Source organism: Pan paniscus, chromosome 1 (genome assembly GCF_029289425.2).
Source record: "Pan paniscus chromosome 1, NHGRI_mPanPan1-v2.0_pri, whole genome shotgun sequence".
In the NCBI taxonomy this organism is placed as follows: domain Eukaryota; kingdom Metazoa; phylum Chordata; class Mammalia; order Primates; family Hominidae; genus Pan; species Pan paniscus.
The window spans coordinates 92,053,512-92,125,600 of record NC_073249.2 but is presented as its reverse complement, the minus strand read 5'-3'; the positions used below and the strand labels follow the sequence as shown (position 1 = coordinate 92,125,600).

The following is a 72,089-nucleotide window of genomic DNA, read 5'->3' as shown; positions in this document are numbered from 1 at the left end:
ATGTTTGGAAACTATATTGTTACATGAGTATATACGCATGATATATGATATTTTTTGGACCAATATTTACTTTGAATATTGGTTCCTTATATTTTTTATTCAACTTTCCTGGGTGTTTTAACTGTATAACAAGTGGTTAAAATAAAAGTTTTGATTAGATATCATGATTCAATAGCTGTTAATTTTCACAATAAGATGGCAAATATCCATATGGGACTTTTAAATTATATTCTGATATGTTCCATGACTCCTAAACTCCTCATCTGCTTAAGGAATATAAAAGGGTTTGGAGAGAGAAAAAAGAGATTGTTAAATGTACTTCCTTGGGCAGAGTTTTTGTACTGGATTTCTTTCCCTTATCCCCACTACAAGAGGACTGGTTTGGGGTGATACTTCCCTTGCCTTGGGTCTGATACTCTTTAGAGTTGAAATGTGTTTCTTGTATTCAGAGGAGCACAGTGGACTCTTATCTGACTCCTTTCTGAGAAATCTAAAGGCAAAGAAAGGGCAGATTAAGTGTTTTGATGATGGGCCTGGGAGAGAGCTTTCTACCAATTAGAGCCTCCAAAAAAAGGAAAGACAACAGTTTTAAATACTTGTATGCCTACGTCATGTCATCAGAAACCTGAGCTTTTCTAATCCTGCCTTCCTATGTCAAAAATTGTTGATGCCAGCTAGAGGGGCAAAATGGAGAAAAGAGCTGAAATTAAGCACATTTCATACTCTGTTTCTACTGTAGGTTTTTGGCATAAAATAAACTTAGGCTGAAAGAAGAGGAAGTTTCAAATTTTGGTTAATGGCTTGAACTTAATGTCCTAATTAGCCAATTGAGAGTTAAATATTTACCTTATTACCTAAGAAAAACCATGGAACGTGCTTAAATTTCTGGGAGAAAGAGAATTTTATCACCACGACATTCATTTTTATGGTAAAATGAGAGGCAAAAATAGCTTCAATTAGAAGTAGTACCCCAAATAGTATTATTTCAATTGAATTATATCAAACTAAATTGATATTATTTGTTTGTTTAGTGTTGTTATAGATATGTTTCTCAATGTACTGTTGGATTTCTGAAAATACAGTCTAAGAGTCTATGCTTTATTATTGTTAAGTTTAACTCATTTACAGTATTGTAATTACTAGGCTAATGGGACCTAATTTCTGCTGCTTTATTTGGTCATTTCTGTTTACCTACTTAAAAATGTCTACTTATGCCTACCAGTTTTTATTATAGACTTTGAATTTTTAATATTTTATTTAAATTTTATTTAAGTGACATTAATTATAACATTTGAAGGGGAGAATCTAATTCCACACAAAATGGAAGACTCTAAACCATACTTGTTAAACTGTTAAGAATATAAGTTAGTGAGAATGTAGCAGAAGTCCACTTTAGATTTTAAGTGTGATTACAGCCACAGAGACTCTTCCAGGCTTGCATTTAGTATTTTTGGAAGCTATTTCATTCTCTCATGCAAGAACAATAAAACTACAACTTGAGAGGAAATTAAGTCTTTGTAATAGTCTGTTTGCACATTGCTATAAAGAAATACCCAAGACTGGCTAATTAATAAAGAAAAGAGCTTTAATTGGCTCACAGTTCTGCAGGAAGCATAATGGCTTCTGCTTCAGGGAGGCCTCAAGAGGCTTTCAATTATAATGGACAGCGAAGGGGGAGCGAGATGTTGCAGATGGTTAGAGCAGAAGGAAGAGAGAGACAGGGGAGGTACTACACACTTTTAAACAACCAGATATCTTGAAAACTCAATCACGAGAACAACACTAGGGGGGTGATGCTAAACCACTAAGCCGTTAGAAACCATTGCCATGATCCAACTGCCTCCCACCAGGTCCCACCTCCAGCATTGAGGATTACATTTCAACATGAGATTTGGTCGAGACACAGATCAAAACTGTATAATTCCACCCCTGGTACCTCCCAAATCTCATGTCCTTCTCACATTGTAAAATACAATCATACCTTCCCAACAGATCCCCAAAGTCATAACTCATTCCCACATTAACTCAAAAGTACAAAGTCCAAATTCTCATCTCAGACAAGCCTGGTCCCTTCCACCTATGAGACTGTAAGAGAAGAAACAAGTTAGTTACTTTCAAGATACAATGGGAGGTATAGGCATTGGGTAAATACTCCCATTCCAAGACGGCTAAATTAGCCAAAAGAAAGGGGCTATAGCCATCAGGGAAGTCATTAAATATTAAAGCCCCAAAACAATCTATTTTGACTGCATGCCTCACCTCCAGGGCATGTTGGTGCAAGGACTGTGCTCCCAAAGCCTTGGACAGCTCTACCCCTGTGGCTTTGCAGTGTTCAGACCCCACAGCTACTCTATGGACTGGCATTGAGTGCCTGCAGATTTACCTGGAGCATGGTGTAAGCGGTCAGTGGATCTACCATTCTAGAGTCTGGAGGATGGTGGCTCTCTTCTCACAGCTCCACTAGGCAGTGCCCCAGTGGGGACCCTGTGTGGAGGCTCCAACCCCACATTTCTCCTCCCTACAAAAATCCCTCCATGAGGGCTCCACCCCTACGGCAGGCTTCTGCCTGAACACCAGGATTTTCCAAAAATCCTCTGAAATCTAGGTGGAGGCACCCATGACTCAACTCTTGCACTCTGGAAGAATGTACCCACAGGCTTAACACCATGTGGAAGCTGCATAGTCTCATGGTTTGCACCTTTTGAGGCAGTGGCCCAAGCTGTATCTGGGGCCCTTTGAGCCATGGCTGAAGCTGGAGTGGCTGGGATACAGAGAGCAATGTCCCAAGGCTGCACAGCGCAGCAGGGTCTGGACCCTAGGCCACAAAACCATTTAGTCCTTCTAGTCCTCTGGGTCTGTGATGGGAGGGGTTGTCAAGAAGGTCTCCGAAATGTCTTGGAGGCTTTTTGCCCATTGTCTTGGCTATCAGCCCTTGACTCATTTATACTTACGCAAATGTCTGCAGCCTGCTTGAATTCCTCCCCTGAAAATGGGCTTTTCTTTTCTACCACATGGCCAGGCTGCAAATTTTCCAAACTTTCATGTTCTGCTTCCCTTTTAAATATAAGTCCCAGTTTTACATTAGGCTGTTAGAAGCAGCCAGACCACATTTTGAATACTTTCCTTCTTAGAAATTTCTTCTGCTGGATACCCTAAATCATCACTCTCAAGTTCAAAGTTCCACAGATCCCTAGGGCAGGGGCACAATGCCTCCAGGTTCTTTGCTAATGCATAACAAAAGTGATCTTTTCTCCAGTTCCCAATAAGTTTCTTATCTCCGTCTGAGACCTCCTCAGCCTGGACTTCAGTGTCCATATCACTATTAGCATTTTGGTCACAACAATTTAACAAGTCTCTAGGAAGTTCTGAACTTTCCCTCATCTTTCAGTCTTCTTTTGAGCCCTCCACACTCTTCTAACCTCTGTCAGTTACCATTAGCTGCTTCCAGATTTCCAGGTATCTTTATAGCAATGCCCCACTTCTCGGTACCAATTTTCTGTATTAGTCCATTCTTGCATTGCTATAAAGAAATACTTGATACTGAGCAATTTATAAAGAAAAGAGATTTAATTGGCTCATGGTTCTGCAGGCTGTACAGGAAGCATAGCAGCTTCTGCTTCTGGGGAGGTCTCGGGAAACTTTCAGTCATGGAGGAAGGTGAAAGGAAAGCAGGCATACTGTACATGGCCAGAGCAGGAAGAAGAAAAAGAGGCAGGGAAGGTGCCACCACTTTTAAACAACCATATCTCATGAGAACTTACTCACTATATAGTACCAAGGGGATATTACTGAACCATTCATAAGCATTTCATCCCATTATCTGATCACTTCCCACTAGGCCCCACCTCCAACACTACGGATTACAATTCGACATGAGATTTTGTGGGGACACAGATCTAAATCATATAAGTCTTGAGTTATTGGCTTCATCACCCTTGCTGCCCACAAATGTCACAAAGGAAATAACTTACCACACCCTGAAAACTACCTTTGGTATAAAAGAGGTGATAGAGTAGAGTGGAAATAGACCATAAACATACATCTAAAAAAGTGTCCCTCAGATATATTTGTACACAACTTCAAGCAATGAGCCTCTCATTAGGATAGGAAACCAAAGTTCAATTCTCAAGAAGTCACAAGTTCATTTACTCAATATGATTTTACAAAGTGACTACATGTTATCAGTTTCCACTTGCAGCTGTTTCTAAAAAAAAAAAAACAGACATCTCTAGAGGGACCACCAATTCCTCCCAAATTTCTAACTGAAAGGACATTTTGGGAATCAGCTTCCTTCTATACCTCTGAAAAGGTAACATCTTAAAGATCAAATATCTTTAACCTAGAGATTTATCATGATACCTAGCAATACTTGAATCCTAGACATACAACATAAGAGGGTACATTAAATTTTGAAGGTAGCTATGCTGCACAATACTTTAAAATTAAATAATTATACAGTATTGATTTATGCTTAAAATTCCAGTCTTAGGCTGGTGTGGTGGCTCATGCCTGTAATCTCAGCACTTTGGGAGGCCTAGGTGGCAGATCACCTGAGGTCAGGAGTTCAAGACCAGCCTGACCAACATGGTGAAACCCTATCTCTACTGAAAATACAAAAATTAGCTGGGCATGGTGGCGCATGACTGTAATCCCAACTACTCGGGAGGCTGAGGCACAATAATCGCTTGAACCCAGGAGGTGGAGGTTGTAGTGAACCGAGATAGTGCCACTGCACTCCAGCCTGGGCAACAAAGCGAGACTTCATCTCCAAAAAAAAAAAAAAAAAAAAAATCCAGTCTTAGATCAAGCTCGTTTTAGACCAGCATTGATGTTTTTGTCATCTCTCAGGACTCACAGAATTAGTTCAATAACTGCTTTGGAGTCTGAATGTATCCTAAACCTCTCACGGGAGTTGTTCACTTTAGCTGAGAAGAAGCTGTCAGGATCTATGTGCTACTTGGCTGCTGTTCCAAAGCAAGTGTTATTGTTTCCTGATGTCCATGCATGATTGACAGTGGTCTCCAAAGTCTTGCTCACCTTCTGGTAAGTGGAGCTGCCAAACACTGTCATTTATATTAGTGTGATGCTGGAATTCATCAGTCTTGAAGCCAACCGCAAAAAGTTGTTCTAGGTCACCTGGGACTCTTTGATCTCAAAATGTATTTGGTATCCAGCCAGCCAGTCCTTGTAACTCAGCAAGAGAGCACCTTGGATGAAAGGCCTGGAGATGTCAAAACCCACGTTGCAGCCCAGGTTGATGTACTCTCACTTGTACCCTGTCTTGATTTTAGCATTTTTCCCCCAGTGTTAGGTGAGGAGGCTGAATCACAGGTCAACTTTAGTCCATGTAAAAAGCTCATCTTCTCCAGTAACTCTGCACCTAATGTCTTGTCAGTGTTCCACTTCTCTGTAAATGTCAGGCCATATTTGATCCATCTGTTCTTGGTTTCCAGACTACCTGTCACTTTGATGGCCTCAGGATTGGCTGAGCCTGAGCTTGTAACATCCAGTCTATTCCCATATTTTGTTTTCAAATGAAGCTTTATTAATCCTAATCTATACCACTTGGTGAAGACATCCCTGGTACATTTGTCAAGATCAGTGTACATGGGAGGGACAGCCGTATTCTGCTCAGTGGCAGTCACAGGAGGCTCAACAGGGTAAGGGGGTGGATTTTCCTATGCTGCTTTGAAGGTCATTCTATTCTTGTTTCTGGTGGTAATTACTCACTTACTAAGATGAATAACAACATTCATTTACATGTCTTCAAAACAACTTCCTCACCACTCTTCTATCACATTATCATTCTTGAGTTTAAATAATAGAATTTTATTTCACTTCTTCTTTCCATGTGTGTTTCTCATGGTTTAAACAACAAAATTTTATTATTTTATTTATTCAAACTCATTTTCCCTATCTTGTGGCCTATTTCTGCATTTATTTTTCATCTTGCTGTAGCACTTCCTCTAAAAGTGTTTTTAGTGGTTTGCATGTGTGTGTGTGTGTGCATGCGCGTGTGTGTCTTAAGATTTTGAGGGCTGTAATACCAAAGAAAAAATCTTCATTCACCCTCGCAATTAAATAAAAGTCTAGATAGATATAAAATAACAGGTTTGCCTTTTTTCTTTGAACACTTTGAAAACATTTTCCATTGACTTCTTACATTTAATGTTATTGTTAAGAAGTCTTAGGCTATTCTCATTCCTGTGACTTATAGATAATGCTTTATGTTCTTTAGTATTTCAAAATTTTTCCTTGTTCATTGATATTCCCAAATTTTACTTTAATATTTAGGTTTTTAAAATCAATTCAGTTATCAAATTATGATACTTTTCATTGTGAAATCTTTAGTCTTTCTCTGATTTTGTAAAATTTGGAGTTATTATTTTTGCCATAAGTTTTCTTCTCTTATTTGTACCTATATGCAGTACATGAATCATACAGATATTGACACTTCCTATGCCATCATTCATATTTCTTAACTTGTATACTCTCCTTTTCTGTACCTCTTCTTGGTATTTTTAGGAGAGTTTTTCCTGGCCTTCCAGCTCACTATGTTTTTTTCTTTAGTATTATTCTGTATGCTAATCAATTCATCTGTCAGGTACTTATTTTGACAATTATAATTTTCATATTTATTATCTCTCATTGGCTGTTATTTAACTTGTCATGAATTGGTGTGTTGAGAGAGTGTTGAGGATTAGTCTCGGGCAGAAAACCTCTAGAGCTCTAGCTGGACACAGTCATTCCCTAGTTGCCCACCCCACTGTGTATGGTGGTGAGACAGGAATTCTTGGGAGCAGTACATTTGTGCCTATTGCTATCTGCTTCCCACAGTGGCTGGGTTCTAATACTGTCCTAGTAATTACTCCACTACCACTGGTTGGTAGAATAATTGCCCTGCTGGAATAGGAAATGATCAGCTCAGAAAGATCTGGGGGAGAGAAAAGATCTCATTCAGAAAGCATTCTCTTACCTCTAATTTGCCTCTTCCTCTCTAAGCAGCTTCTGCTTCCCTGTGTTTGTTTCCTCATGTATTTATGACAGTTTTACAGGTTTTTTGATAGGCAAAATTTGTCTCTTGTTTATTTGGTATTTCCAAGGTACAGTTTAATAGTAAGAGCCTGAAGCCATCTTGTCAACAAATGTAAGTTTGTTAATGCAAAAAAAGTGCAAGTAAAACAAAATAAATCTGTGGGCTGAAACAGGATTATATGGCTTTTTTACTTTCATTTTTATTTTATTTTATTTTATTTTATTTTATTTTATTTTATTTTATTTTTTGAGACGGAGTCTCGCTCTGTCGCTGCAAGCTCTGCCTCCCCGGGTTTATGCCATTCTCCTGCCTCAGCCTCCAGAGTAGCTGGGACTACAGGCACCCCCCACCACACCTGGCTAATTTTTTTGTATTTTTAGTAGAGACGGGGTTTCACCGTGTTAGCCAAGATGGTCTTGATCTCCTGACCTCGTGATCTGCCTGCCGCGGCCTCCCAAAGTGCTGGGATTACAGGCTTGAGCCACCGCGCCCGGCCGATTAGAGGGCTTTAAAAGACCAGACAGTGTCTGCCCAACCAGAAAAACTGTGTATTTTCAGAGCAGGTGTATGTGAAAGCAGAACAATCAGGGCCTGAGGAAACCACCGAGCATTTGCATATCTGAGGGTTCTCAACCTCACATGTCTGAAACAGCATCTATATGCCTCCTGAGCTGGTCAGAAGGACAGTGTTACTGAAAATCTATGAGAAAGGACCAGCAGGGAAACATAGCAAATTGTCCACTGAATGAAGCTGCAAGCGAGAGAAGAATGAAAAGTGAGCACAGAGCAGTACGTCATCTTTTTTCACTCTGTAATTCTGAGGGTTTTTTGGCACCCGTCCATACCCCACTTCCCTGCTTTTTTTCAAATTCCTTCTCCCATATTTAATATATCCCCAAAAGCCACACCTTTCCCAACAACACTATAACCCATGCTTTATTTTATGCTCACAAGGAGCTTTCCAACATATGCATTGCCCATTACCAAGAGCTCTTCATTTTTCAGATGTTCAGCATCTCCAGTATTTATTACTTTCACTGCAGCTTCCACATCTTCAGGGCACTAGTATAATTTAAGACATGGAGTCTCAGGTTACAAAATCAATGGCATAAATTCGTAGCACTGCTGTACACCAACAACAACCAAGCTGAGAATCAAATAAAAAATGGAATCCCTTTTATAATAGCTGTAAAAACAAACAAACAACAACAATAACAACAAACCCTAGTAATATACTTAACCAAGGAGGTGGAAGATTTCTGCAAGGAGAACTACAAAATGCTGCTGAAAGAAATCATAGATGGCACATATAGATGGAAACACATCCCATGCTCATGGATTGGAAGAATGGTTATTTTCACAATTTTGTGATTGCCCAAAGTCACCTACAGATTTCATGCAAATTATATCAAAATACCATCACCATTTTTCACAGACTTAAAAAAAATCTTAAAATTCATATGGAACAACAACAAAAAAAGCCCAAATAGCCGAAGCAATCCTAAGCAAAAAGAACAAACCTGGAGGTATTACAAGACTTGAATTTATACTACAAGGCTATAGTTACTAAAACAGCATGGGCACTGGTATAAAAGTAGGCACATCATAACCAATGGAACAGAACAGAAAATCCAGAAATAAAGCCAAATGCTTACAACGAACTGATGTTCAACAAAACATACAAAAACATAAATTGGAGAGAGGACACCCTATTTAATAAATGGTGCTGGGAAAACTGGCTAGCCACGTGTAGAAGAATAAAACTGGATCCCTATCTCTCATCTTATACAAAAATCAACTCAGGATGAGTCAAAGACTTAATCTAAGACCTGAAACCATAAAAATTCTAGAAGATAACCTTGGAAAAACTCTTCTGGACATTGACCTAGGCAAAGAATTTATAACTAAGACCTCAAAAGCAAATGCAACAGAAACAAGGATAAATAAATGGGACCTAATTAAACTAAAAAAGCTTCTGCACAGCAAAAGCAATAATCATCAGAGCAAACAGACAACCCACAGACTGGGAGAAAATATTTGCAAACTATCCATCTGACAAAGGACTAATATTTAGAACTACAAGGAACTCAGACAAATCAGCAAGAAAAAAAACTCATGAAAAAGTGAGCAAATGACATGTATAGACATTTCTAAAAAGAAGATATGCAAAAGGCCAACAAATATATGAAACAATGATCAACATCACTAAACATCAGGAAAATGCAAATTAAAACCACAATGAGATGCCACTTTACTTTTGCAAGAATGGCCATTATTAAAAAGTCAAAAAATAATAGATGTTGGCAGGGATGTGGTGAAACGGGAACACTTACACACTGCTGGTGAGAATGTAAATTAGTACAACCTCTATGGAAAACAGTATGGAGATTTCTTAAAGAACTAAAAGTCCTAAGTCAGGAAACAACAGGTGCTGGAGAGGATGTGGAGAAATAGGAACAATTTTACACTGTTGGTGGGACTGTAAACTAGTTCAACCATTGTGGAAGTCGGTGTGGCGACTCCTCAGGGATCTAGAACTAGAAATACCATTTGACCCAGAAATCCCATTACTGGGTATATACCCAAAGGATTATAAATCATGCTGCTATAAAGACACATGCACAAGTATGTTTATTGCGGCATTATTCACAATAGCAAAGACTTGGAACCAACCCAAATGTCCAACAATGATAGACTGGATTAAGAAAATGTGGCACATATACACCATGGAATACTATACAGCCATAAAAAATGATGAGTTCATGTCCTTTGTAGGGACATGGATGAAGCTGGAAACCATCATTCTCAGCAAACTATCCCAAGGACAAAAAACCAAATACCGCATGTTCTCACTCTAGGTGGGAATTGAACAATGAGAACACATGGACACAGGCAATGGGAACATCACACTCTGGGGACTATTGTGGGGTGGTGGGCGGGGGAGGGATAGCATTAGGAGATATACCTAATGCTAAATGACGAGTTAATGGGTGCAGCACACCAACATGGCACATGTACACATATGTAACAAACCTGCACATTGTGCACATGTACCCTAAAACTTAAAGTATAATAATAATAAAAAAAAGAACTAAAAGTAGATCTACCTTTAATTTCAGCATTCCCACTTACAGGGTATCTACCCAAAGGAAAATAAGTCATTATGTGAAAAAGACATATACACATGTATGTTTATAGCAGCACAAGTCACAATTGCGAAGAGATGGAACCAATCTAAGTGCCCATCAACTAATGAGTGGGTAAAGAAAATGTGGTATACAGTATACCATGGAATAGTACTCAGCCATAAAAATGAATGAAATAATGTCTTTTGCAGCACTTGGGTGAAGCTGGAGGCCACTATTCTAATTGAAGTAACTCAGGAATGGAAAATCAAATACTGTATGTTCTCACTGAACAGTGGGAGCTAATCTATGCGTACACAAAGGCTTACAGAGTGGTATCGGGCATTGGAGACTCAGAAGAAGGAGGGTAGGAGGGGTATAAGGGACAAACCCCTACATATTGGGTACAATGTACACTAGTTGGGTGATGGGTGCAATAAAATCTCAGAATACACCACTATATAATTCATCTATGTAACCAAAAACCACTTATACCTCCAAACTATTGAAATAATAAAATATTAAGATATTTTTTAAAAAGACACAGAGCTAGGGAGAGAACATACAGAAGAAGAGTGGTCTCTCCCATGTTCTGTAGGTTGTATAGGTCCTCCTTTCTTGATTTTAGGTCAACTTTTTGCTTAGGAGTCCATTTTTCACTCTAAAATTATGTACAGAATGTGTCTACTAAGTACAGAGAAAGGAATTGTGTTTCTTAGCAAAGTTTTTATCTTCCCTTGTGTACAAATAAACAGTGATGCCAAAGGGTCTATTGTTTAATATAAATTTTAATCTGTTATCTAAAGTGTGTTGTTTCATTTTGGAAGGAATGGATCACTGGAGTGTGGTATTAAAAAAAAGCCAATTACATCACGTATAAAGTTTCCTATAAGATCAGAACAGAAATTTATTAAAAAGAAAGATTTCTGTTTTTCCTAGTAGAATTTGAAATTCATTGCTTCTACATTTTCTTGGAAATCTAAATCATCTCATTTTCTTTATTCTCAAATATCTCTGGAGACTGCATTGGAAGTGAGACCCAGCGTTTCTGCTAGACAATGGCCACAGACTTGGGCTCTGAGAAAACCTCAAAGATATCCAGATCCCAGGACCTCCATTCTCTTCCTGTTCCACATCTCATTCCAAGTCGTCCAGCTCATAAAATGCCAGCAGCAATGACCACAGTACCATGAGGCCTCCTCATTCAGCTATTTGAAAGGAGATTGTCTTAGTGACTGACTTGAAGGGGTCTATCAAACAGTAACCAAAAGCAAGGATCACAAACAGCCCTTCAGAATATTTTACCTAGATAGAAAGCAAGGAAGTAAGACTCCTCCAATGTTTGATCTCTACTTCCTCATATAGTATACAGAGCTCTTTTCTATAAGATTGTTTTGATTATATATCTCAACAGTAATGTATCATAAGCTGATAGACCCTCCACACAACCACTGGGATATCTCAGGGGAAATATTGCCAAGTTATTGTCTGACTGCATAGAGTAACAGCCTTTCATTTCTCTAAACTAGTAATGCTACTCAAAATGTTGACTTAAACACAAAGATGTTCATTGTAACACTGTTTATCATAATGAGTAATTGTCAATACTATAAAGGCCCTCAAATAAATCATTTACAAAATAAGTTTGTACGTTTTCAAACATACCAGGCAATACACAAATATCTTAGAATAATACTTAATGGCATGGAAACAAAACAAAATTATTAAAAGAAAAAATGAGATTACTGTTATCATTATTTTTAAATTGTATATTTATGTATACGTGAGCACATGCATAGAAAATATTCTGGCTGATGGATATTGAGATATTAGCAATTATCTCAGAGTTAATGGAATAAAAGTGATTTTTAATTATCTTTTTTTATTTCTCATGTTTCTAATTTTTCTATAATGGACACCCAAACACACACACAAACACGCACCATAGGTTCTTGTGGCCCTTCTCAGTTCTAAGGGGTTCAGGTTCAGGGTCCAGATTCTCAGATTTCAGCACAGGCAAGTCATATGTATGGATGTTAAGCATGTGGAGGAAAGTTAAATGGTTAAGTGACATCTCGTCATCAGATAGTTTCCATCTGAGACCAGAGAGGTCACTGGCAACTTAACCATCAGTCCAGACCTTGAATTTCTGAAAGCCTGCAGTTCCCACCAGATTTAGGCAAGCCAGAAATATGTAAAGTAATTCTTAACAGATAAACGTGAGTTTGAGGTGATTGTTTGTGCGGGGAGTCACTGATCGGAGATACATTAAGTGCCTGTGTTGCCATGTATACTTTAATATATTCCTCTGGAGCAATTTACTCCAGAGTTACTATTAATAAAGGGAGTATGTACTATCTCCCAAGGATGGTTGGGTGTAAGTAATAGCTAAGAGTAATTTTTCACAGCTGGATGCAGTGGCTCACCACTGTACTCCCAGCACTTTGGGAGGCCAAGGCTGGAGGATCGCTTGAAGTATCTGATGAAGGAGTTTGAGACCAGCTTGTGCAACATAGTGAGACCTCATATCTACCGAAGATTTAAAAAAAAAATTAGCTGGGTGTAGTGGCACAGACCTGTGGTCCCAACTACTTGGGAGGCTGAAGTGGGAGGATCACTTGGGTCCAGGAGGTCAAGGCGGCAGTAAGCTGTGATTGTGCTACTGTACTGCAGCCTGGATAATGGAGTAAGACTCTATCTCAATAAATAAATAAATAAATAAATAAATAAAAGGGTAGTTCCCCATTTCTAGGGTGGTACCAGATGCTGCTATGAAGTTCATTTTGGATCTCTTGAACCCATGGCTCATGCATGATTGGCTAGGAGGAATACACTAGGAGGTTGTCTAGGTGAACTCCTTTCAAGCCTCTTGGTTCATGGACTTTTATTTTTAAGTTAGCATTTAGAATGTTTCAACCTAAATTTATATACCAGTGTATCTTGTTTTATTGTGCTTTGCAAATACTGTGTTTCTTAAACATTGAAGGTTTGTGGCAACCCTGCATTCAGAAAGTCCGCTTGTGCGATTTTTCCCACAGCATGTGCTCACTTTGTATCTCTGTGTCACATTTTGGTAATTCTCATAATATTTCAGACTTTTTCATTATTATTATATATGTTATGATTATCTGTAATTAATGATCTATTGTAATTGTTTTGGGGCTCCACAAAACCATACCCACATAAGATGGTGAACATAACTGACAAACGTTGTGTGTTTTCTGGCTGCTCCACAGACTGGCCTTTCCCCTGTTTCTCTCTTTCTCCTTGGGCCTCCCTATTCCCTGAGACAAAAAATATTGAAACTAGTCTAATTAATATCGTTACAATGCCCTTTAAGTGTTCAAGTGAAAGGAGGAGTCACATGTCTTTCACTTTAAGTCAAAATCTGGAACTGACTAAGCTTAGCAAAGAAGGCATGTCAACAGCTGAGATGGGCCAAAAGCTAGGCCTCTGGTGCCAGTTAGCCAAGTTGTGAATGCAAAGGAAAAGTTATTGAAGGAAATTAAATATTCTACTGCAGTGAACACACGCATAATAAGAAAGCAATACAGCCTCATTGCTGATATGAAGACAGTTTTAGTGGTCTGGATAGAAGAGCAAATCAGCCACAACATTCCCTTAAAAGCCAAAGCTTAATACAGAGTGAGGCCTTTAACTCTTTTCAATTCTATAAAGGCTGAGAGAGGTGAGGAAGCTGTGGAAGAAAAATTTGAAGCTAAGAAATGTTGGTTCATGAAGTTTGGGGAAAGAAGTCATCTCAATAACATAAGAAGTACAAGGTGAAGCAGCAAGTGCTGTGTCGAAGCTGCAGCAAGTTATCCAGAAGTAGCTAAAATAAAGGTGGTTACACTAAACAACAGATTTTCAATGTAGTGAAACAGCCTGATCCTGGAAAAAGATGCCATTTAGAATTTTCACAGTTAGAGAAGAGAAGTCAATGTCTGGCTTCAAAGAATCAAAGGACAGATTGACTCTCTTGTTAGGTACAAATGCAACTGGTGACTTTAAGTTGAAGCCAATGCTCATTTACTATTCTGAAAATCCTAAGGCCCTTAAGAGTTACACTAAGTCTAATCTTCTCGTGTTCTACAAATGGAGCTAGAAAGTCTGCATAATAGCACATCTGTTTACAACATAGTTACTGAATATTTTAAGCCCACTGTTGAGACTTACTGCTCAGAATAAAAGATTTCTTTCAAAATATTGCTGCTCCTTGGCAATGTACGTGGTCACCCAAGGCTCTGATGGAGATACACAAGGAGATTAATGTTGTTTTCATGCCTGCTAATATAACATTCATTCTGCAGCCCATGGATCAAGGGGTAAGTTAGATTTTCAAGTTAAGAAATACATGTTGCAAGACTATTACTCTCTTAATGATTTCTCCTATGGATCTAGGCAAAATAAATTGAAAATGTTCTGGAAAGGATTCACCATTCTTGATGTTATTAAGAACATTCATGATTTGTGGGAGGAAATCCGAATATCAACATTAAACAAAAGTTTGGAAGAAGATGATTCCAACTCTCATGGATGACTTAGAGGGGTTCAAAACTCCAGTGAAGGAAGTAACTGAAGATGTGGTAGAAACAGCAAGAGAACTAGAATTGGAAGTGAAGCCTGAGATATGACAGAATCGCTGCAATCTCATGATAAAATGTGAATGAATTAGGAGTTGCTTCTTATGGATGAGCAAAGAACATGGTTTCTTGAGCTGGAATCTTCTCCTAGTGAAGATGTAAACAATGTTGAAATGAAAATGAAGCATTTTGAATATCCCATAAACATAGTTGATAAAGCAGCGGCAAGGTTTGAGAGGATTGACTTCAATTTTGAAAGAAGTTCTGTTGTGGGAAAAATGCTTTCAAACAGTATCACATGCTACAGACAAGTCTTTTGTAACAGGAAGAGTCAGTCAATGCAGCAAATGTCATTGCTATTTTAAGAAATTACCAAAGCCACTTTAGCCTTCAGCAACCACTACTCTGACCAGTCAGCAGCCATCAACACTGAGGCAAGACCTCCCCATCAGAAAACAGATTACAACTCACTTCAGGCTTATATAATCATTAGCATTCCTTAGGCAATTAAGTATTTTTAGTTAAGATAAGTACGTTGCTTTTATAGACTTAATTCTATTGCACACTTAATAGACTACAGTATTGTATAAACATAACTTTTTTTTAATGTTCTCAAAGCTTTAATTAAGAACACTTTTCAGGAAATAATATACATCACACTAATTGTCCTTGCAGATTTAATTGGTATTTGAAGAAATCTTCAGATAATTCAATGTATCTTTAACTCTTTTCTTTTTTTAAATTTCAAATTTTATTTTAGATACAGTGAGTACATACGCAGGTTTGTTACATGGGTATATTGTACCCTGGTAATGAGCATAATACCCAATAGGTAGTTTTTTGACCCACGCTCCCCTCCCTCTCTCCCCGCTCTAGTAGCGCATAGTGTCTGTTGTTGCTATGTTTTTGTCCATATATACTCAATGTTTAGCTCCCACTTATAACTAAGAACATGTGATATTTGGTTTTCTGTTCCTGCACTAATTTGCTTAAAGTTATGACCTCCAGCTCCATTCATGTTGCTGTGGAGGACATGATTTCATTCTCTTTTATGGCCATGTAGTATTCTATGGTTATATGTACCACATTTTCTTTTTTGTTATTTGACTTTTAAGTTCAGGGGTAACTGTACAGGTTTGTTATGTAGGTAAACTTGTGTCGTGGGGGTTTGTTGTATAGGTCATTTCATCACTCAGGCATTAAGCCTAGTACCCATCGTTTTTTTCTGATCCTCTCCCTCTTCTCACTCTCCACCCTCTGATAGGCCCCAATGTGTGTTGTTCCTCTCTATGTGTCCATGTGTTCTCATTATTTAGCTCCCACTTATAAATAAGAACATGCAGTTTTTGGTTTTCTGTTCCTGTGTTAGTTTGTGAAGAATAATGGCCTCCAGCTCCATTCATGTTCCTGCAAAGGACATGATCTCCTTTTATATGGCCACATAGTATTCCATGGTACATATGCACCACATTTTCTTTATCCAGTCTACTATTGATGGGCATTTAGGTTGATTCCATGTCTTTGCTATTGTGAATAGTGCTGCAATGAACATGTGCATGTATGTGTCTTTATAATAGAACAATTTATATACCCTTGGCTAGATAGTGGTATTTCTGTTTTTAGGTCTTTGAGGAATTGCCACATCATCTTCTACAATGGTTGAACTAATTTACACTTCCACCAACAGTGTATAAGCATTCCTTTTTCTTCGTAACTTCACCAGCATCTGTTATTTATTTATTTATTTTTATTTTTATTTTTTTGAGACGGAGTCTCGCCATGTCACCCAGGCTGGAGTGCAATGGCTTGACCTCAGCTCACCGCAACCTCCATCTCCCGGGTTCAGGTGATTCTCCTGCCTCCGCCTCCCGAGTAGATGGGATTACAGGTGCTCGCCACCACTCCTGCCCAGCTAATTTTTTGTATCTTTAGTAGAGCCTGGGTCTCACCATGTTGGCCAGGCTGATCTCAAACTCCTGACCTCATGATCCGCCCACCTCAGCCTCCCAAAGTGCTAAGATCACAGGCGTGAGTCCCCGTGCCTGGCCACATCTGTTATTTTTTTTAACTTTCTAATATTAGCCATTCTGACTGGTGTGAGATGGTATCTCACTGTGGTTTCGTTTTGCATTTCTCTAATGATCAGTGATGTTGAGCTTTTTATCATATGATTGTTGGCTGCATGTATGTTTTCTTTTGAGAACTGTCTGTTCATGTCCTTTGCCCACTTTTTAATGGAGTTGTTTGTTTGTTCTTTTCTTGTAAATTTGTTTAAGCTCCTTATAGATGCTGGATATTAGATCTTTGTCATATTCAGTTTGCAAAAATTTTCTCCCATTATGTATTTGTCTCTTTACTCTGTTGATAGTTTCTTTTGCTGTGCAGAAGTTTTTAGTTTAATTACATCCCATTCATCAATTTTTGCTTTTGTTGCAATTGCTTTTGGTGTCTCTGTCATGAAATCTTTCCTCATTCCTTTGTCCAGAATGGTATTGCCTAGGTTGTCTTCCGAGGTTTTTATAGTTTTGGGTTTTATGTTTAAGTCTTTAATCCATCTCGAGTTAATTTTTGTATATGGTGTAAGGAAGGAGTTTTAATTTTCTGCATATGGCTAGCCAGTTATCCTAGCACCATTTATTAAATAGAGAATGCTTCCCCCTTGTTTTGTCAATTTTGTTGAAGATCAGATAGTTGTAGCTGTGTAATCTTTTTTCTGGGTTCTCTATTCTGTTCCATTGCTCCATGTGTCTGTACCAGTACCATGCTGTTTTGGTTACTGTAGCCCTGTAGCATAGCTTGAAATTGGGTCGTGTGATGCCTCCAGGTTTGTTCTTTTTGCTTAGAATTGCCTTGACTATTTGGGCTCTTTTCTTTTTTTTTTTTGGTTCCATGTGAATTTTCAAATAGATTTTTTTCTAGTTCTGTGAAGAATGTCAATGGTAGTTTAATAGGAATAGCATTGAGTCTATAGATTGCTTTGGGCAGTATGGTCATTTTAATGATATTGATCCTTCCTATCTATGAGCATTGAATGCTTTTCCATTTGTTTGTGTCATCTCCAATTTCTTGGAACAGCAGTGTTTTGTATTTCTCCTTGTAGAGACCTTTCATCTCCCTGGTTAGCTGTATTCCTAGGTATTTTATTCTTTTTGTGGCTATTGTAAATGGGATTGTGTTCCTTATTTGGCCCTCAGCTTGATTGTTATTGGTCTTTAGGGATGCTGGTAATTTTTGTACCTTATTTTGTATCCTGAGACATTGCTAAACTTGTTTATCAGCTTAAGGAGCTTTTGGGCTGAGACTATGGGATTTTCTAGATATGGAATCATGTCATCTGAAAATAGGGACAATTAGAATGCTGGAGAAGATATGGAGAAATAGGAACGCTTTTACACTGTTGGTGGGAGTGTAAATTAGTTCAACCATTGTGGAAGACAGTGTGGTGATTCCTCAAGGATCTAGAACCAGAAATACCATTTGATCCAGAAATCCCATTAGTGGGTATATACCCAAAGGATTATAAATCATTCTACTATAAAGACACATGCACATGTATGTTTATTGCAGCACTGTTCACAATAGCAAAGACTTGGAACCAACCCAAATGCCCATCAATGATAGACTGGATAAAGAAAATGTGGCACATATACACCATGGAATACTATGAAGCCTTAAAAATGATGAGTTCATGTCCTTTGCAGGGACATGGATGAAGCTGAAAACCATCATTCTCAGCAAACTAACACAAGAACAGAAAACCAAACACCACGTGTTCTCACTCATAAGTGGGAGTTGAACAATGAGAGCACATGGGCACAGGGAGGGGAACATCACATACTGGGGCCTGTCAGTGGGTGGGGGTCTAGGGGAGGGACAGCATTAGGAGAAATACCTAAAGTAGATGACGGGTTGGTGGGTGCAGCAAACCACCATGGCACATGTATACCTATGTAACAAACCTGCACGTTCTGCGCATGTACCCTGGAACTTAAAGTATAATTTTAAAAAAAGATTTTTTTCTTTTGCATTGACCTCGGTGAATCTGATGACTATGTGCCTTGGGGATGGTCATCTTGTATAGTGTCTAGTCAAGGTTCTCTGTATTTCTTGGATTTGCACGTCAATCTCTTTAGCAAGATTAGCGAAATTTTCATGAACTATATCCTTAAATATATTTTTCAAGTTGCTTATTCTCTCTCCTTCTCTATCAGGTATGCCAATGAGTCATAGATTTTGGTATCTTTACATAATTTCATATTTCTCAGAGGTTTTGTTCATTTTTATAAATTCTTTTTTCTTTATTTTTGTCTGACTGAGTTGGGTCGATGAACTGATTTTTGAGCTCTGAGATTCTTTCCTCAGCATGTTCTATTCTGCTGTAAATACTTCCAATTGTATTATGAAATTCTAGTAGTGAATTTTCAGCTCTAGAAGTTCAGTTTGGCTCTTTCTTAAAGTTACTATTTCTTCTTTCAGCCCTTGGATCATTTTACTGGATTCCTTGGATTTCTTGGATTGGATTTCAACTCATTCCTGAATCTTGATGAGCTTTTTTGCCATTCAGATTCTGAATTCTATGTCTGTCATTTCAGTTATTTCAGAATGGTTAAGAACCATTGTTGGGAAGCTCCAAATGAGTGGACTCATTTGGAGGTAAGGAGATGTATTAGTCTGTTCTCACATGGCTAATAAAGACATACCTGAGACTAGGCAATTTATAAAGGAAAGAGGTTTAATTAACTCACCGTTCCACGTGGCTGGAGAGGCCCCACTATCATGGCAGAAGGTGAATGAGGAGCAAAGTCATGTCTTACGTGGCAGGAAGCAAAGAGAACATGTGCAGAGAACTCCTTTTTATAAAACCATCAGGTCTCGTGAGACTTATTCACTATGACAAGAACAGCACAGGAAAGACCTGCCTCCATGGTTCAATTACCTACCATTGGGTCCCTCCCACAACACATGGGAATTATGGGAGCTACAACTAGAGATGAAATTTGGGTGGGGACACAGCCAAACCATATCAGGGTATATTCTGGCTTTTAGAATTGACAGAGTTCTTGTGCTATTTCTTTCTAATCTGGGAAGGTTGGTGTTCCTTTAACTGTGGTGTAAGTTGGATATAGTCAGTTGGCTTCATTTCTGGGTGCTTTCATGGGGGCAGGGCTCTGTATAGGATCTTTATGCGTGGTAAAGTCTTGCACTTGGTTTCACAAGTGTATATATAAGTAGGGTAATTTTTGCCATCAGTAGATGGCAGAGAGAGTAATGGCTGGTAGCTAGGATAATACCCAGCCACAGGGCTCTTTGGTACTTTCTCATATTCACAGACATGCTCTGCAGTGGGAGGTGGGGGGAGATTGCTCGCTCACTAAGTACATTCCTGGGCTTTGGGGGAGCCCCCTCTGGTCACCGGCACCACGTGACATTTCTTTTGTTAAGTGTTCCAGGCTGTGTGAGCTCTCTTGGGCAGAGGCCCTGACAGGAAGACAGGCTATACCTTTTCTGAACCAGCCCTGTGAAGGGAGGCATGCCTCATTCCTGACTCAGCCCAGGGACTCATGCATCTTGCCCCTGTCAGTATTCTGAGAGTGGGGACTCCTCCCCTACTTCAGTTCCAGTCAGAGATCTTGGCTTGGTACTCCTGAGCTGTGCACCACAGCCCTGGGGATGCCAGGACATCCGGCAGCTAGGGGTCAGGCTTCAACTGCACTGGAGAATCCAATGTGCTCCCAGGTCACTGGAAAATTACTCAGGTGGAGCAGCACACTCAGGCTGGGCTATAGAAGCTGCAGCATACACCCACTACTGTGAGGTGGCTAGCGGGGCATGGCCCCTGGAAGGAGCCATTGGGCAGAAGGGCTTGCAGAAAAAACATACCCTGGTCCCACAGGGTCACTGGTCTTACTCTCTCCCTGGCTCAGCCATCAGCTGAGGCCATTGCCTGCTGGAGGGTGATGGGGAGCCCAGAGGGATTGGAGCCTATGGCTATGCTCTGCTGGAGCTGCCTAATGCACAAAAGCTGCTCCCAGGCTTTGTATCATCTGAAGTCTGTCTCTGCTCCCTGGGGAGATCCCCCTGCCAGTTCACATGTAAATGGGGGACACAAGGCCCCCTGTAACTAGGGGCCCACGGGCCCACAGGTCCACGGTGAGAGTGAGCCATCTCTCAGTTCTCCTGCTCATCCATTTCCCAGGAGTCACTGGGGCCAGGAGCTAGCTCTGGTGTTCAGACACCTCACACAGGGTTCCCAGCTTCCTCCTTCAGCATCTGCTTCAGTGTCACCTCTTTACCCACTCTTGACATTTTCTCTCCATAGATCTGACCAAATTATGCTGATTTACTCAATAATTTGTCCTCTCTCAGTGGCAGTGGTGCTTCTTGGCTGAGTCTATTAGAGAATCTTGTCCAAAAACCCAATTGCATATTCTTGAGCAAACTACTTAATCTCCCTATCCCTCAGTTTCCTCAACTATAAATGGGGGAATAACCCATAAAATAATTATAGAGATTTAATAAATATTTGTAAGTTGCCTAGCCCCTGACATATAAGTAGCACAATATAAGTGGTTATTACATAAACTATGCACAATTATTACTCATACTTCAAATTCAGTATAAGAAGTTTCAAAAAGCTGAGAAATGAGGATCTCTAATCAAATAACTTTCAGAGACAGCAATCAGAATTTTAACCACAATGCCTCTTTGCTTAACCATTGTATAATTCCCTCTCCTGACAAAGGTAGTTCACCAATGGTAATGACATAGCTGACTGTGGGCTTGGGTTTGATATTTAATTTGCCCAGAAATAATTTAGTATGCTGTACAAACTACATAGAATAAAGTTCATCAGAAAAAAATAAATAATCTAGAATGGATATAATTATTGTAAATATTAAAATTTTTATATTGAAATGATTCTATACACATAGGAAATTGCAAAATAATGTACAGAGAGGCCCTGTGTAAGCTTAACTCAGCATCTTTCTATGAGAACATCTTGAATAACAGTACAGCTATATCAAAACCAAAAAATTGGTATTGTTACCATCCACAAATTTTCTTCAAATTTTTCACGTTTTTAAAACTTGTGTGTGTGTGTGTAAGTTTGCATGTGTGTGTATGTGTAGTTTTATGCAATTTTATCCCATGTGTAGCTTTATGTAATGACCACCATAATGATCAGGAGAAATAACTGTCATCACCAGAGGACTACTCTCTTTTGCTACATGTTCACAGTCACGCTGGCCTTCCTCCACTCTTAATCTCTGGTTTCAACCACTGATCTCTTCCCCATCCATATAATTGTGTTATTTAAAAATGTTATATTAATGGAAGTATGGAAATAAGTGGAAATCAATCTTTTTAAACAGATTTTTTTCACTCAGTACATTCCTTGAGAACCATCTTTGTGTATATCAATAATTTGTTCCTTTCTATTGCTAACATTCCATGTTATCAATGTACCAAAACTTGTTTATTCATTCAGTGAAGGACTTTGAGGCTGTTTCTAGGTTTTAGTTATTATGAATAAAGCTTCTATATACACACATATACAGATTTTTTATGAACATAAGTTTTCATTTTCTCTGGGATAAATGCTCACAAGTGTGATTGCTGGTTCTTATGATATACACATGTTTAAAAAGGAAATGCCAATTGTTTTCCAGAGTGGTTACCATTTTACATTCTCACCAGAATTGAATGAATGATCTAGATTCTTTGTCTCCTTGCCAGTATCCCTTGTATGCTAGCGCTGAGAAACCTTATTCACGAGAATAGGTAGATTGGAATAAAATGACTTTTTACTTAAAAAAAATAAAAATTTTACACAATTTTTCTAAGGATCATTAATGTGTCTTTATCACTTAAAGACATCTTGTTTAATCCAAGTATACAGGAAACATTGAGAAAAATAAGAATACCCCAACCTGCTTGACTGTCTTCCTTAAAAGCTCATTTAAACAGTGATCTCCTTTAACTGGCCATTGGTCCTGTCCAGTGATGGCTGTAGGTAGGCACCATGGCCATGCCTTCAGTGTTCTGATAGCTGCTGGCTCTAGGGTTAATTGTAGGGATGAGGTTACCCCATTTTTTGATAATCCCATGGGACATCCCAACTTTCAGTCCTGGATGCTTAGAGAATGTCATATCTCCTTGTAAGGCGACATGATTACCATTTTTCATTTTAGCCATTCTGATAGATGTGTAATGATATCTCATTGTTATTTTAATTTATATTTTTCTAATGGCTAATGTTGAATAACTTTTCATGTGCTTATTATCTATTTTCTGTATTTAAATCCTCTTTGGAGAGTGTTCACGTTTTGTCCATTTTTAAATTGGATTGTTTATTTTTACTGTTGCATTTGATAGCTCTTGATAATGTCTAGATACAAGTCATTTGTTGGATATTGGATACAAATATTTTATCTAAACCTTTAAATTGCTTTTTCATTCTATTAACAGGATCTCTTACAGAGTAAGATTTTTAATTTTGAAGAGATCCAATTCAGTGACTTTTTCTTTTATAAATGTTTTCTATTCTTTATTTTAGTGTCAACTCTAAGACCTCTTTACCTACCCTTATGTCATCCCAAAGATTTTTTTTCACATGTTTTTCTCTAAATTTACTAAATTTTTACATGTTACACTTAAGCATGTGATCCATTTTGAATTAATTTTTATATAGGATGTGAGACTTAAGTTAAGGTTCATTTCCTTTGCTTATGGATGTCCAATCTCTTGAGTACTATTTATTGAAAAGATTACCCTTCCTCCTTTCGATTGCTTTATAGACTGTCAAAAATCATTTGAGCATATTTGTGTAGGTCTGTTTTGGAGTTCTGTGTTCTGTTCCACTGACCTATGTGTCTATCCTTCCACCAGTAACACCCTGTCATTATTATTGTAGCTATATAATAATCCTTAACATCAGGAAGAATAATTTCTCCCACTTCAGTAATTTCTCTCAAAACTCATTTTACTAGCTATTATTTTTAACAATGGCTAATGAGGAAATATCAGCTATAATATAATCATACATCTTAAACTCTAAAAATAAAATTAGCATGATAGCTGCCAAGAATGGACAGACCAAAATAAGGGAACAGAATTACAGTTCAGAATAGACAGTGAAGATGAGAAAAAAAGTGATATTTATATAAATTTAACAAATTATGACCATGAACACTGGCTCATGTCTATAATCTCAGCACTTTGGGAGGCCAAGGCTGGAGGATCACTTGAGGCCAGGAGTTCAAGACTGGACTGGGCAACATTGTGAGACCCTCATCTCTACAAAAATATCTTAAAAATTATCTGAGCATGGTGGCATGTGCCTGTAGTTTCAGCTATTTGTAAGGCTGTGGCAGGAGGACCACTTGAGCCCAGGAGGTCAAAACAGTAAGCTATGATCATGCCACTGCACTCCAGTGTGGGTGACAGAGCAAAACCCTGCCTCAAAATAAATAAATAAATAAATAAGCAGTAAAGAAAGTATCATAAAGAAGAGAGATATTTGTTTCAAGATTATTATCATCCTCATTATTTTTATTTTCATGCTGAATTTCTTTTCATATTACCATTAAAATGACCAAAGAAACAAAAATTAGGAGAAATGTGTGTAAGCACAATGACACATATACAACAGAAATTTTGATAAGATTTCATGTAAATAGAAGCAAATAAATGGAAATACCTTTCAGTGTCCCTGGGAAAGAACTTCATAGGAATTAAGCACCCTAAACATCCACCACCTAATTTCTCATCTCTGAGCATCCGGGACTGAAAGTTGGGATGTCCCATGGGGTTATCACAAAATGGGGTAACCTCATCCCTACAATTAACCCTGGAGCCAGCAGCTATCAGAATACTGAAGGCATGGCCATGGTGCCTACCTACAGCCATCACTGGACAGGACCAATGGCCAGTTAAAGGAGATCACTGTTTAAGTGTGCTTCTAAGGAGGACAGTCAAGCAGGTTGGGGTATTCTTATTTTTCTCAATGTTTCATGTGTATTTGGGTTCAACAAGGTGTTTTTAAGTGATAAAGACACATTAATGATCCTTAGACAAGTCTTAAAAAAATTGTGTAAAACTTCTATTTTTTAAAAATAAAAAGTCCTTTTATTCCAATCTGTCTATTCACGTGAAGGTTTCTCAGTGCTGACATCTGTAAAAAAGAAAATTAAAATAAAATCGAGGGTTGAGATTTTTGCAGACTTACATTCTATATCACTAACACTTGGTTCTTGTAGATTTTCAATAAATGTCTGGTGAATCAGTTGACTAAATTTATTCATGGATACATGTTTCAATTCTAAAATGTTAAAAAGTACTCCAATGAGTCATTAAGAGGTGGATTTTAATACAATTTACCTTTTTATGTTTAATAATTTTTGAAAAAATGTGTAATTTATTCCCATAGTTTTGATCAGTTTTGTACCTATAATAATTCTAAAGATAATTCAAAGCAGAAGAAATGTTTTAACACAGAGCCTTATGATCACAGAAACTTTTTTAAATGAAAGTGATCAGTAAAACATTTTCAGAAATAAAGATGAATTACATTGCACCTAAAATTTTGAATGAAAAAATGCCAATGAAAATGTGCATTCACAGCCATAAAATTAAAAAAAAAATCACATGCACGCAGTGAAGGGAACAATAGGGGGCAAGGTGGGGATGGTTAATAGGTACAACAAAATAAAAAGAATGAATAAGACCTACTTATTAATAGCACAATTATAATTGGTAATAACTTAATTTTATATTTTACAACAACTTAATGTAACTGGATTGTTTTAAATGCAAAGGATAAATGCTTGGGAGGATGGATACCCCATTCTTCATGGCATGATTATTACACATTGCATGCCTGTATCAAAACATCTCATGTACCCCATAAATGTATATACTTACTACGTATCTCATGTACCCCATAAATATATACACTTACTACATACCCACAAAAATTTAAAATTTTTCTTTGAAAAAGAAGAGAACAATAGACGCTGGGGTCTACTTGAGGGTGGAGGGTGAGGAGAGAGTGAGGATTGAAAAATTACCTATTGAGGGCGCGTTGGCTCATGCCTGTAATCCCAGCACTTTGGGAGGCCGAGGTGGGTAGATCACGAGGTCAGGAGATCGAGACCATCCTGGCTAACACGGTGAAAACCCGTCTCTACTAAAGATACAAAAAATTAGCTGGGGGTGGTGGTGGATGCCTGTAGTCCCAGCTACTTGGGAGGCTGAGGCAGGAGAATGGGGTGAACCCAGAAGGCGAGCTTGCAGTGAGCCAAGATCATGCCACTGCGCTCCAGCCTGGGTGACAGAGCAAGACTCCGTCAAAAAAAAAGAAAAAAAAAAAAAGAAAGAAAGAGAAAAATTACCTATTGAGTACAATGCTAATTACCTTGGTAACAATCTGTACCAATCTGTAATCTGTACACCAAACCCTTGTGACATGCAATTTACCCATATAACACACCCACACATGTACCCCCTGAACCTAAAATACAAGTTGGAAGAAAGAAAAAAGGAAAATGTGCATTCACAGAAAAAAGAAAATATGATAGTATCAAATCTATAGATTATTTACATTTTATTCTATATACTTACAAAAGTAATATCATAGTTTATTGCAAATACTCATATTTACTATGTCAAAAATCACATTTTTGCAACTATATGCATACTTTGGTGATATTGCAGGTTCAGTTCCAGACTACCAAAATAAAACAAATGCTGCAATAAAGCAAGTCACACAGATTTTTTGGTTTCCCAGTGCATATAAGTTATGTTTACACTCAAGTCGATGCACATAAAGAAGAAAATCTGGAGGAAACGGCTAAATTCCTGGAAACACACAATCTCCCAAGATTGAACCAGGAAGAGACAGAAACCCTTCCTAGACCAATATCAAGCGCTGAAGTTGAATTAGTAATAAAAAACTTACCCACCAACACAAAAGCCCTAGACCAGATGGATTCATAGCTGAATTCTACAAGATGCAGAAAGAATAACTGGTACCAATCCTGCTGAAACTATGCCAAAAAATCAAGGAGGAAGGGCTCCTGCCTAACTCATTCTATGAAGCCAGCATCAGCCTGATACAAACATTCTGGCAGAGACACAGTGGAAAAGAAAATTTCAGGCCAATATTCCCAATGAACATATTTGCAAAAATTCTCAACAAAATATTAGCAAACTGTATCCAGCAGCACATAAATAAGTTAATACACCACTATCAAGTCCTGTTCTCATCACCTCACAGTAGATGAAGGTGAGACCTTGTATCTCTTATTCATTCTTCCCTCAAATCTTTACACACTGATTGCTTAAGAGAAGGTAGCAGAAATAATTTATTTGCACAGTGTCTGGATGTAGCAGCAGTTCAATGAATATTGATAGGTAAAAGAAGATATTGGAGAAGAAACATCATCAGGACAAAAATGACAGGAGGTGACTCCTGAGGCACGTTCTGGCTGTGGCAGGTGATAAGCCTCAAGCATTTTCATAAGGTTTTATAGCAAGTCTTAATGATGCCCCATCCTTGCTGTTGATCTTCCCTTCTGATTCCTCCAAGTGTTATGATTTCTTCACAGAAGAGTAGATGACTTGGGAGTCCTGGGAGAGACACACAGGAATAAAGACCGAGGTGATCAAGAAAATAAATAGGGGGGAGGAAGGAAAGATGAAGAAATTCCAAGGTGTCTAGCTCACCTTGTTCTCCAGAAGTGTCCTGATGTTTGCTGTTAAGGAAAAAGTAATAGTTCTGAGCTCTTGCATTCTTAATTAGGTCTCACTCCCAGACTTTATGCCCCAGGGCATAGAACTACTATGCTTAGTATGTGGAATCCCATTTTCTCCTGTTCTGTAAAATCCTTTCTTAAAGTTGTTAATACTGAAGTCCTTCTAAGACTCTATCCATCTTCCAAGCCCTCCACCAGCACTTGCTAACAAAGCGCTTCCTTTCTCTAATGCAACTTCCCATAGGTCATTGTCTTTATAATTTTTTCCTCTTGACTTCTCTGTTACAGCATTCTGTCAGGGCTGTTTCCTGTTCTTTCTCTATGTTCCTGAGATAACCAATCATGTGTGGTTCACCTCACTACATAGAAGGAAATTGGAATAGAAGCATAGATAACAGAAGACAGACTCTGAATCACATAGTATTTTGAGTCTGGTTGCAGGAGCTGCTTAGTGATGTCTGCTTCTTTTCCTCTTTTTCCAGGTAGGCATAGTGGGATGACATCCCTTTCCTTCCCTTGAAGATTTACAGCTAGAGGGCTTGGAAAGTGACTGCACTTTTTGATTCTGCTAGGCTGGTCAGATAGAGAAAGAGAATGATAGGGTAATCAACTCCCTATAGGAAGTTGAAGTGGCAAATCTAAGCAAGGCAGACAGAGGACCCACCTTCAGAGGCTCAGAGGAGAGTAGCTAGATGACCACTGACCAGGAAATCAGCCAAGCTGTCAACAGCCACTGGCTCCATCAGAGGCAACCAGGAGTACAGAACAAAGGACAGCTTTTAGGGTTGTTGATATAAGCGTTGTAGTTTTAAGGGCACTGGAGCAGAAGCTTAAAGGACACTCCTCTGCACTGCTGCAGAACTCAGCAGTTCCTGCAAAGCTACATGTCAAAGTGAAAATTCTCTAGGTCATGTTGATTTATTCAGTTATTCCTCCCATCCCATATGAAGACTACAGATCCTTCAAAAGAGACACTTTAATGACCATGTTCACCTGAGAGAATTCCTCTTGGACTTTAGACATGCTCACTCTTGCCTAATTTCCTTCTTTTGCCTTGAATCTTAGATTCTCCCTGACTATCTAATCCGATTCAAATGAAGACTCATTAGACCATCACCCTATTTTTTTTTTAAGTTTGCTTTCTTCAAAAGAGCCTACCTCCAGGTGTCTCTTGCTCCCTCCTGGATCAACAGATTTCCTATCAAGGGCAAGTGATGTATTAAAGCCTCTATTGCTGGCTGGGTGCAGTGGCTCACACCTGTAATCCCAGCACTTTGGGAGGCTGAGGCGGGTGGATCACTTGAGGTCAAGAGTTTGAATCCAGCCATGGTGAAACACTGTCTCTACTAAAAATACAAAAATTAGCTGGGCGTGGTGGCGCATGCCTCTCATCCCAGCTACTCAGGAGTCTGAGAGAGGAAAATCAAGCAATTTTCCTGTATCACCTCACAGGCAGAGATTGCAGTGAGCTGACATTGCACCACTGCACTCCAGCCTGGGCAACAGAGCAAGGCTCCTCAAAAATAGATAGATAGATAGACAAATAAATAAATAAATAAGTAAATAAATAAATAAATAAAGCCCCTATTGCATACAATGCATCACTTTCCTGTGAATATGCATCTGACAAGAACCACTTTGCAGTTTCTCACCTGAGCCTTCTGGCTGCTGCATGCTCCAGACCTGAGAATAAACCACATCCACATCTACAGAGCCCACTGCAGGGAGAAGACAAGAGTTCACAGATGTTGGTGGCCCAGGGTTCACACTTCATACACAGCTTCCCAGGCCCTGGCTTAATGATTATATCCTTCCTCTCAACCCCAACATGATTCTGAGAAAGTCATTTATTTATTGGGAATGGCTGGGCCTCGGGTGTTGGGGTGTCTACACCACCCACCTAATGGTCTCCGCTCCTGTCTCCTCTTTCTTTTCTGACTCAGCCTCAGAGCCCCTCCCAGTGGAGACACTCACCATTGACATACACTGGCTGCAGCTCCTCCATGTCTGGAGTTGGGCTTGAATAGGTGAACTCTTGAGGATTTGGCCTGGAAGCCCCTCTGTGAGAAAGGAAGCCCCTCTGTGAGAAAGTGAATTAATTGTATGATAGTCCCCAGGGCAGTGAGTGAGAACAGAGGGCAGACTGGCTGAGGAGAGAGCAGGTAGAAGCCCTGCAGCCATGGCTCTCTGCTTGGGTGATTTTATGGCCCTTTGTGTAGACTATCTACTTTGATATGGCCAAAACTTCTGTTCCTTATCTTTGGCTTTTTCAAAAGTTATAAATAAGACAATGATATTGCTCCAGAATCTTTTTTTTTCTTATAAACTGTCATAAAACTTTGCCTGCCTTTTTCTCATTACTTTATCTCTCTCACTCCTTCTTGTACTCTGGACATATACTACATACCTATAGCACAGTATGTCCCTGGAGGAAATACACATTTTGTGTGTATGTTCATTCCTCTAAATATCTAACAAAAACTTACTTATACATTATAGGTATTCAATAATCTTGAATATATGAATTTATATATTAATTTAAATGTATGTAATCCTATACAAGATAACACCAAGGATCATGTGGACCACCTTAAGACAGTGCCCTGGTGGCAGAAATGTAATGCAGTAGAGACAAGAGTAAGTATTATAGAAAGATACCATGTTAATTACATAGCCTCAGTCTCAACGTACAAGCAGAGTACAGTAGGTATTTAAAACTGAATGAAGGAGACCTCTAGAATTAAAATTTTTACTAGGAAGAGTTCTCACCTGGGTTCATTAGTGGCAGAACTTTCTCCTGAAATGCAAATAAAACAAAATTCATTTCAGAGAAGGAAGCTTTATCTCTTAAAATTTTGACATGATTTAACTACGTATAATCAGCTGGTAAGACATAAGATATAGAAGAGTAATCCAATTGTATTTCATCTAAATGGCTACTTATTTATTCCAACACAACTAGTTGTTAGTAAAATACTTCATTCTTTTTTTCCCACTGATTTAAAATGCCACTTCAAATGGCAAACCCTTCATGCACTGGTAACTGTTTCTTGATTTTCTACTCTGTTCTATTGTCTCTTTGTCTATTCATGTACCTGTACAATGTTGTTTTAACTATCCTAATGTATAACATATTTTAACCATTGATGACTAATTTTATTTTATTGCTCTTCTGTATTAGATTTTATGCAGCCATTCTTAATTTTTAAATGTTTGATATTTGCAACACTTAGTCTTTAGGAGTGATCTTGGGGCTAAGCTGGATATTGACATTCGTAAGGCAAACTAGGCCATCTCTTGCACCATTTTGCTTTGTGGAGAGATGTAAAACAAGAAACGCAGTATATTAGCACAGATGTATCAGCTGTGTCTTTAAAGAGAATCCTCATAGCGATCCAGGAGATATTTTCTAGTCCTCCATTAATACCTCAGGAAACAATGCCACATAGATGTATATAGAGGCCACCCCAGCTCAAAAGCTTCATGCTTCGTAGAAATCAGTATCACTTGTAACACCCATGAGTGTATGCGTGTAGCTTCCAGAGGTCACCACTACAAGAGACATGCTAAATTTCAAGAGTTACATTGCATTTGGGGATACCCCAATTGTGCTTCCCATCAGGCTTATATAATCGTGGTCAAAGTCCTCCCAGTGTAGAGGCAGTTTGCCTATCATGGAAAATACTGCTAGTAGCTCAGCCAATATTTCAACTTTGTTAGGCTTTACAGAAAACAGTGCTAGAAAATTAACTTTGATTTAGTTTGCCAAGGAGAGTGTAACACTTCTTTATAATTAGCTTGTTTAGTCTTCATGGAAAGGAATGACCTCAGAATTGTCTACCAAGCCAAACTGTCATTAAAGCATAAGTAAGGGACAGTCAGTCATATTCAAACATGTATTAAATTAGTGTATATGTTTCCAGCAATTCCTTCTTGAAGAAATTATTTTAAAATGGACTTCAAAAATAGTTCTACTATCTAAGCACTTTTGAATAATAACAAAATCTGATGATACATTGGTTCACAAAGAAAACCTCCAAAATATTCCAAAAATCGACATGGTACAAATAATATTCCTTGATCATAATGGAACTGGTAATTCATAACAAAACTATGAAAAAATTGACATATGTCTATAATTTGTCAATTTAAAGGAAGCAAGTCTTAAGCAACTGAATACGTATACAAATATATAAGAAAAAAAGGAAGACTCAATATCCAATTTGTTCAAAAGAATCAAACTAACAAAAATAGAAGGCAATAACTAACAAAGATAAAAGCAGAATTCTAGAATTAGAAGGAAATATTGGTAGATCAAATAATAAATTCTAAGAGTTTTACCATACAGGAGATAGAGGCACTATCTTTCTAGATGGTTACATTTCAAAGGGCTGGCTCCCAAGTCTTAGAGATAGACATTTCTGGGTTGTAAAACTGGCAAGAGGCTAAGAGAAGATTTATGTCTCAAAGAGGCAGAGAAAGAATTTACAATTGCAAGTTTTCTAAAGTAAATGCTCTAAGAAAAGGGAGATGAGGAGCCTATAGTCAATCGGAGGACAATATTAAGGCCAGCTTGGTGTGGGGAGGAGTGCCCCATGTGGACACATGCCTGAAAAATCTTAAGGAGCCTTGAAAAGCAGATAAAGGAACATTCATTTCAGGGGAGATACGGTCATCTGCCTGAGGCAGGAGCTGCATATTTACAGGTGGGTGCAATGGTGTGCAAGTGTTTCTTGTGGATGGATCTGAGCCCTGTGGAAGAGAGGCAAAGCTTGAAGCCATTTCAAAATGTGGCCAAGAGGACTTCCTGAAGAGGTATAGGGTTCCAAAATAAGGGTGGAGGGGAAGAGGAAGAAGACTTTAGATTCTTGGAAACTGAAGAGAGATGTTAAGTGCTCAGCTGGAGGAGAATGAATCACCTGCATCACAAGATGCAGGTAGGTAATGTTAATAGTTGGGGGGCTCTGGAGAATCCAGAAACACACCCCCAAAATAGGAGCTGATTTTCTCAACCGAGCAAACCTGGAGAGTCAGCTTTTTCGGAGCCAGAGGAAATCAATGCCAACCATGGGGGTTTCAAAAACAGAAGCAAGTTGAGGAAAGAGAGAAACATCTGGCCAGAACCCTTTCCATATTGCAGAAGGCTGGCCTGAAGAGGGTCTGAGCTGAGTGGGTGGGAGGTGAGTGCTTTAACTTTGAGATTCAGAAAGCTGCTTAATGAACAAGTGCTCTTTGGAGAAACTATGTTTTTGTTGTTGTTTGCCTAAAATTATATAGGAGTGATATGGTGTGGCTGTGTCCCCACCCAAATCTCATCTGGAATTCCCACATGTTGTGGGAGGTACCCAGTGGGAGGTAACTGAATCATGGGAGCAAGTCTTTCCCGCGCTGTTCTCGTGATAGTGAATAAGACTCACAAGATCTGATGGTTTTAAAAAGAGGAGTTTCCCTGCACAAGCTTATCTCTTTGCCTGCCGCCATCCACATAAGATGTGACTTGCTCCTCCTGGTTTTCTGCCATGACTGTGAGGTTTCCCCAGCCATGTGGAACTATAAGTCCAATTAAACCTCTTTCGTTTGTAAATTGCCCTGTCTCAGGTATGTCTTTATTAGCAGCATGAAAACCGACTAATACAAGGAGTAAGTGGATAGACTATGGGCCTGCCTGCGATTTCAACCAGAGTCAGGGAAAATACAATCCTCTAAGACTGAGTGTGAATGGGCAGTAGGAAGAGGAAGATAAAAAATTAAATTTTATGGTTGCACTCTAAGAGTACCCTTGTTAGATGAATCAGTTATCATAGCAAAAATTAATCAATATCTCAGGAGTAAACTTAGCAAGAAATGGTGAAAGCCTATATAAGTAAAACTCTAAAATACTATGACTCAAAATTTACCAAAAGTAGACACACTCTTGGATAGAAACATTTCTCATTATAAAGCTGTCAATTCTTCCTTAATTAATCTCAGAATTTAAGAGAATCCTAACAAAACTACTTTGTTGAGAGACACTGATTATATTGTTTGTAGGGAAAATAAATAAGCAATAATATCCAGAAAAGTTCTGTAAGAATAGCATAGTCATGATGGGAACAACCTTGATGGAATAAAAAATGTATTGTTATAAAGCGAAGGCATACAAGTCACACACACAAACACACGTATGCACACACTGACATACACACAAACAGAATAGGGCATCAAAGTTAGATCTGAATAGTATCACATATTTAGTATAGCTGAACTGCTTTTATCCATGACCCTTCTGTTGCCGTGTGTGTGGGGTTTTTCTTCCCCATACCAGTCAATTTTCCAACTCTTAGGACACTAATTACAATTAAACTCAGTCCTGATACTACTCAGAGTTAGTGCAGACCCCATAGGTAAAGGGGTGTGTCCCACAAAACTGCCCCCAACCCCAGATGCCAATAATATGTCATGGGCCTCATATCTTTCTGACCAAATGGCTATAAACTGGGGATTCCCAGGACTCTTTCCTCAGTTTCAATAATTTGCTATATAGAACTCGAAGAAACACTTCAGTTACTTTTACTGGTTTATTACAAAGGATGTTATAAAAGATACAAATATACAACCAAATGAAAAAGTTTAGGTAAGACAATGTCTGGAAGTGTACTGAACACTGGAGTTTCTGTTCCCAAGGGAATGGGGTGCTGTACCCTCCCAGTACATTGATGTATTCACCAACTGGCAAGCTCGCCAAATCCCATTGTTTAGGATTTTTATAGCGGTCCCATTACATAGGTATGATTGATTAAATCATTGGCAATTGGTGGTTAGATGAATCTTCAGTCCCTCTCCTGTCCTCAGAGGTCCAGGGGTGGGGCTTAAAGTTCCAACCCTCTAATCACAAGGTTGGTGTTTCTGAAAACCAGCTCTCATATTGAAGCTATCCAGGAGCCCCTCTGTTGAGAGTCATTCATTAGCATACCAAAGACACTCAACACTCAAGGAATTCTCAGAGTTTTAGGAGCTCAGGGGTCAGGAACTAGGGACAAAGACCAAATATATTAAATAATTTCTTCTTATATCACAATACCATAGGGTATTATAAAGGCATCACTTTACTTAAAAAAAGATAATTAAATAAATCACATAGAAATAATGAAATAGCTATCTGAAAAAAAAGATTAGATTCTAGTTCAGTACCTATTGAAGAATATTTCTGGATGTGTCACAGGTATTTGAACCAGAGCAACTCCATCTTGAACAGGAGTTGGGTAAAATGAGGCTGAAACCTACTGGGCCCCATTCCCAGACAGTTAGGCATTCTAAGTCACAGGATGAAATAGGAGGTCGGCACAAGATACAGGTCATAAAGACCTTGATGATCAAATTGGTTGCAGTAAAGAAGCCAGCAGAAACCCACCAAAACCAAGATAGAAACAAGAATGACCTCTAGTGGCCCTCACTGCTACACTCCCACCAGTGGCATGATGGTTTACAAATGCCAAGGCAATATCAGGAAGTTATCCAATATGGTCTAAAAAGGGGAGGCATGAATAATCCACCCCTTGTTTAGCATATCATCAAGAAATAACCATAAAAATGGGCAACAAGGAACCCTTGGGGCTACTCTGCCTATGGAATAGCCATTCTTTTATTCCTTTACTTTCTTAATAAACTTGCTTTCACTGTACGGTATGGACTCGTCCTGAATTCCTTCTTACTTGAGATTCAAGAACCCTCTCTTGGGGTCTGGATCCAGACCCCTTTCCAGTAACAGATGGATCAAAAATTTAAGCATAAATATAAAGTGATACAATTCTAGAAGAAAATATGGGCCCGGCACAGTAGCTCACACCTGTAATCCCAGTACTTAGAGAGGCCAAGACTGGTAGATCACTTGAGCTCAAGAGTTCGAGACCAGCCTGGGCAACATGGAGAAATCCTATCTCTATAAAAAAATACAAAAATTAGCCAGTCACGGTGGTGCATGCCTGTGGTCCTAGCTACTCAGGAGTATCACTTGAGTCCAGCAGGTTAAGGTTGCAGTGATCCGAGATTGCACCACTGCACTCCAGCCTAGGTGACAGAGAGAGACTCCGTCTCAAAAAAAAAAAAAGAAAAGAAAAGAAAAAAAGGAGAACTTTTTCTATCATCTAAGAATGGGGAAGACCTTCCAAAATACATTACCAAACCTAGAACCCATAAAAGAAGATACTGATAAGTTAGACCACATAAAAATAATTATTTTTATAGTAAGAATTTCAATATGAAAGGCAATGCAAACTGCAGACTGGGGACCCTTTTCACTATTCATACCTCAGACAAAGAGCTAATATATTTAGTATAAACAGATCATCTACAAATCACTAAGAATGAGATAAAAAACCCAACGTAAAACGATGAAACTATGTGAACAAAGAGCTCACCATAAACAGAAACATAAATCAAAACTACAGGGCAGTAATATTTCTCAATTGAGAAACAGGCAAAAAAATCAAAACTTACAATACTTTGTGTGGCTGGTGTGTTATAAACAAGCATGTTTATGACATGTCCTTACGGGAGTATAATTTTGTACAACTATGAGTAACCCTTGACAATATCTATCAAATTAGAAAGGTATCTAATTTGAATATAGAAATTTTATTTATAAGAATTAATTCCACAGGCATACTGTACATGTAAGAAATGACATCTAAAAGAAAAATTATCGTAGCATTGTGTGTCATGGAAAACAACTTGAGATCATCTAAATCTCCATCAATAGGTAATCATTAACATTAAGATAACTATTGCAAATCCATGAATAGAATGCTTTGCAACCATTAAAAAGATGTTACAGTTCTATACATATTTATATCAAACAGTTCTCAAATAATATTCATAGAAAAGTGAAGTGTAGCACATAGTATGTTATTATTTGTGTGAAAATAAAGAACATGTATGTATACAATGACATCACATAAGTCTAAAATATCTCTGGAAAAATAAATGAGATATTGCTAAGAGTGGGAGCCTCTGAGGAAGGGAACCAAGAGGTCCAGGAACAGTTGTGAGAGAAAGGATTACTTTTTACTGTCATATTCTTTGATATTGTATGAATGTTTTACCAGATGCATTTGTAACATATTTATTCAGTTATTTATTTTAAAGAAAAAATAAAAGGTATTGGGTCACTCTGAAAGGGACTATGTTAATAGTTTATTTTAGTTTATTTTAGGTTCACATAGAGGTATCATGGTCCTCATGATAAGAGATTAGCCAATGAAAGAAAGCATTGCTTTCATTAGGCAACAACCACTGCCTTGTCCTTATATTTCTATGCTGTGCAAAGCACAAAAGTTAATGATTTAGGGTATGGCTAATTTATGTAGGGGTCCGAGGACCTTCATGGAAGGAAAGGGATCAAGATGCTGACTTTCTTTAGTTATTAGATCATCTTTTGATAAATTGAGGTGGTCCCAATTAAGTCATCTACTTGAAAGAAAGAATTGTCTTAAGTGAAACTCACCATGAAATAAATTGCCAGTTTGGGATATCTGGCCAGGCATGGTGACTCATGCCTGTAATCCCAGTGCTTTGGGAGGCCAAGGCAAGAAGATCGCTTGAGCCCAGGAGTTCAAGACTAGCCTTGGCAACATATAGAGTCATCTCCAGAAGTAATTAAAAAATTAGCAAGGCATGGCGAGCACGCCTGTGGTCCCATCTACTTGGGAAATTGAGGCAAGAGGATCACCTGAACTTGGGACATCAAGCCCGCAGTGAGCCATGATCATACCACTGCACTCTGGCCTGCGTAGCAGAGTGACACTTTGTCTGGGAAAAAAAAAAAAAAAAAGGTTGGATATCTGAAGGTCAAAGCCATGACCTGAGATTGAAAACTTCTGAAGCAGCCTAATTTTGGAAGCAAATTTAGTAAAAAATAATTTTGTGTGGTTGTATGCTTGTAAACTAAAAAGTAATAGGAAGATAGTATGTGAGGCAATACATATATTAATTAGTTCAATCTAGCAATTCCACAACGTATACTTATTTGAAAACATCATGCTGTACATAAATACATGCAATTTTTATCTGTCAATTAAAAATCAATTAAATTTTTTTAAAGTTACAAGAGTGGAAGTGCAGGTCAAAAACCATGTGGTACATCCATGCAGTAAAGGTTCCCAATTTGTTCCTATCTTCTTGTATGCATTGTTTTGCAATGTGACTCTGTCATTTGTCAGCAAAGAGGTAGACACTATTTCTCTACCACTTGCATTTGGTTATGACCATATGACTTACTTTTTGATCAATGGGACTTTTTGATCAATAACAAAAGTGACAGATTAGGAGGCTTATATTAGCACTTGTCCTTGCTTGGGCACATTTATAAGCTGAATGTTTGTGTCCTGCCCAAACTCCATATATTGAAGTACTAATGCCAAATGTGATTACAGTTGGAAATGGAACCTTTACAGAAGTAATTAATTTTAAGTGAGATCATAAGGGTGGAGCCCTGATACAATAGGATTAGTGTTCTAATAAGAAGGGACGGGTTGAAGGGTACAGCAAACAACCATGGCACGTGTATAGGTATGTAACAAACCTGCACGTTCTGCACATATACCCCAGAACTTAAAGTATAATTAAAAAAAAAAGAAAGATCAACAGAGAATTTGCTCTTTCTCTCTGCATGTACACAAGAAGAATTCGTGTGAGCACATAGCAAGATGGTAGCTGCCTGCAAGCTAAGAGAAGAGGCCTCAGAATGAAATTTATCTTGCTGGCATCTTAACCTTAAACTTCCCAGCCTTTAGAATTGTAAGAAAATTAATTTTGGGGGCCGGGCACGGAGGCTTACACCTGTAATCCCAGCACTTCGGGAGGCCGAGGCAGGGGAATCACGAGGTCAGGAGATCGAGACCATCCTGGCTAACACAGTGAAACCCGTCTCTACTAAAAATACAAAAAATTAGCCAGGCGTGGTGGCGGACACCTGCAGTCCCAGCTACTGGGGAGGATGAGGCAGGAGAATGGCGTGAACCCAGGAGGCGGAGCTTGCAGTGAGCCTAGATGGTGCCATTGTGCTCTAGCCTGGGTGACAGAGTGAGACTGCGTCTCGAAAAAAAAGAAAATTAGTTTTTGTTCTTTAAGCCACCCAATCTGTGGCATTTTGTTGTGCTATCCCAAGAAGACCAACACAGACACCCTACACTGTCTTCATGGGAAAGAACAACTATTGTCTTTTGTAAGTATAAAAGAGTTGAAGATGGGCTTGGTGTATCATGGCGTACATCTGAGGTAACTTTCTCGTTTTGTAGGTGAGGAAACAGAACAGAGTCGGTTACCCAAATAGAGGGTGGCCATTTCACCCTTGAAAGAGCAGTGATGAAGCAGGAGGCTCTGTAAAAGAATGAGGAACTGGGAAAGATATTTTGGGAATAAAGTAGCAGAGAGGGGTAAAGAAGCGTAATATCAGACTTACTTAGATCATCTGTTTAAAAAATAAAACTTCCATTGAACTTGAGAATACTGGCTTGCACAAAAGGGAAAAAATACCTAGGAATACAACTAACCAACAAGGTGAAAGAACTCCACAGCAAGAATTACAAAACACTGCTGAAAGAAATCAGAGATGACACAAACAAATGAAAAAATATTCCATGCTCATGGATAGGAAGAATCAGGGTTGTTAAAATGGCCACACTCTTCAAAGCTATTTACAGATTCAAGGCTATTCCTAGCAAACTACCAATGACATTGTTTACAAAATTAGAAAAAAAAAATCTAAAATTCATTTGGAACCAAAAAAGAGCCCAAATAGCCAAAGCAGTCCCAAGCAAAACAAAACAAAACAAAAAAAAAACACAAAAAACAAAGCTGGAGGGATAACACCATACAACTTCAAACTATATGACAAGGCTACAATAACCAAAACAGCATGGTACTGCTACAAAAACGGACACACAGACCAATGGAACGGATTAGAGAACACAGAAATAAAGCCATACATCTACAACCATCTGATCTTCTACAAAGCTGATAAACACAAGCAATGGGGAAAGGACTCTCTAATAAATGCTGATGGGATAACTGGCTAACCATATGCAGAATATTGAAACTGGACAACTACCTTTCACCATATACAAAAATCAACTCAAGATGGATCAAATTCTTAAATGTAAAACCTAAAACTATAAAGATTTGATATGGTTGGGCTGTGTCCCCACCCAAATCTCATCTTGAATTGTAGTTCCCATAATCTCAATGTGTTGTGGGAGGGACCCAGTGGGAGGTAATTGAATCATGGGGCTGGTTACCCCCATGCTGTTCTCGTGATAGTGAGTTAGTTCTCATAAGATCAGATGGTTTTTTTCCCACTTTGCTTGGCACTTCTTTCTCCTGCTACCCTGTGAAGAAGGACATGTTTGCTTCCTCTTCTGTCATGATTGTAAGTTTCCTGAGGCCTTCTCAGTCATGTGGAACTGTGAGTCGATTAAACCTCTTTCCTTTGTAAATTACCCAGTCTTGGGTATTTCTTTACAGCATTGTGAGAACAGACTAATACAAAACTCTAGAAGAAAACCTAGGAAATACCATTCTGGACATTGGCCAAGAAAAGCCTTCATGATGAAGACTCCAAAAACAATTGCAATAAAAACAAAAAATTGACAAATGGGACCTAATTAAACTAAAGAGCTTCTTCACAACAAAAGAAACTAACAAAGTAAATAAACAATCTATAGAATGGAAGAAGATATTTGCAAACTGAGCCTCCAAAAAAGCTTTAATACCTAGAATCTACTAGGAACTCAAGCAAATCAATAAGTGAAAACCAAACAACCCTATTTAAAAATGGGCAAAGGACATGAACAGACACTTCTCCAAAAAAGACATATATGCAGCCAAAATTCATATGAAAAAGTGTTCAATATCACTAATCATTAGGGAAATGTAAATCAAAACCCCAATGAGATACCATCTCACACCAGTCCGAATGGCTATTAAAAAGTCAAAAAATGAGATGCTGGTGAGGTTGCAGAGAAAAGGGAACAATTAGCACATTGTTGGTGGCAATGTAAATTAGTTCAGCCACTGTGAAAAACAGTCTGGAGATTTCTCAAAGAACTTAAAATAGAACTACCATTTGGCCAAGCAATTCCATTACTGGGTATATTCCCAAAGGAATATAAATCGTTCTACTGTAAAGACACATGCATGTATATGTTCATTGTAGCACTATTCACAATAGCAAAGACATGGAATCAACCTAGATGCCCATCAACAGTATACCAGATAAAGAAAATGTGTTACATATACACTATGGAATACTATGCAGCTATAAAAAAAATGAGATTATGTCCTTTGCAGCAACATGGATGGAGCTGGAGACCATTATCCTAAGTGAATTAACACAGGAACAGAAAACCAAATATCACATGTTCTCACTGATATGTGAGAGCTAAACGTTGAGTGCATATGAACACAAAGAAGAGTACAACAGATGCTGGGACCTATTTGAGGGTGGAGGGAGGGAAGAGAGTGAGGATTGAAAAGCTACCTATTGGGGCCAGGCGTGGTGGCTCACTCACTCCTGTAATGCCAGCACTTTGCGAGGCCGAGGCGGGTGGATTACTTGAGGCTAGGAGTTCAAGACTAGCCTGGTCAACATGGTGAAATGCTATCTCTTCTAAAAAAAAAAAATACAAAAATTAGCTGGGCGTCATGGCAGGCGCCTGTAATCTCAGCTACCCAGGAGGCTGAGGCGAGAAAATCGCTTGAACCCGGGAGGTGGAAGTTGCAGTGAGCCAAGATTGTTCACTGCACTCCAACCTGGGAGACAGAGTGAGACTTTGTCAAAAAGAAAGAAAGAAAAGAAAGAAAGAAAGAAAGAAGGAAGGAAGGAAGGAAGGAAGGAAAGAAAGAAAGAAAGAAAGAAAGAAAGAAAGAAAGAAAGAAAGAAAGAAAGAAAGAAAGAAAAAAAGAAAGGAAGGAAGGAAGAGGAGGGAAGGAAGGAAGGAAGGAGGGAAGGAAGGAAGGAAGGGCTGCCTATTTGGTATCATGCTGATTACCTGGGTGACAAAATTATCTGTACACCAAACCTGCAAGACAACCAATTTACCTATGTAACAAACCTGCACATGTACCTCTTGAACCTAAAATAAGCGTTGGAAGTAAAAACTAAAATAAAATACTAGCTTAAATGTTTACTATGTGGAAGAAAATTAATGAGTTCCAAAATTTATTTCACCTGTTGTAGTAGATAAGCGTAAGAAAGCGTTTTACAAAAGCTTCAAAGCTATCATTGAGATTCTGATGTGCCCCATGTTTGTCTTGTATCTGATAGGTTAAAATAAATAACACCTTACTGACATAGGTGAAACTTATGGGAGGAGAATAGGTAAAGCCAGGCGGTGCAACAAAGTTAGGTTTGAGGCATAGTAGTCAGGCAGATACAGGTTCTGGTCTGCCCTTTACTGGCTGAGTGAGCACAAAAAAACCCACTTAAATTCCCCAAGGTTGTTAGACATAGAAAACAGACACTTAGGCTGGGAGTGGTGGCTCACGCCTGTAATCTCATCACTTTGGGAGGCTGAGTCAGGCAGATCGCTTGAGCTCAGGAGTTCGAGACCAGCCTGGGTAACATTGTAAAACCCCATCTTTGCAAAAAAATTAGCTGGGTATGCTGACATGGGCCTGTAGTTTCAGCGACTCAGGAGACTGAGGTGGGAGGGTGGTTTGAGCCTGGCAGATCAAGACTGCAGTGAGCCAAGATCGTGTCACTGCACTCCAGCCTCGGCAACAGAGCAAGACCTTGTCTCCCCAAAAAGGCACACTTAAAAATAACTTTTGATAATTACAGGTAATATATGTAAACCTGCCATATGTGGTTGACACAATAATTGGGTCACCGGTAATTTTTTTTGACTTGTGAAATATTAATAGGGCTCAGTATGACAAATCACTCTGATTTGTCTAAATTCTTGACAAATTAGAAATAATATGTTACAAAAACATATAGTCATGCTGAAAATGCCAAAAGACACGGCAGCTTAAGGAATATGTTGGTTGTAAAAGGTAGATGCCTTCAAACTTCCGGTAATGGTTAATGAATGCATTTGAACCAATCTTCTACTAAGGACAACTGGAAAGGCTGGGAAAAAGAGTTTTAAAGTCTGTTTATAAACATTGAAGTGGTAATAAGATAGTGAAGAATTGCTGAGAAAAGAGAGCAGAGAGGATCAGGGAGCATGAGGATAAGCCCACCCAGCATGGTTTTGCCCTTCCCCTGACCATGCCAGAGCGCACAGCCTGGGGGCCAGGGAATTGCCCAGCCCAGTCCACCATGATGGCACCTAACACTCCTCCAGGGGACCTGAGGTTGGGCTTACCAATTCTGCCACTATCACCACAACTGATACCTACCTGCATGCACCATCTGCAGGTCTGGAGTCTGACATGCCCAGCCTATCACAGCCACTACCAACACCAGTATCCATTGTTTGGGACTCAGAGGGTGGACCTGCCACTGCCACTGCCATTGCCCAAACCATGCTGGCTGCCCAGGGGCCTGAGAATCCTTTCACCTGCCTGGCCCAGCATAGCCGCTTCAGGTATGTGATTAAGTCACTTGGAGGACCAAGAATTGGCACATTTTTGAATACTTTTGGAAAAGTATTCAAATTATTGGGGTCCCAGATGGCAAAGACAGAATGAAAAGGTTAGAAAACCTATTTAATAAAATAATAGATGAAAACTTCCAAAGTCTAGCAAGAGATTTGGACATCCAGATACAAAACCTCTGAGATCCCCAAGCACATACAATGCAAAAAAGTCTTTTCCATGGCACATTATAATAAAGCAGTCTAAAGTCAAATACAAAGACAGAATTTTTTAAATGGCAAGGGAAAAGCCTCTAGTCACCTATAAAGAAAAACAAAACAAAACAAAACAAAAAATACACTCCAACCTTCCAGGCCAAGAGAGAATGATATGAAATATTCAAAGTGCTAAAATAATAAAGTGCCAGTGAAGGAAACTAAATCCAGCAAAATATCCTTCATAAATAAGGAGAAATAAAATCTTTCCCAGATAAGCAAAAGCTGATAAAGTTCATCACCACTAGCCCAGCCCTGTAAGAAATGCTCAAGGGAGTCCTAAACCTGAAAGCGAAAGGACAATACTTACCATCATGAAAATGCATAGGTAAAGCCAGGAGGTGCAATAAAGTTAGGTTTGAGGCTTGGTCGTCAGGTACTGGCCGAGTAAGCATTGCAAACCACTTAAATTCCCCAAGATTGTTAGACGTAGAAAATACACACTAAGAGAAAAAACAACAAGGAATACACAAAACAACTAGACAACAATTAACAATATGACAGGAAGAAAACTTCACATATCAATAATAACCTTGAATGTAAATTGATTAAATTCTTTACTTAAAATATATAGATGGGGTGCCGTGGCTCATGCCTGTAATCCCAGGACTTTGGGAGACCGGGGCAGGAGGGTCATTTGAGGTCACGAGTTTGAGACTAGCCTGGCCAACATGGTGAAACCCCATCTCTACTAAAAATACAAATAAATTAGCCAGGCATGGTGGCGGGTGCCTGTAATCCCAGCTACTCAGGAGGCTGAGGCAAGAGAATCTCTTGAACCCGAGAGGTGGAATTTGCAGGGAGCCAAGAACATACCATTGTGCTCCAGCCTGGGTGACAAGAGTGAAAACTCCGTCTCAAAAAACAAACAAACAAAGAAAAGATATATTTATAGACTCACTGAATGGATATTAAAAATGTGACCCAACTCTGTGTTACCTGTAAGAAACGTACTTTACCTGTAAAGACATATATAGACTGAAAGTAAAAGGATGGAAAAAAATAGTTCACACAAACAGAAACCAAAAATGACCAGTAGCTATACTCATATCAGATAAAACAGTAGGCTGGGCACGGTGGCTCATGCCTGTAATCCCAGCACTTTGGGAGGCCAAGGCGGGCAGATCAGGAAGTCAAGAGACCGAGAACATCCTGGCCAACATGGTGAAACCCCGTCTCTACTGAAAATACAAAAAATTAGCCGGGCAGGGTAGCAGGCACCTATAATCCCAGCTACTCGGGAGGCTGAGGCAGGAGAATGGAGTGAACTCGGAAGGCTGAACTCGCAGTGAGCCGATATCGTGCCACTGCACTCCAGCCTGGGTGATAGTGCGAGACTTCGTCTCAAAAAAAAAAAAAAAAAAAAAAAGCACAAAATAGCTGGGCGTGGTGGCACGCGCCTGTAGTCCCAGCTACTTGGGAGGCTGAGGCAGGAGAATCACTCGAACCCAGGAGGCGGAGGTTGCAGTGAGCAGAGATTGTGCCACCGCACTCCAGCCTGGCGACAGAGCAAGACTCCACCTCAAAATAATAAATAAATAAATAAATAACGGTGAAAAAAAACACACAAAAATAAAGGGATCAATCCAGCAAGAGAATATAGAGGATATATATGTACTCAACACTTGAGCACCCAAAATCATAAAGTAAATATTGCTTAAAGAAAAAATAGAGATAGACTTTGATACAATAATAGTGGGGTAATTCAACACTTCACTCTTAGCATTAGACAGATCATCTGAATAGTAAATCAACAAAGAAACATTGAAATTAAACTGTACTTTAAACCAAATAGCCTTAACAGGCATTTACAGAACATTTTGTTCAACAACTACAGAATACACATTTTTCTCACTTGTACATGGAACATTCTCCAGAATAGACCACATGTTAGGCCACAAAACAAGTCTCAACAAATTATTAAAATCAAAATCATATTAAGTATCTTCTCAGACCACAAGGAAATGAAGCTAGAAATCAATACCAAGATAAATTTTGAAAACTGTACAAATAAGTGGAAATTAAACAACATGCTGCTAAACAACCATTGGGTCAATGAAGAAATTAAGATGGAAATCAAACATATTTGAAACAAATGAAAATTGAAACGTAATGTACTAAAACCTGTGGGATACAGCAAAGTAGTGCTAAGAGGAAAGTTTATAGCAATAAACACCTACAACAAAAACATAGAAAGAATTCAAATTAGCAATCTAATGAAGCACCTAAAGGAACTAGAAAACCAAGAACAAACTAAATTAAAAATTAGCAAAAGGAAAGAAATGATAACAGTCAGAGCACAACTAAATTAAATAGAGACTAAAAAAAATACAAAGGAACAATAAAACAAAAGCTGGTCCTTTGAAAAGATCAACAAAATTGATAAACTGCTAGCTAGACTAACCAAGAAAAGAAGACCCAAATAAACATAATCAGAAATGAAAAAGCAGACATTACAACCGATATCAAATAAAAAAGATCATCAGAGATTATTACAAATGAACAGGAAAATCTACAGGAGATGGATAAATTCCTGGAAACATACAATTTACCGAGATTGAATCAGGCAGAAATAGAAAACCCAAATAAACCAATAATGAGTGGCAAGATTGAACCATTAATAATCAGCTTTCTAACAAAGAAAAGCCGAGGACTGGATGGATTTACTGTCAAATTCTACCAAATGTATAAAGAATTAATACCAATCCTCCTCAAACCATTCCAAAAAAATTGAAGAGAAGGCAATTCTCTCTAACCCATTCTACAAGGATAGAATTACCCTGATACCAAAATCAGACATGAATACAACCAAAAAAGAAAACTACTGGCCAATATCCCTGATGAACACAGACACAAAAATCTTCAACAAAAGATGAGAAGGGGCTCAGGGAGAAAAACCTAACTTCTGAAATCACTTGTTCCATGGAGCATTTGCTGATTCCGGAGAGGACAGCCAAGAAGCTTGTGCTTTTGACAGTGTTGTGGGGTTTGGAGACATAGCAGATTCAAACTCATGGTGTTATATGTAGAAATTTAAAAAATATGGCTTAAAATTCTTTGACAGTTCTCCCATTTAGAGGTGAAGTCTGTGCCCTCTTCACTGATACCTAGGCAAGTTTGAAGCACCAGGACATAATAAAATTGTCGTAGAAGTGACACAACATCATACTTTTTGAAATTCATTGATTAAATGTATTGCAGCTTCATTATCACACTTGCTTTTTGGAGCCTGAATCAACGTGTTAAAAGTCTGACTACTTTAAGGTCATCATGCTGTGAGGAAATCCAGGCCATGTTGAGAGGCTGCGTATATGTGCTCTAGTTGACTCTCAGCTGAAACTGCAAACTATGGCCAGCATCAACGGCCAGACATGTGCGCAAAGATGGCTTCTTATGGCCTATATCATGGATCCAAGAATTCAAGGAGTCATCACTCTTTTTATAAAAAAGGTGGCTAAAAAGAAATGGATAAATAAAAAGAAAAAAGAGTACATTAAATTGTTTGTGTTCCTGGCCAGGCGCTGTGGCTCACGCCTGTAATCCCAGCACTTTGGGAGGCCAAGACGGGCGGATCAAGAGGTCAGGAGATTGAGACCATCCTGGCTAACACGGTGAAACCCTGTCTCTACTAAAAATACAAAAAATTAGCCGGGCGTGGTGGCGGGCGCCTGTAGTCCCAGCTACTCCGGAGGTTGAGGCAGGAGAATGGTGTGAACCCAGGAGGCGGAGCTTGCAGTGAGCCGAGATCGTGCCACTGCACTCCAGCCTGGGCAACAGGTGAGACTGTGTCTCAAAAAAAAAAAAATTTTTTGTGTTCCTTTAAATCTAGCTCCTTACTACATTTTGCTCCGTTGTACATAAGCTAATTATATCTATTGAAAATTACTAAATGGCAATTAAGAATTAGACTTTTCATTTTAAAAGTCAAGCATGGAAAGAATGTGTAAATAATCTAATCTCAAGTGACTATGCACAGGGAACAGTGACATATTGTATAATTAGCAGTATGACCACATTGAGCATTGCACAGAGCCTTGCAGAATTATGAAGCATAAAAAGAAATTATTGGCTTTTGGAGAGTTTTCTTTTCTCTCTTCTTTTTTTTGTAATTTCAATCTATATCAGTAGTGGAAAGGTCATAGCAAAATATGGAGAATCCAAATGGTAGATACAACCTGATATCTTGTGGAACAAGGCATACAACAGCAAAGCAACACCAGTGAAACCAAGGACACCAAACAGTCCCCAGAGAACTCCGGCTGTCATGAGGTCTCTTCTATAGCCATCAGGTCCTGAGGAAAGAAAGCAGTGCTTCAGCCCCAGAGGTTTAAGACTTGGGCCCTTCTTATAAATGCTATATAGGGATGTTAAATACAAATTCATGTAAGAGATCATTGAAGTGTAGTCTGTACTCTTCAGGTTAGTGTGGGGAGAAGAGAAGCAACTGGACACTGAGATCACCTTCCCCCTCTTCACACATAGCAGACATCTCCAGGCTGGTGAGACACAGCCATTGACATCAAACTCTGTATCCAGGTAACACCCACCCACCTGAGATGGAGACTGGCACTGCCTCACTGCACTGGGCCCCCAGGCCGTTGTTGGCCTCACAGGAGTAGTTTCCAGAATGTTCTGCAGTCAAAGAGAGGTTGAAGGAGGCCCCTCCTCCAGAGGGGGCCGAGCTGTTCCCAAGGGTGACATCCTCATGATAAAATTGGTACAAGATTGGGGGAGAGCCTCTCAGGGCCTCACAGTGAAGCTCCAGCAGGTCCCCCACTGCAGCCTGGGCCACAGGAGACCTGAGGGTGAGGACAGGGCGAGACACTGGAACTGACAGACACAGAGGGGCTATCAGAAAAGATTTGTGATGCCTCAATAGATCCACAAACTCCCAACTTGCAGGCTCAGCAAAGGGCCTGGCCGCATGGCTGTTGCATATTTTCCATTCCCACATTCCCACTAGAACAGTTAGAGATAATTTTCTCAACAATATATTTAGACGTTTGAGGGGAATATCAGTTCTGGGTGCTGCCTACGGACACGGTCATCTGTTGTTCTCATCTGATTGTTTTCCTGTGCCCATCCAGCCCTCTTCATATTTCTTTTTTTTCTTTTGTATCCTATAATTTTTTATTAGGAAATAATTTTAAGATTTCTATAATATTATAGTTGTTCCTGGAAAAACTGATACATAGGAGCATTTCTAAACATATATTTAGGTATGTTTATTCAGCCCAGTTCAGGACTGTAGGACTGGGTTAGAATGGAAATGGCTACTTGGCTACAACACCAGGTAATTTTCCACACCAGTAAATCACCAATAACATGGCTCCAAATGTCTCCCTTTGGGTGCAGTTTCGGCAAGCTAGAAACACTCTAATCACTTTGAAGGAGATGACATAAAATGAAGCAGGCTGTTACCACTATGAACCTTTTAGATCCATGATACTCCCTGGCCCAGAGCCCAAAGGTTTCATGTAATAGATGTTTTATTATCCTATCGTAGGATTGCAAGAATGCTTATGCTTCATAATCGATTACAGCCCTCTTTATATTTCCTTCCACAAAAAGAAACAGGTCAGCAGTCTAACCTGCAAGCGTAACCCATTTTCAAATTGCTTTTGGTTCTCCACAGCACTAATCCCTGGGGCCTCCTGAAATTTCCTCAGGACTCCTGTGTATCATGACCTTGGTCTGGGGATTTCTGGAAGATATGAATGAGAGTGTCACTCACTTCTCACAGGGATATTCACCACCTTGCTCTGGATAGGCACATGGCCGTTGTCAGCTCTACAGTAATATTTGCCGGCATCACTCTCTTTCACAGCTGGGATCTCCAGCTCTGCTGACAGGGAACGCTGGGTTTTCTTTCCCATACTGGTTCCTGTGGCCTCTCTGTACCAGGAGAATGTGACATTTCCTGTACCCCCAGCCACTGAGCAGAGCAGTATGAGTTTTTGTCCTTCAGTCACCTGTCCCCCGGGGGCCCGGATCTCCAAGCTTACGTTAGAGATGGGGATTCCTAGATGGATATAAGACAACAGGTGAGAACTCTAAGGGAAACTCTGGGAACAGGGTTTGACTGATTCCATTCTCTAATGCAAAATGTGGGAATGTGGAGATTGTATAGATAATCCATTATAAGCATTCCTATGGAGGTAGGGAATCTATAACAATTATCCTTCAGGAATGTGGATAAAGACATTCGAATGTCCTAACCCTGGCCAATTTCATGGGTAGTAATATTTAAAGACTTTGTGATGGATCTCCATGAGACAGGAAACTGTTCAATTTTTTGGATGAGTCAAAGACACCTTTTGCACAGAATATAGAGGGGCACTGATATCGTCAGTCTTGCAGTGGAAAAGTCATTATTCCTAACAACGGTCCCAATAATAATTCCTCTATCATTTTTAATTTCAAGGTTCAGCCAAATACAACTTCTCCTCTGACCACTCTGTTCATTCACATCTGCTTTTCCTGATGCTACATTGCCTTCTAATAAGTCAATTTGTGTTGCAATCTCATCATGTGGAGACATTTGGAGAGCCATTAGACAGCAGGTGGTTTGCCTTTTGAAGTGTCCCACCCACTACTAAATGCCAAGGCATACAGTCAGTGATCAATGGAGTCTTGATCAATGAATATTACTTAACTAACAACAAAAAAAGAAAGATTATAAGGGGCTTAGTGCATTTCTGATTCTTACGAAGTAGGAAGCCAGGAGCAATCTGGAGGGTTTTTCGTCTTGTTTTGTTTTGTTTTTTTGAGACGGAGTCTCGCCCTGTCGCCCAGGCTGGAGTGCAGTGGCGTGATCTCGGCTCACTGCAAGCTCCACCTCCCAGGTTCACGCCTTTCTCCTGCCTCAGCCTCCCTAGTAGCTGGGACTACAGGCGCCCCCCACCAAGCCCGGCTAATTTTTTGTATTTTTAGTAGAGACGGGGTTTCACCGTGTTAGCCAGGATGGTCTCTCTCCTGACCTCATGATCTGCCCGTCTCAGCCTCCCAAAGTGCTGGGATTACAGGCGTGAGCCACCGCGCCCGGCCGCAACCTGGAGGGTTTTTCTAGCTTAATTTTCACTTTCCTCAAGGACAGGAGTTGAACAAAGAAACAGACTAGTAGTCCAAGCTGAAGCTATAACACTCCTATCTTTTTTTCTCCAGGCTCAGCCTCACTGATACTTGCTCTGCACGTGAATCTGGGATTGGAGGCTCTGTTTTCTGATCCTGTGAGTCACCGTTTCTGCCTCGCACCAGTAAGACCCTGTGTCTTCACTCCACACGGCAGAAATCTGGAGCTCCGGAGAGCTGCTCCAGCCTGACACCAGGACCTGGTTTTCTCTGAAGAAGCAGAACTGGAGTTGAACATCCAACCTCTGTGGAGAGCGCCGGGTCTCACATTTCAGGCTCACTGGACCCCCTTCGATGGGCTGGAAGGAGCTGGCAGTCAGCACAGGATGTTGAAAGAGCTCTAGAGAGAAGGATCACAATAGTCCCCAAAGCAGTGACAGCTAAGATTCCTGCTGAAAAGCCTCTGGCAAGAAGCAACCCCAGCAAACAGGACATTCAGAGCTAGACACCTCTCACCCATTATGGCTCCTTTGATGGTCAAACCACAAGCACTCCTGTCTATATTTAGCCCATGAGCAGCTTTCCCCTACCCAGTACCCACCCTGCCTTGCGGCCGTGGTCTCTCACCCAGCCCATCCCACAGAAGTGAGGGTTTTACCTTGGACTTTTATCTTTACTATATTTGAAGTTTTATCCCAGAAAAGGAGTTGTCCTTTGGTACTACAGAAATAGTTACCACTGTCACTTAAAACTGCACTTTGGATAAGGAAATCTGAGAATTTTTTGAAAACAGATAACTCTTTGTTATCCTTGTGGTAAGCCATCTTCTGAATTTTCCAGTTCTGTTCTCCCTGGCATTTCAGAACGATGCTGTCTCCTTCGAAGACAGAAGAGGGCGCCACAAGGGTCAGCGAATCTGCAAGAGAAGGAGGAAAACCGTATTTGCTATTTCTGCAGAGAACCCAGACAGACTCCATTGGCAGTGAGGTGGTCTCAGGCATAGCCTCTACTTCTTTAAACAAGATGGAAGTTCCAATCCATGCCTTAATTACTGAGAGTTTCATCCCATTTTTCCTGAGGGGATATCTTAGCTTGTGCTGCTATCACAAAATTCCATAAACTGAGTGGCTTATCAATAACAGAGATTTATTTCTCACAATGCTGGAGGTTGAAAGTCTGAGGTCAGGGTGCCAGCATTGTCAGGTTGTGATGACGGCCATCTTCTGGGCTGCAGACTGCCAACTTTTCGCTCTACCGTCACATGATGGAAAACTAATCAGCTAACTCTCTGGCCTCTTCTTATAAAAGCATTAGTCCTATTCATGAGGGTTCCACCGTCATGACCTTATTACCTCCCAAAGGCCCCACCTACAAATACCATCACACTGGGATTAGGGTTTCAACATATGAATTTGAGGGAGATACAAACATTCAGTCTATTGCAGGGGTGTCAAGGTAAACATGGTTTTTTAATGTTCATGAAGGAGTGTTCTGATAAACACCTCATCTTCAGCCTTCTCCATCGGTGACACCACACAGGGAAACCATTGTCCTTAGCGGGCACTTTATTTTTTCATCCTCCATGCCGTCATCCAGCCCTCAGAGCTCTATACTGTGTTATAAATTCAGGTCCCATCCCCTCTTCTTGCCTCACCAGATGAAACCATCAAGTGGCGTAGATTATTGGGAATATGCCAGTTACTGGAATAAGATCCAGTATCTTTAATTATCTACTTGAATTCTCCACTTGAATGCCTTCAGAAAATTTTTCTCATCCATTCAGTGAAGTAGAGATTATTTTTAATCCAAGGCTTAGTTCCTAGAGACTGATCATATAAAGAAAAAAGCTATTGCCAAAGACAAATGTCCTCCCCAGAGGTTGTTTTCCTTAGATTGGTCACAGGTTCTCTAATTTTGACCCCGTCACTTCATTTATTTATGGTACCAGACTATGTTTTGTGTCTATGACATCTTCATATTTTATGATTATAGTAGAGGATTCTGACCACAAAGTAAAGAATTAAGTTATATCTCAAATAAAAATCTTTCCTGTCACTATTCAATTGTATCATGACTGTCAGATGTATAGTAGAAGGAAGCAGAAGGCAATAAAATAAGAGATGTGGTGACTCATAAAATACTACTGCAGAGCTACAGCCAAAAAGCCACAGGAAATCTGTGGCATTTGGAGGTATAACTTTTGGCAAAATGTATGGTTCGCTACTGGCTATTTCAGCAGAACCAGAATTACTTGTTAGACATTGGGGAACAATCTGATTGTATATATATATATATTTAGCAGGGCAGAAAAGGTTGGTTGGAGAAACAATTAACTTAATTCAAGATTTGTGGCCTCCTTTGCAAATAGATACTAGATCTCATGGAAATGCCACCGTGGGACTCGGAATCAAGCCAACTTTTAAACCACTGATACAGTCTTCCTCCACAAACAGGAAAGATTCCTGTAGAGAACACCACTGGGGATAGGAAGACGAGTCATGATTAGAGACACTGTTGCAAAGGGCATGACAGGCAGCCTCACTGGCTCTGGCTGCCACTGACAAAGTGAGACTTTGAGTTGGTCGTTAGGAATTATTCATATCCTCACACTGCATGGTAAGAGGCAGACTGCCCCAAGAGCAAGCCAAAGGATGGAGAGCGGTGAGGAGTGGATGATCTTGAGTCCATAACAGCAGACCAGCAAGTGGGAGCAGCAGGGTGAGCCGGCTTGCAGCTCCGAGAGGAATCCACTGGGGAGAGATGCTAAAGCTCGGAGGCCTGGAAGTGAACTTGCGGCCAGAGAGAGTCATCGTCACCACCAGGAGATACTGATTGATTTCAGTTCTCACAACGTTTAACCTAGTTGTGAAGAGCCAGATCACACTGTTTTGAATCCAAGTCTACTATTATTAGCTGTGTGATACTGGACAAAGCACTTTACTCTTTGGACTTTGGTTTTGTAACCAAGTATCCCATTTTTCTAAGAAAAAAAGAAGTATTTTTACCTTTTTCATGCACTTATAATTTTTACCTTCTCTCCATCATCCACTCCTTGCACTGAAAGCATATCTAGCTATGTGTTTACTTAAGAGGTTCCAGAGACAGAAACTCGAAGCAAACCGGGTGCCTCTAGAACTCTCTCTCACCAGAAGATTGCCTCAATTTACAACCTAGTTCTGCCCACACTGGTGCCAAGCCAAATCACTTGACAGATGACATCCAAAGCAAGTCATGTAGACTTGCACCACCTCGCTACCTCCCCTGCATGCTGTTCACACCAAGTCCCCCTTTAAAAGCCCTTGCCTTCTGCCCCAGAAATAGAAGTGGTACCCTCAAGGCAGAAGCCTGTACTACTTCCCCTCAGCTATGTTTTGGAATTAAAAAGTCACTTTCTTTCTACCAGATCTTTCTCTTGTTAATTGGACTTTGCAAACAGTGAGCAGCTGGACCTGTGTTCAGTTACAGTTTCTCAACTGAGAAATGGAACAACAAAGAGCATTTGCCTCTCATCAGGCAGTCTTAAGGATTCTGTGAGAGAAGCACACAATGGTGCTGGCATTTATGGACCACTCAGTGAGCCACAAATCTCACAGTCTTGATGGGGGATGTCTTTGTTGCAGAAGCTAATGATGGCTGAGGAGGAATAAGAGTTCATCATAACTGCACTTCAAGAGCAACCAAAATAATGGGCTTCAGGTCTGTGAGATGGGGTGGACTCGGGAATACTGAATAAATGAAGGTGACTTGAAGTCAAACCCTCTAAGAGTGATGTCCTACCTGTAGGGTAGACATAAGTTGGTTCATAGTTTCATATTAGGGAACCCCAAAGAGTCATAATGGGTTTGTGTGACAGTTTGTATCCACTTGCTTCTAGCATGGCTGTGATGGCTCCAATGCCAACCACCTGGCAGTTCGGAGGCCTCAGCAGAAGTGTGCTGGCTCTACACTGGCTGTCATTGTGGTGCAACCTCAAGAGTTCTTCCGGTGCACCATTAGCAGGGTGCAAGGAGTCAGAGGCCCTAGAAGGGGAGGGCAACGAGTCCCAAAGCTGACTTTTTCATCCTCAGGGAGTTCCAAATCCTCCAGAAACTGGCTGAGAGTGGCTCTACCTGCAGAGGTGCCCAATAGAATCATGCTGACCGCCAAAGAGTACAGAGGAGAACTGCAGTGGAGGGACAGTGGTAGGGGGCAGGGAGAAGGGTAGGTTGTGAACAAGAAGTTCTTAGGCAGAGCAAATAAATAGGAGCACAAAGATTTAACTCAGAGCAAAATGTACAGGACTGAATAATGTTTTTTTCACAAGAATTTCAGTGAAAAATATCTTTACCAGAGCAACAGCAAAAACTAAAAGCAAATGGTGTTTCTCAAAGCTTTGCAAGGGCAAAGTCCCAGGTGGTGAGTGCAGTGTATGGGTGGGGCTGAAAAGAGGAAATGGGGTGGAAGACTTCATTGAGGCAATGGATGGGGACAGAAAGACCTTTTCAGCTGCTCTGCTGAATAGCATTTTCAAACCTTGCAGGGGATTGTAATTCTCAACAGGCCAGAAACTTTTCCCCAGAGCCAAGACTGGGGTTCAGAGGCCAAGTGACTGCCCAGCCTACATAGCAGGTATATAGCAAAGCCATGATTTCAATTTGGTCTTTCTGGCTATATAAGTCCTGCTCTTTCCAGTACATCATGCTGAACTAAGTTCTCTCTTACTCTTTTTAAAAAGAAAAGATCTCAAACTTCTGAAGAACATCTCAGTTTTCTGAGAAACTCTTGCTAAAGGAAAAGAAAGAGAATGAAGTGGCTGTTGCCCTGTTCTCTGAATGGTCATAGGTGATTCACTTCAGGGAGCCTGCTGTCTTGGCATGATTCCACTAGTGGTCAGAAACCTCCTGAATATTGATCGAGGTTTCCTCTAATTTCCATCCAGACAGACAGTGGAGTGATGGGTATCACAGGGTGGGACTCCGGGACCTTATGTGGGACAGAATGAATGCAAGAGACCAGACTTGCTCCTGAGCAAGTTCCAGGTAGGACCCCTGAATGTCTCCCTGGACACTCTTGTTCCATTCAAGGTGACAGCAGGATCTGCTTTTCCCACACTGTTCCTTAGAGCCCAAAGAGCCCCTTCCACTTGGTAGCCAGCATTCAATGGGCAAGGGAACAAGTCTCTCTTTCTTTAGATTTTGTCTTGGCTCATGTGAAGATTCTGTATATGGAATAAAATATTTTTCCCATTGACTTCCTTCACTGAGCACAGATTTAACTCAGAAAGAGTGAAATAAAATTAGCTTTATTTCACTCTTTATGATTAGAACAGTAATACATGCATTTTTTAAAAATCAAAACTAAATACTAAATCTAGAGCACGGGTTGGCGAATTATGGCCTGTGAGCTGGCCAACACTATTTTGGTAAATAAAATGTTAGTGGAACACAGCCATCCTCATTCATTTACATATGGTCTATGGTTGTTTTCCTGCTACCACAGCAATGGCATTGAGTAGTTACGGCACACACCTGAAAAGCTTAGCCTATTTACTCTCTTGCCTTTTACAGGAAAAGCTTGCTGATTCCTGAGCTAGAGCTAGAGAAGCAATGAGGACACATGTTTATTCTGACCCTGCAGAAGTTTGTAGTTCTGACACATTCCTCTATAAATAGCTGTTTTCAGAGCTGTAAAAACATTCAGCATTCAGCCAGACAATAAAGAGGCATTACAGTCCTATGGGCAGGAAAACAATTCTCTCCAAATTGTTCTTCTCTTCAATCTGCATGTTACTGCCCTTCTTAAAGCCAGGCTTTTAAGGAAGAGGCAAGCATGTGGGGTCTTGAGAAGGCTAGGTGGTACCTGATCACCCAGACATGCAAGTGGTGTTGGAAACAGGCTGCGTGACCTCAGAACATGTCAGCCTAGAGGGCAGTAATATTAGGACATCTTCACAGGCTTTTCAGAGCCACCTCTATAGAATCCTGGGGTAGCGGGGTGACTGATATGCCAGAGACCAAGAACAACAAAGACAAGGAGGACTCACCTGCCTGTTCAGTGACTGCATCTGTGAGGAGATCAAAAGCCAGAGATTAGCACACAGCATTTGCCCTCATAATTTATAAATTTATATTACTCTGGTAAATTGCTCAAAAACTTCTTTCCATTTTCCCTTTCTTTTCTATTTCCCTAATCTCTTATTACTAACAATTCAATCTCCCTCGAGCACACATCTAACTGTCATTCATTGTAGTCAAAAGGCAAGTTGCAAACCCAATGCTTGACTAAAGGGATTGTTGAGAATACCCATGTTGGATATTTAGTGACTCTCCTTGATTTCATTTTCCTTCCACCATCCCCACCACTCTATCTCACACTCTGACTTTTCAAGTGGTAGATAGACATGACAACATGATCACAAAGGGCTCATCAGGAAACATACATTGTGAGAGTTCCAAGAAATCAACAAATCAGTCTCTTTCCTATGGCCATATTTCACGTTAGAGCCCTTTTATTCCAATAACAAATATTTATTTAGTGCCTACACAGCATAGAGAAAGGGATCTTATTTACTCTCTCACCCAGGCTGGAGAGAGTAATCGCACAATGGTGCGATCTTGGCTCACCACAATCTCCACCTCCTGGGTTCAAGCAATTCTCCTGCCTCAGCTTCCCAAGTAGCTGGAATTACAGGTGCCCACCACCAAGCCTGGCTAATTTTTGTATTTTTAGTAGAGATGAGGTTTCACCATGTTGGCCGGGGTGGTCTCGAACTCTGACCTCAAGTGATCCACCAGCCTTGGACTCCCAAAGTGCTAGGATTACAGGTATGAGCCACTGCACTCACCCAGGAATCTTATTTTCTAGCAGCAGCTGTCATCTCCCTCGTTGTCCACGATTAAACAGAGGAATATTAGCAAAGGGTCTCAATGCATCTGCTGAACCCAAATCTTATAGATAACAATTGAATAATCGGTGTTCATAGAGGAGAAGGGCATTGCTAAATGCTAATATTATGAACATTTTACTATGAGAACATTATATTACTCAATGAGATCTAAATTATCAAAATAGCAATTCATGACCAGCAAATGGTAAAGTGGTCCACCTTGAACATTAAGCATTGTGCTTAATGCTTAATGGATGTGCTGCAAATTCACTGTCCTCAGCCTACTTCTTTGCATCTGCCTCTAAAGCCCAAGCTGCAGGCAGGACCTGAGCATCCCCACCAGTCCCTGGGCTCCGATAAAACCTCCAACCTTTTGGGAGCAGTAGACCTCATTCAGCTGCCACCTCACTCCTCAGTCAAATTATTGAACTCACCAAAGATGACCAGCAATGACCACAGCAGCATGAGGACCTAATCCAGCTATTTGAAAAGAGATGTACTCTTGGTCACCAACTGGAGACTCTGAGCAGGCGATGAAATGTGCTTTTCAGAATAGGTTTTGTATAATTAGCAAAAAAGGAAGTAGAATAGTGCCACTATGTTTAACCATTATCTTTGTCCTGGGAGGGCTAAAACAATTATAGCTGATCCTCTCAATGCCACAGAAATTTTGTATCTTGACCCTCATTATGGTACCTAGCATTTACATATGGGTTGCAATGAGTCAGACACAGTTCTAAGTGCCTCGTGCTTACAGAGTTATTTATTACCTTCAGCAAGTTTCTGAATTGGCACTATCCCCTTTCACATGAATAAGGAAATTGAGGCACTAGTAAAGGTAAGTGTCTTAGTCCATTGGGGCTGCTATAAAGAATACCTTAGACTGAGAAATTTATAAACAACATAAATTTATCACTCATAGTTCAAGAGGCTGGGAAGTTTAAGATCAAGGCACCAGTAGATTCAGTGTCTGATGAGGGCCTGTTTCTCATAGATGGTGTCCTCTATGTGTCTTCACATGATGGAAGGAGCAAACAAGCTCCCTCAAGCCTCTTTTACAAGGAGACTAATCCTTTTCATAAGAGTTCCACACTCATGACCCCTAAAAGGTCATGTAATAAAAGGTGGGTACCTTTTATTACTATTGCGTTGAGGATTAAGTATCGACATAAGAATTTTGCCAGGACACAAACATTCAGACCATAGCAGCCAGTAAAATGACCAAGATCAGCTTAATCAATTTCTAGTAGTAACAGATCTGGGATTCAAACCCAGGCAGCCCAGTTCCACAGTCTGGCTCTTAAACATTGTGCCCTATTATCTTGATATATTGCTTCTCAAGGTTCTTAAAATAATAAGGCCATTGTTTCAATAGCTCATATTTCTTAAGTAAAATTTTTCGTAGTCATTCGATGACTTTCTAGAATGAGATTTTACTAAACTTCAAAACACTTGCACTATATTGCTGAAAACATTTCCATCTTTCTAATCTGTAATCACAACATTGCCTATTTCTAATCTGCATTGCTTTTTGTACCCCAGGCTGATCCTAATACAGTTATCTCACACAAAGCCAAGCGCGTGTTATGTGAACACCTATTATCATGCTCACTTTGATTAGATGTAGTCCTGGTAGATGTTGTCTCATCAGTGAACCTTATGCAGGATGAAACTCTAAACCAAAAAATCACAGGTGCTTATAAATGAGGGACTGACTGAAAATATTCATAGACTCAATGTTACCTGTTCAGGTACTTAACATTTACCTGAATACTTAACATTGAATTTTTAACAATTGGATACTTAACATTTTATTCTCACTATTATCATAGTTTTACTTTGAGAAATGCTAATATTTATATGTGATGGTTATTAAAGCCTTGCTTATAATAATGTAAAAAGAAAATACTAAAAATATATCACAAGGAGAGATGTGTGTTAAAAATAAGTTATGTGTCAAATGCTGTGGAAAACCAAACAGCCATTAAAATAATTCTGTGGAATAATATTTAATAGCAAGATAAGATGTGTAGGATATATGATTAAGAAAAAAGTGGGCTGGGTGCGGTGGCTCATGCCTGTAATCTCAGCACTTTGGGAGGCTGAGGCGGGCGGATCACGAGGTCAGGAGATCAAGACCATCCTGGCTAACACGGTGAAACCCCGTCTCAACTAAAAATACAAAAAATTAGCCGGGCGTGGTGGCAGGTGCCTGTAGTCCCAGCTGTTTGGGAGGCTGAGGCAGGAGAATGGTGCAAACCCGGGAGGCAGAGCTTGCAGTGAGCCGAGATCGTGCCACTGCACTCCAGCCTGGGTGACAGAGCAAGACTCCGTCTCAAAAAAAAAAAGAAAAGAAAAGAAAAGAAAAAAGTGGCTGCAGAGTGCACTTTATCTGCTGCACATTATCCCCTGCTCTCCAATAAAAAGTGTCTGAGACAATTAGCACCACAGAGTTACTGTAATTATATCCAAAAAATCTAATTAAAGCTGATTTTTATTTTCCTCATTTTGCTTATCTGTGTATTCTAGTATTCTTACAATAAACATATGCTATTTACTTACTTTTTAAAGATTCATTATAAGAAACTAGGTTTTATGGCCTCTCTCATCTTAAAGTGTTGAAAACAATACTACTTTAACTTTCTGCATAGACAAACGGTTTGTATGTGTTTGAAAGTGTAAGTTACTCTTTCCCAGGACCAAAGCTAGTCACTGATCATCAAATCTTGCCTACTGAATGGGTTTCTAGGTGGCCTATAATTCCTTCCCATTCTGACCAACCTGGAAGCTATAGAAATTTTGTGGATGGGAGGGAATTAAGGAAAGGAGTACAAATAGGATCATGAAAAAGTTGATGGTAAATTGATGGTAGGTACAAGTTTTTCATAGACATCAAGGAGATTTTTCAAAATAATCCATATCCCTTCACTGATTTCTATATACCCTCTATGGAAATGTGGCCTCTTCAGTTAAGAATCAATATTTCTTAAGGTGTTACCAAATGGTATGAGGTAAAATTCACAGTTGGTATAAAAGGTGCAGGTGGAAAGCAGCAGTAATGAGGTGTGTGGGCCACAGAGGTGGCAACAAATCCTCTAAGATGGCTAACATGTTTCATGTGGGTGCTACTCTGTATTTGACAGATGGCAGTAATTTACAAGTGAATAGGCATATCCTGGAAGCATAGCTAAACTTGAATGCACAGTAGGCACTGTGACCAGAGATTAAGAGGCTTAATAGATACCTGGTGGGGGGCGGGGAAAGTAACTTAAAAATTAAGGCAATAGTGGCAGAAATAAAATTATGTTTTGTAGGTTTGATCAAAGTGAGAGATAATACTTTTTGTGCAAGGATATTTTGCCACCAACAGGATGGAGTCACAGGTATCAGAAAGAAGCAGCATTAGACATACATATAAATGCCTCTTGGATCAACCAGGTAAACCCTTAACATGGAGATTCCACAGGTGGTAACATACTGAAGCCTATTTTGCCAGATGCAGAGCAAGAGTCATCTCTGTGAACCGTGTTCAATGTCTTGAATGGAATACAAAATACAGTGCCAAGTTGGGGCATGCCAGAACTGAGACAGAGACAAATAGAGTCTTCATAAAATATGTCAGAATAAAACAAATCACACTTCCTGCTTGATGAATTTGATTACTAGGACAGTTAGAGTGGGAAAATAAAAAAATGAAACAGGTTAACTTCCAAGATCCCTAGATATAATCTTTTGAGCTTGGGGTTCCAAGGTCACTATGAGAGAATTAAATGTCATAATATATATAAATTACTTGTCGTAATAATTGCTACATAAATGGCAGTAGAAGTAGTCATAGTCATGGTCATCATCATTGTTATGGCAGTAGTGGTAGTAGCAGTTTTAATAATTACAATAATTACCTTGAGCAGCATGATATGTCTTTGTTGAGTGGGGCTTTCCCTAATAACTTCCTGTCCAAGATAGTAACTAGATACTTTCCGAGTTCTATGGAGGTGATGTTGTTTGTTGAAGAACTTCTGGGACAGAACTGGCTAGAACAAATGTTGTCTATGCAGACACTCTCCAATGTAATTTAGACAGAGCCAGGCCCTTCTGCCCAGAAGATTTTTTACAATTAAATTTATTATATCTAGAAGTCCAATAGGGCTCTGCATGGAGCAAATAGCATGAAAGAGAATTCAGAATGGGTATAAATGCTTGGAAGCTAGTAGTCATTACCTCCATGGAAGATAATGAAGATAGTGGAAGCCCAGAGAATCAGAGAAGGCCAAGAGTAAGTTGAAGTTTTAGATAGTGTATCTCTAGGGGACTGGAGTTTAACAAAGTTCGATTTTTTCCTTCGTCATGAAGATTATCAGTTCCTTTAGTAGCAATGGAAGCTATGGTAAATCCTTACTAAAGAAGGTATTACTATTCCTACAGTGGAAGTGGAGGGGAACCCAGCCTTGGTGTCTGAGGGGAGGCAGAGGCAGAAAGACTTAGGGAGGCTCATAGAAGACATCAGAGCAGCATCTGTGGTGGTGAGCAGTCTTCTCTCCGTGTATGAAAATACTTCCCGGCAAGTGGCCTGGGTTCCATGAGAACAACAGGTGGGGAGGGATGTCTAGAGGTCAAATTCAGTTCAAAGCTTTCTACTTCCTGTTTTAATTGTATATGTGTGGGTTTTCCAGAAGGTGGATGGGTTATGACTTTTCAGGCCAAGGGGAGCTGTGAACCATGGGTCATCAACTACACCAACCGTTAGTAGAATCACCCACAGCAGCTTTCTGTGGGTGTCTTTCTGGCAGGCTGGTGAGCATCAGTTGTAGTAGAAGAAAAAAGCAAGAACCAAGATCCAGATTACACTGATGGCTTTCTGTCTTGTCTTACCACGCTTTTTTTTTTTTTTTTTTTTTTTGCTCACTCTTCTAACACACTCTGCTAATAACTTTTTCACAGTTCATAAAGATATGATTCCCAAGCAGAATCATTATTCATTCAGTCATTAATTCATGCATGCATGAAGCCATGCATTCAGTTACTCAGTGGAGTTTTATTCAATGTCCCCTGCTTGATGGGCAATACACTTGGCACTAGACATACCCAGATAAAAAGATATGGTCCCTGCCCTGATGGAAATTGCATTCTAGCATCAGAAGACTAATAGAAAAGAGTAAACATACTTGTGTCCCACTGCTGTGGTGGAGCTCTGTACAGCATGTGAATGGACACAGTGGAGATTAAGGAGTAAAGGCTTCCAAAAGAAATGAATATTGAGAGATAGGTAGGTTTTAATCAAGCAAATAAGACTTAGGAAGATGGAGAAGTTCCAGGCCTAGAAAGCATCAGGAGCATGGTAAGAGGTCAGGGACCCATTCGGGCTGCTCAGGTATCCACAGGCACTTTAGAATGGCAGATCCAAAGGTATGAGGAAGAGCATCACAAGAGGTAAGGCCCAAAGGTGGGAAGGTGGGAAAATCTTTATATTTTCATAGGGTGGAGGAGACACCCACTCCATTCCCAGGAAAGAACACCACCAGATAAAACTCTTTTGGTCCTTTTACTATTGTCCTTTTATTCCTACTATTTGTTCCTCTGCATGGGAGAAGAGGCTCATCTGATTGGTGAGTTGGGTTGAAGATGTCAGCTCATGACCTTGTTCTCTCTCTTCACTTGTCCTCAAACAGAAAGTAATCTCTTCCTGCTTATTTTCTTATGTGTAATTATCTCAATGAGTTATCACAGAAGCCAGGGTCCTCTGCTGGCTAAACACAACTCTACTAACAGTAAGTCCCAAAGCCTATTGATAGAAAAGTAGAGAAAATCTCCATTTGGCTCAAATATAAGTCACATGATCTAGTCTAGTATGGTCATTATTAAAGCTGATATTTTGTCTCCAATCTGACTTTGTCAACTTAGTTCCAAACCTGGAGAAGAGACATAAGGTGAGTAGCACCCATAAACCCTAAATATTTCAAGACTAATGGTGGCATTTCAACCATGATCAAAACATGATCATTTTGAATTTGGACAGCAGGTGTATGTGGACTAGAAGGAATAAACCTAGAGATAAATAGAAGAGCTGTATGGCCACTGATACAGTCCAGGATAGAAAAGATGAAGGCTTGAACTAAGGTGGTTCTGATGAAGAGGAGGAGATAAATTTTGCCAGAGTCAAAATCTGCAGAGCTTCATGACTGATTAGGTGTGGGGTGTAAGAGTGGAGCCAGAATCCAGAAAGATACCTAGGTTCCTGGACTTTGTTTTTACTAAGTTACAAATCTGCTTTGATTTTATTTATGGCAATCTGCTCTGCTTCTCTGGATTGAAGTCTTATTTTTTCCCTCATAATCCTTTATCCCCAAGATTCCTCTTAGAAAGTATCCCATACTTCCTGTAACCAAGCTCATTGCAATCTCATTATATAAATTTTTCAGGGTTCTCCCAGATGAGCCGCTTCCTCATATTTTGTCTCAGCTTTAGCCTCCTTTCCTCTTTCTTCGCTCTTTAACCATCTCACTCAAATTTAGCATTGTCATTTCCTCAATGCCATAGTGGCAGATTCATCTGTGTCTTACAGGAAACTTACATGCCTTGTGACAAGAAACCACCATTATTGACCTGTCCAGGAAAACTAGTCATAAGAAGGTATATGGCAAAGCTATCAATGGCCCACTGGTGAAGGAACCCAGAGCTGAGACAAGGATAAGGCAAAGGGTGGGATCAGTTCTAGAGCTAACTTCTAACAATTTCAGTGTTTGTGCATAACTAAAAATAGAATTTTCTTCCAGTGTTTCTCAATTAACTAAAATTTTCACTTTTATCTGGCATCAGATACATAGGAAACTATAAAGAAAATAAGTTTAAAGATATAATTGTGGTATTGGTGGACACAATATTGGGAGAATGAAAAAGGTTTTGATTGCAAGGGAAAGATGATTATAGAATAACAGAACTCCACAAATACAGAGAAAATTAAGGGTCATCAATATTATCAGAAAGCCTCTGACTCCAGCCAATTGGATCAATTACTTATAATGGAAGACATGATCCAAGATAGCAAACTAAGCACTGGTATTTAAATTTTCTTACTTTCAAAATCCCCTTAGATGATGAAAAAATTTAAAAATCAAAATAAAATCCACCACCACTTGGAAAACAAGAAGTGGGGAATACTAGTTCTGGCAGGTTTGGGTAGACTAAAACACCTGAAAATTCTCCCACTTTAAATTCTCCCACTTAAATGCTTATAAGTGATGAATAAATATTACATAATTTTTAAATACATAACTATATATGTAAGAAAGAAGAGAAATTCCCCCATTGTAGATAAATGATGAAGTGAAAGCAGAGTGTTAAACATGTAAATTGGCATTACTGATCCCCTGGGAGGTGTAACGGAGGAAATTAAACAGTAGCTATGTATTTTTTTTTTTTTTTAGATGGAGCCTTGCTCTGTCCCCCAGGCTGGGGTGCAGTGGGGCGATCTCAGCTCACTGCAACCTCTGCCTCCCAGGTTCAAGATATTCTCTTGCCTCAGCCTCACAAGTAGCTGGGATTACAGGCGCCCGCCTCCACGCCTGGCTAATTTTTGTATTTTAGTACAGACGGGGTTTCATCATGTTGGCCAGGCTTGTCTTGAACCCCTGACCTCAAGTGATCCGCCAGCCTCGGCCTCCCAAAGTGCTGGGATTACAGGTGTGAGCCACCATGCCCGGCCAACACTAGATACTTTTTATGGGCTTAGTGTTTAAAGTCCATGTGGAACTAGGGAACAAAACCTTAAGCCTTCAAAAGGAAGAAACTTGAAACTAAAACACCTGCATACAGTGTGGACCCTCAAAAACTACCTTTTAATAAATGAATGGTGGGTGGGGGAAAAAATCCACCCATTAGCACAGACAGATGATAAGCAAGTTTGTCTTTGTATGAGTTCTGGGAAAAACATAAAATTTCCCCTGAAATAACTAAAGCCCAAGACCATGCCACATTAATGTGTGTGCTCTGGGAAAGCCCAAATAAGGAATTACCATAAAAATTGTTCCTAGGCCAATGAAATTTCCAGGGCTTAGCAGAAACAAATGCAAAATGGATTTTGAAGGATGCAGCAGAAGCCCAGGCCACAGTGACATCAGCAAGATGGCAATCTAAAAGATATTAGCCTTCATCCTCCCCCTCACACACAAAAAGATAGTTATCTATGAATGATAATAGCCTTAAGAGAGTTCTAGGGTCCATTTAAGAATTTACAGCCACACATTAGATTGAAAAAAAGAAGAAGAAGAAGAATGACTACACAGAAATAATTTCTGGGGAGAATGGCATACCTAAGACATCTGGAGATGGCTAGAAACAAAGAAGGGCAGGGGCTATTCAGATCAGCCAGGCAGCAGGTGTTATTCACAGTCCCCAGTGGTCTGCTCTGCAGAAAACATGGGCATCTTTCACCACTAAGGCAACCAAGAGCCATCCCTGCTGCAGACTCCCAAGGAGGAGATGCTGCTGCATGCCACCTTGCACACCATTATCAATGCAACAATGAGGATGCCTGTGCCCTGAGCACACCACGCCAGACTCAAGCCATGGTTCCTCCACATTTGACCATGTTTCAGACCCCAACTCTGTGCCTTTTTTCCATGGACACTATACATCAGACACTGGTGCCACTACCACTGCAAGCATGCCCTCAAGCTGAATCTGGCATAAAAGGAGAGCCTCTTGGCCATGACTTCCCAAGTGGAACAAAAAGAGATTGGAAGGACCACAATAGCCTTCACCACTGAAGACCCTAACAGCTCTCACTATTGCTGAGGACACCCACAGCCTTGGCCACTGAGAACATCTGCAATCTTTGTCAACACCAATCTCAGCTGACAGAGCTGCATGCAGACTAAACTTCTGCATCCTCACTGGAGCTAGAACTTCTGCATTCCTTCACTCTCAGCTGGTACCTTTAGTCCTATCTCAAGGGGACGATTTTTCTCTGCTAAAATCAGTCTATAAAGTCTAGAAGAGATCAATCCATCAATGTGCAGACATCAAAGAAAGGCAGCAAGAAAAAAACAAGGAAACAAAATACCACCAAAAATTGCATGCCTGTAATCCCAGCTACTCAGGAGGCTGAGGCTGGAGAATCACTTGAAATCAGGAGGCAGAGGTTGGAGTAAGCTGAGATTCCACCACTGCACTCCAGCCTGGACAATTTAATGAGACTCTGTCTCAAACAAAACAAAACAAAAACAAACAAACAAACAAACAAAAAACAATGATTTTCCAATAACTGACACCAAAGAAATTGAATTCTAAATTTACCTGACAAATAACTCAAAATAATTGTTTGGAGGAAGCTCAGTAAACTACAAGAAAGCACTCAAACAATTTAATAAAATTAGGGAAATAATATATGAACAAAATGGAAAATTTAGCAGAGATTAAATCATTTTTAAAAAAGATAAATTCTAAAGCTGAAGAATATGATGACTGAAGTGAAAGAAGGCAATAGAAACATCAGTAGCAGACTTGAGAAGCAGAATTTGTGAATTTAAAGACAGATTATTTAAAAATATCCAGGCAGAAGATAAGGAAGAATGAAAGAAAATGAGGAAAAATTCTTATGGAATTTATGGAAAAGCATCAAGGGAGCTAACATTTGCATTGCAGGAATTTAATAAAGAGAAGAGATCGAGAAAAGGACCAAAAGTTTATTTGATGAAATAATGTCTGGAAACTTTCCAAATCTAGGAAAAGATATAGACATACAGGTGCAGAAAGCTCAAATATCTCCAATCATATTCAATCCAAAGAAGGCTACACCAAGACATTTTATAATCAAACTGTTAATAGTCAAAGACGAAAAGAATCTTGAAAGCAGTAGGAGAAAAGAAGATCCTGTTATAAGGGGATCCCTAAAAGTCTATCAGGGGATTTCTCAGCAGCAATTCTGCAGGCCAGAAAACAATGGGATGATATACTCAAAGTGCTTAAAGAAAGAAAATGTCCAACTGGCTAGGTGCAGTGGCTCATGACTGTAATCCTAGCACTTTGGGAAGCTGAGGCTGGAGGATTTCCTGAGGTCCGGAGTTCAAGACCAACTTGGCCAACATGGTGAAACTTTGCCTTTATTAAAACACAAAAATTAGTCGAGTGTGGTTGTGGGTGCCTGTAATCACAGCTACTCAGGAGGCTGAGACAGGAGAATCACTTGAACCTGGGAGGTGGAGGTTGCAGTGAGCTAAGATTGTACCATGGCACTTTAGACTGGGCAACAAGAACAAAACTCCAACTCAAAAAAAAAAAAAAAAGAAAAAAGAAAATTTCAACTAAAAATACTTCATAGAGCAAAGCTGTCCATCAGAAATGAAAGAAATACTTTCCCAGATGTGCAAAAGCTGAGAGAGTTTATCATCACTACATCTACCTTATAAAAAATGCTCAGCGGAGTTCTTCAACCTGAAAGAAGGGACACTAACTGATAACATGAAAACATGTAAAGTAGAAATCTCACTGGTAAATATTAGTACATAGTCAATTTCAGAATATTCTAGTACTGTAATTGTGGTGTGTAGTATAAAGGTTAAAATGGAGAAGTATTAAAAATAATTATAGCTACAATAATTTGTTAATAGATACACAATATAAAAGGATGTAAATTGTGACATCAAAAACATAAAATGTTTGGGGAGGTAAAAAGTATAAAGTTTTTGTATGCAATCAAAATAAAGTTATCAGCTTTAATTGCTATAACTACAAGATGTTTTGCATAAGTGCCATGGTAACCACAAATAAAAACCTATAATAGGTGTATGAAAGATAAAGAGAGAAATCAAAGCATACCACTACAGAAAATCATCAGATTACAAGGGAAGACAGCAGGAGAGGAAGAAAAGAACAAAGGATCTATAAAACAATCAGAAAACAATTTAACAAAAGACAGTAGTAAGTCTTTACCTATCAATAACCTTGAACATGAATGTATTGAATTCTACAATCAAAAGATATTAAATGGCTGAATAGATTTTTTAAAAGACCAAACTATGTGCTGCCTACAAGAGACTCACTTCACCCTTAAGGGCACACATAGAGAGAAAGTGAAAAGATGAAGAAAGGTAGCCTATGCAAATAGAAACCAAAAGAGAGGAAGAGTAGCTATACTTATATCACACAAAATAGACTTTCATTCAAAAACTATAAAAACAGACAAAGAAGATTATTAATAATAAAAATGGGTCAATTCATCAAAAGAATATAGCAATTATAAATTTATAACCACTCAATATCAGAGCACCTAAATATATAAAGCAAGTTGAATTGATATTAAGGGAGAGATCAACTGCAATATAATATTAGTAAAATTATTGAATACTCCACTTTTGACAATGAATAGATTGTCAAAATCAATAAATCCTATAGGCTTTCTTTATTCCTTTTCATTATTTTTCTCCTCTGACTGAATATTTCAAATAACCTGTCTTTGTATTCACACATTCTTTCTTCAGATTCTCAATTCTACTGTTGATGCCTCTATATGCTTCAGACACAAAATCAGTAGAGAAACATCACACTTGAACTACACTTTAGACCAAATTGACCTAACGAACATCTACAGAACATTCCATTGAACAGTAGCAGAATAGGTGTTCTTCTCATGTACACATGAAACATTCTTCAAGATAGATCATATGTTAGGCTACAAAACAATTGTTAATAAATTTAAGAATATTGAAATCATATCGGTGATTTCAACCACAACATTCCAACCACAACGTTATGAAACTAGAAATCAAGAACAGGAGGAAAATTGGAAAATTTACAAATATATGAAAATTAAACACCACATGAACAATCAATGGTTTGAAGAATAAATCAAATAGAAAATTAACAAAATCTCAAGACAAACAAAAATGAAAATACATTCTAAAACTTATGATATGCAGCAAAAGCAGTTCTACACAGAAAATTTGTAGAAATAAATGCCTACATTAAAAAAATAAGAAATACCTCAAATAAACAACCTAACATGATACCTCAAGAAACTCAACAAAGAAGAACCTATTAAGCCTGAAAATTAGTAGAAGGAGGAAAATAACAAAGATTAGAGTACAAATAAATGAAATAGAGACTAGAAAAAAATAATTGAAAAGATCAATGAAACATGGTTGGGTTTTGAAAAGATAAACAAAATTGACAAACTTTTAGCTAGACAAACATAAAAATAGACAAAACTCAAATAAATAAAAATTATAAACGAAGGAGGAGACATAACTGATATCACAGAAATATAAAAGATTGTAAGAGACTACTATAAAACAATTATATTCCAACAAATTGGATAACCTTAAAGAAAGAGATTAATTCTTGGGAACACACAATCTACTGAGACTGAACATGAAATAATAGCAAACCTGAATGGGCCAAAAATGAGTAAGAAAATTGAATCAGTAATTTAAAGAATCTCCCATCAAAGAAAAGCACAGGACCTGTTACCTTCAGGCCTGAATTCTACCAACAATTTAAGAACTAACACCAATCCTTCTCAAACTATTGCAAAAACTTTGAAGACAGAATACTTCTAAACTCATTTTACAAGGCCAGCATTACTCTAATACCCCAACAAGACAAGGACACTACAAGAAAAGGAAACTACAGGCCAAAATCCCTGATGAACATAGATGCATAAATCCTCAACAAAATTCTAGCAAACCAAATTCAACAGCACATTAAAGGAATCATTCACCATAATATCAAGTGGGATTTATCCCTGGGATGCAAGGATGAGTCAACATAAGCAAATCAATAAATTGATATATCACATTAACAAAATGAAGTACAAAAACTACATAATCATCTCAATAAATGCAAAAAAGCACTTTAAAACATTTAGCATCTTTAGCATCCTTTTATAATAAAAACTCTCAACACATTAGGATAGAAGGAATGTACCTCAACGTGATGTAGGCCATATATCACAGCCCACAGCTAACATCATACTCAATGGTGAAAACTTAAAGCTCTTTTTCTAGTACTGGAAGTCCACACCAGAGCAATTAAGCAAGAAAAAGAAACCAAAGGCATCAAAATGGAAAAGGAAGAAGTACAATTGTCTCTGCTTGCGGATGACATGATCTTACACGTGGAGAACCATAAAGACTCCACCAAAAAACTGTTATACAGTAATATACAGGATATAACTTTAACATGCAAAATCAGTAGCATTTCTATACACTAACAACAAACTATCTGAAAAAGAGTTCAAGAAGACAATCCCATACTATAAAAAATAAAATAAAATGGAATAAAATACTTAGGAATAAATTTAACCAGGTAAATGAAAGGTCTCTGTACCAAAAACTATAAAATATTGGTGAAAGACATTGAAGAAGGTACAAATAAATAGATTGAAATAATTAGTATTGTTAAAATGTCCATAATACCCAAAGAGATCTACAGATTTAATGTAATCCCTATTAAATTTTGAATAATATTTTTAACAAACATAGAAAAAAATCCTAAAATTTGCGTGGAACCACAAAAGGCCCCAATACAAAAAGCAACTTCGCAAACCAATTCTGCTAAAATTTAATGCCATTTAATTTGGCATAGTGAAATTTGTTCTTGAGAAGAAATAACAAAGCTAGAGGCATCACATTACCTAATTTCAAAATGTACTCAAAGCTTAGTAATCAAATGAGTATGACAATGGCATAAAAACAGAAATATAGACCAATAGAACAGAGTAGAAAGCCCAGAAATAATTTCACAAATTTATGCTCAAGTGATTTTTGACAAAGTACACACAAGAACAGGAACAAGAACACACAATGGGGAAAGGGCAGTCTTCAATAAATGGTGTTGGGAAAACTGGATATCTACATGCTGAAGAATAAAATTGGATCCTTATCCTACACCATACACAAAAATCAACTTAAAAACTTAAATGTTAAGACTTGAAACTGTAAAATACTGGAGGAAACATAAGGAAAAACTTCTTGACTTCAATCTTGACAAAGATTTTTTGGATCTGATCCCAAAATTATGGGCAAAGAAAAAAAGACAATATTTGCAAACCATGTATCTGACAAGAGTTAGTATGCCAAATATATAAGAACCTCAGGTCAACAACAAGGAAACAAATAATTCAGTTAAAATATAGGGAAAGAACCTGAATAGATATTACTCAAAAGAAGACATACAAATGTCCAGCAGATATATAAAACAGGTATATGTTAAACATTACTAATCATCAGGGAAATGCAAATTAAAACCACAGTGGAATAGCACCTCATACCCGTTAGAATGGCTATTATCAAATAGACAAAAGGTTACAAGTGTTGCCAAGGTTGTACAGAAAAGGGAACTGTTGGTGGGAATGTAAATTAAAACATTCATTATAGAAAACAGTATAGCAGTTCCTCAAAATATAATAATAGAGCGACTATATGACCCAGCAATCTCACTACTGGATTTATATCCAAAGGAAATGAAATCAGTGTGTCAAAAAGATATCTGCACTCCCATGTTCACTGCAGCATTACAATAATCGAGATATGGAATCAACCCACGTGCCCATCAACAAAATAATGGATTTTAAAAATGTGGTATATATACAAAATGTAATACTATTCAGCCTTTAAAAAGAAGGAATTTATGTCATTTGTGACAATGTAGATGAACCTAAAGAGCACTATGTTGAGTGAAGTAAGTCAGCTACAGAAAGACAAATACTGCGTAATCTCACTTACTTGTGGAATCTAAATAACTCCAATTCATAGAAGCAAAGAGTACAATGGTGGTTGTCAGGGATTGAGGGGGAATGGGGAAATATTGAACAAATGATGTAACATTT

At 39.1% G+C, this 72,089-nt stretch overlaps 1 protein-coding gene and 1 pseudogene across 2 annotated transcripts; both read right to left on the bottom strand.

Annotated features, from left to right (window-relative positions):
* Nucleotides 1-3,478: 3,478 nt before the first annotated feature.
* Nucleotides 3,479-20,426, bottom strand: LOC129397394 (voltage-dependent anion-selective channel protein 1-like; annotated as a pseudogene).
* Nucleotides 20,427-26,332: 5,906 nt separating this feature from the next.
* Nucleotides 26,333-57,789, bottom strand: LOC100992095 (Fc receptor-like protein 2). 2 transcript variants are annotated; one of them, XM_003821020.6, is made up of 12 exons: nt 57,700-57,789; nt 56,423-56,443; nt 51,059-51,316; nt 50,516-50,800; nt 49,064-49,351; nt 47,881-48,159; nt 47,505-47,621; nt 30,269-30,296; nt 29,474-29,559; nt 29,152-29,217; nt 27,471-27,499; nt 26,333-27,374 (listed from the first exon to the last, which is right to left on the bottom strand). In XM_003821020.6, exons 1-12 carry the CDS (start codon nt 57,728-57,730, stop codon nt 27,336-27,338), a joined length of 1,527 nt encoding a protein of 508 aa, XP_003821068.4. In that variant the 5' UTR covers nt 57,731-57,789; the 3' UTR covers nt 26,333-27,335. The 2 variants fall into 2 exon arrangements, with proteins under 2 accessions (XP_003821068.4, XP_057158369.2); XM_057302386.2 differs by lacking the exons at nt 27,471-27,499; nt 29,152-29,217; nt 29,474-29,559.
* Nucleotides 57,790-72,089: the final 14,300 nt, after the last annotated feature.

What these genes read in the sequence shown, in the direction of transcription:
- LOC100992095 (XM_003821020.6), bottom strand. Translation starts at nt 57,730, where the DNA reads ATGCTGCTGTGGTCATTGCTGGTCATCTTTG. An exon ending in TCTGCCACTAATGAACCCAG is followed by an intron (nt 29,560 to 30,268) that starts GTGAGAACTCTT and finishes CCTTTCTCACAG; the next exon opens with AGGGGCTTCCAGGCCAAATC. An exon ending in GGACACTTCTGGAGAACAAG is followed by an intron (nt 27,375 to 27,470) that starts GTGAGCTAGACA and finishes TGTCTCTCCCAG; the next exon opens with GACTCCCAAGTCATCTACTC.